We start from the raw sequence: 72,089 nt of genomic DNA on the forward strand, positions 1-72,089 counted from the left end.
GTAGAAAAAGAAGAAGGACTTGTCAACACAAGTCGAAGGAGGGAGAAGAGGAAAAGCACAGGAGCACAAACTTGTCAATACAAGTAATTCACATATTAGATCTAGTACAAAAATATCTCATAGTATCAAAATATTGAGTACAAAAATATATTATTTAGTACATAAATATATTATTGAGTATCAAAATATATTTCAGATCATGCACTAAAATATATTAGATTGCCTACCAAAATATTTCAGATTGTGTTTCAAAATATTTTAGCAAAACTTGGGGATTAAGAAAACACTTTCTAATAATGATTAAATCAATTATTTAATATATTATTTCCAAATAATAAAATAAATATCAATATATATATATATATATTTCTTTCTCTAGTGCTTACTTTGTTTACATAATTATGTACCCTTATTAGAGAGGTCATCGTTGATGACTGGTTTTCATTCATGTAGTTGGAGTTTTATGATCAATTTATAGTTCAATTACAATTTGATTCTCAATTTGGTTGTTTCTGCCAACCAAACATATGTATTGAGTTAGATTATTGTAATTCTGAAATTTATTTGAATTATTTAATTGTTTGTTTGTTTTACATTTATTTGAAAGACCGCTTGTTTTAGATATAAGTGCGAATGTTTGTGATTTGTGACTTTTAAATTGTAACCATATGTGCTTGTATTTTTTCAATTTTACCAATAACATAACATTTGAAAGACAGCTTGTTTTAGATATAAGTGTGGATGTTTGTGACTTGTGACTTTTAAATTGTTACCAGCTGTGCTTATATTTTCCAATGATACCAATATCATAACATTTTGTTTCTAACTTGAAAACTATTTAAGTTATGCTCCTTGGAGCGGAAAGTAAGAATGATGTAGACTCTTTAAATCATGCTTCTTGCGTTGGATGTATATTTTAATTGGACTTCATCTGAATGCACTTGATTCTTAGCACTTTGTTTGAGTTTCGCGGTGGCAGAATTGACCACGCTGTAGAAACTTGTTTTAAGAAATGGTTTCCCTCTTTGATCTAAGCCAAAGAGAAAATACTTCAGCAACGAAGATTATGGTGAGAAAATGGATAGTTAACTCAAGCATGGATAATAAAATGGACTGTCGTGGGAAGAAGAAAGAGCCGAATGTGCCTCACTAGTGGCGAATGCAGGATTGATCAACCTACTGCAGCAAACGAATATGCACAGGTTAGATACTGATTTGTGCAGAATAAGGTCATACAGAATCCGCTGTAAAAATGGATGCACACATTAGGTCAATCAAGCTAGTGTTAGCAGAACTGGTATCATGAATCAGATTAAGCTAGTGTTTGCACTCCATTGAATTGGTCTGATTATTAACATAAGATACTTATCACCTATTCCTGTTAGCTTACTAAATGTAATATAATGATGGCAATATTACTAGTTGAGATGATCTTACCTGATTTTAATATTAACCTTGTGCTTATTAAACTTGGGTGCAGCCCTACTAATTTCTGGTATTTTGTTGCGCACATTGTCCTTTTAATTTTGCTGTTGTTTACCGGTGTTTTCGGCAAACTATGGGCTAGTCACTCAACTATCGACGACGACTTCTTAGAGTACTATGATGTCTTTTCTGGATGTGACACCTTCGAACCAACCATGGCTCCTTTTGTTGATCGTAAGTTGGGTCCTAACTTACGATCAACAAAAGGAGCCATGGTTTCTTTCGTTGGAAATTCCTTCTTAGAGTACTATGATGTCTTTTCTGGAAGTGACACCTTCGAACCAACCATGGCTCCTTTTGTTGATCGTAAGTTAGGTTCTAACTCCTAAGTGGTTTCAGAGGGAATTTCCAACGAAAGAAACCAAACACCTGAAGGACAACCCATATACATGAATTTCCTTGTTTTGTTTTTTTAACTTGGTTCATACAAATGTTATTGTTCTTGTCGATGTGCTCCTTGAAGAAGTGGTTCCACCATTTTGTTGAAATTTTTAGGGACATGACTTATTGCAGACGGTGGATTTGGACGAGTTCTTTGCTTTATACAACATTTATTTTCTTTGGACCTGTCTTCTTTTACCTTTTTATTGCTGCTGCTTATAGAAAATCATGTGTGCCTGTAGTGCTGTTCATTGACTTCTGAGTACAAAAGTCTATAGGGAAACCTGCATATTGCGTGTTTCACAAATTCAGTTTCCCTCTTTCTTTTTGTGTTTAATATGCCAATAAGATTTGAATTTGACATCTGGTCATGAAAATTTTAGTTTCTTGGGCAGTACCGATTTTTATTTATTTTATTCTTGTTACAAATCTATGAACGGCTGAATTTTATGACTTTCAAAACATATATAGTAGCTTTGATGTAACTCAAAGATTGTATTTGTGCATCGATCAAACTATCATCCCTTTAAATGAATTACTATTACAAAAACTTATTCTCTAATCAAATTCTAGATTAGTTTGCACATTTAATCACACAACCTTTAATCATCTTATGAAACACCCTTTCAAAAAAAGCTATCTAATGAAACAAAACTAATTATAAGCTAATCCAATAACGCATAGCGCTTAGATGAGATGTCGCAGGTTTCTTTTAGTTTAACCATGGTTTTGGGTTTGAATCCAGCCTTAGGCATTCAACAACGTCAAAACTAACTCTTATGAAGAGTTGCCGTCCATTTTGGGTCTATGAGATTCGAGGGATTAGTATCCGCAAGCTACGTGCAGAGGATATATGATTTATGCTATAAAAGAAAACTACTTTTTTCTATTTAAAGCATTACACATCAAACGCTCAATAAGGAGTAGTTATAAAATTAAGAGAAAGAAACAGGTTGATATACAAATTTAAGTTCCGAAGAACCATCTTAAGCCGCAAAACTCAAAACAAAACTTGAACGCTCAATTCTAAAAACTTGTTGTAACCAATTAACTTTTCTCTCTCTCTCTGATGGCATTGATCTTCTCTTCCCTGTTCTCATTCACCAACCAATGGGGGAGCCAAGATCATCATCATCATCACACACCTCAACATCTCAAAATTCTTCGACAACATCAACATCTCAAAATTCTTCAACATCATCAATATCTCAAAATTCTTCAACATTACCATCCCCACCACCACTTCCTCAGAATATCTCCCTCGTACAACCCTCTCACAAAAGAAGACACAAAACGAAAGTAGTTCGTGTCTTTCGTTCTGTATTTCGATCTTTACCCATCATAACCCCTGTATGTAAATTCCCAACATTCCCAAATGGAACACCTGACGGCCAATACCACATAAACATCGGTGGCAGCACCGGAACAAAAATCTCCGGTACATTATTCGGACACAGGAAAGGACGCGTTAGTTTCTCCATTCAAGAGAACCCAAGGTGTCTACCTTCATTGGTAATTGAGCTTTCCATGCAAACATGCATGTTACAGAAAGAAATGGCAGCAGGGATGGTTAGGGTTGCACTCGAATGCGAAAAGCGACAAGACAAAGATAAGACATTGTTGATTGAAGAACCCGTATGGACATTGTATTGTAACGGAAAGAAAACAGGTTATGGTGTGAAAAGAGAAGCGACAGTGGAGGATTTACATGTTATGGAGATTCTTAAAGCGGTTACAATGGGTGCTGGTGTTGTTCCAATGAAAAATGAAGCTGATAATGTTGATGGAGAATTGGCTTATATGAGAGCTTCTTTTGAACATGTAGTTGGTTCTAAGGATTCAGAGACTCTTTATATGTTGAGTCCTGATGGAAATAATAATGGGCCTGAACTTACTATATTTTTTGTGAGGATTTAAGAATCATTAATCCTTTGTTAAATGTAGAATGGTATTGTATACTGATAAGGTTCAGTTCATATATATTTCTTCAGAAGTTTGAGGATGGATGCATGGTGATTGGTGAGTTAATTAGAATTGGATGGCTCAAAATTAGGATAGTAAAATTTGATAAATTGATGTTATATTTAAATATGACTCATTTTTATCTTGTTTGCTTGAACATTGTTGCGTAGATATATTGTTTGATCTTTTTCAACGAGAACTGTTATTACACTGTCCAATTTATATATTTTTGTGGTTTTTTTCTCTCTTTCAAACTCAAACCGAAAGTGTTATAAAATGAAGTATTTTTTATTTACATTGAATTGGCTTTTGAGTAGAAATAGAAGGTATGAATGACCAAGATATGAGGTGGACATTTTTTGGCTGAGTTCCTGAAAATCACCGTGCACTTCATTGTTATGTGATAGTGATATAACTTATAAGGCGTGAGCTTTTTGACAATAACTTTACAATTGATGGAGACAAATCCACAATTAAATGATTAAAAGAACAAGATTGCGAGCTGCAAGTAACCTTTAAATGAAATGAAGTGGCAATCGCCAACTCAAAATTTAACAACGACATGTTCATGCATAATTATCATTTTTATTTTGTCAAAAGTTAGTAGGCAAAATCAAGTGTGGAATTCAATATTCAAATTTAAGTTCTTCCATATTACAAAGAAAATTTTGAGATGTTGAGGAATTTTGAGATGTTGATACATATTCTTTAACATCTCTCTTCTTTCTTTGGTTGTGAGCAAAGAAAATTTCTTGGTCCTGGACCACCTAAAAATTTCTCCTAATTGAATTATGCTCACGAGAACACATACTTGTCATTAATTAAAAATATTCATCTTTATGTTGCATATGCTACCTTTATTGATTTGTAATAAAAAATTTGGTTAATTAAGTAATAATCCATATAAATGTTTAGAATAGACTGTCGGATTGAAAAAGCATAAACTTATTTTTAGGTGGTCATCTAGTTCTCCTAAAGTCTTTCATGTCGTCTCTTTTGGTCTACTTTCTTTCATTTTTCAAGGCTCTTACATGTATCATTTATTCTCTAAAATCTTTATTTACTCACTTTTTCTAGGGTGTAGTGAGGGTACTAGGAAAATTTCTTGGATTGATTAGGATATTATTTGTTTGGATAAAGAGGTTGGAGGTTTGGGGGCTAGAAGATTGAGAGAGTTTAATACTGCTCTTTTAGGGAAATGGTGTTAGAGGATGTTAGTGGATAAAGGGGGATTGTGGTATAAGGTTTTGAAGGCAAAATATGGTGAGGAGAAAGGGCGCTTGAAGGAGGGAGGTAGATATGACTCTATTTGGTGGAAGGAGTTGGTGCGAATCCGTAATGGTATTAGGTTACGAGAGAAAAGTTGGTTTGAAGAGAATTTAAGGAGAATGATGAGTGATGGTGTTGATGTAACATCCCGTTTCCCCGACGTAAAAATTTCATAATTAAAAATCAGAGTAATTCAACTTTAACAGAATGCTACACTTCTTAAAAATTCATAAACTGAATAAATAGCAATTTATTCTTCAAAATCATTTAACATAAGTAATTCAAAACTTCGCAGCGGAATTAGTTCATTCAACATAAAAAGTCTTTGGCACGCATGCCTCATCATAAAAATCTCAAGTCTTGTTCAACATTTATTCATAAAAATCCATAAGTAATACGTAAGGAATAGAAATAGAAGACATAATCCCATCATGTTACGTATCAGAGCACCTAAGACACACTTGTGACGAGTCCACTCACGACCGCAACTAATCCTGGTTACCTGCAAGTTACCCATACGAAGAGCAACATTTCCAAGCAGAGGGGTGAGATTTCTCAAACAATAATATTAAACATATAAATCATATAAAGTACATTCAACAACTTAAACATCTTATAATTCATTAATCATATCTAACAACTTAAACTTCCTTAACTAGTGTCATTATTCTTCCTACATTAGTCATATACTTCATCAAATAACCTCAATTATTAATCATAAAACATCATCACATGTCATCAAATAATAGTCACAAACACCTTATCATAAATCACATAACATCTTATCATAAATCACATAACATCTAACATCAATAATAATCATAAGCATCAACATCTAACATCAAATATAATCATAAGCATCATCATGTAATTCACATAAGTATCATTATCAAAACATAGCATTATCGAAAACAACTTCATAATCAAATTCATCATCATTAAATCATAATCATCGAATCACAATCAAACTTCATAATCAAACCTCACTTAACTCGACAATGTGACTTAACTCGACTATGCAACTCTTAACATCTCAAATCATCTTAGCATCTTAACAACTTGACACCTCGACAACTTCACATCTTAAATCATCTTAAAAACCTCTTGATATGCAAATGCATTTGGTACCAATACAGAACATCAAGCTCCCAACCAACTTATATGAGCGTAAATAGGCTCTTCGGGGCATCAAGCCCCCAACATAGTGAGCAAAAGCTCCAGGGCATCAAGCCCTCACCCATCGTGTGAATGACTAAGCATTCCAGGGAATCAAGCCCCCAACCAACTTATATGAGTATGCAATGGAATCAACAACTTAACAACTTCAACTTCGTAACAACTTACAACTTAACAACTTCGGCTTCTTGACAACTTTCAACTTAAACAACTTCGACTTCATTGACGACAACAACATCTTCGCATGATAATATCATTATTCATCAATCATCAACAACATCATATAACATCATATTCATCAATCATAAACAATCATACAATAATTCATCAATCATAGACAACATCATATAACATCGTATTTAAACATCAACAATAATTCCCTATGTATCTTTGTAAAAACATAATAAATTATCCACAACATATTTTCATGTCAAACCAAAGCTACTGGAAAGATGTCACAAATATAAACAACTTTCATGTTTACAACAAAGATCAATTCAAAACAGAAACATATGAACAAAACGCAAAAACATGAAACAGAGAATGTTGTCACCGTACAATTTTGCTAAGACCTCCCTGTAGTATTTTCATCATAACTCAAAGACCAAACATCATTTTCATGTCAAACCAAAGCCACTAGAAAGCTAACAAAATTATCTAAAACTTTCATGTTTACGCCTGAGACCAATTCTGTACCGATCAATACCAGTTTTCATTTTAAATTCGGAAAAGTTGTGCTCAAAGCCCATAAAAATTCACTGTGACCTACGTGCAGTAATTTGACCATAACTCAAGTTCTATAAATCGTTTTGACGTGAGACCAACGGCATTAGAAAGCTAACATCCATACCTACAACTTTCGTGTTTACACCTAAGACCAATTCCGCACCGATCAATACCAGTTTTAATATCAAAATTCGGGCAGAATGCAGATTTTCTTCAAGTTTCACCTAATCTCATGGTGCTAACCTCAAAACTACTTCCAATAATCATCCTATGGATTATATAAGGTCTGTACACAATTTCTACATCAATTCAATAAGTTTTCATCATCTAAATCATCAAATCTCTCTCAAAACCCTAATTCTCAAATTCTCACAAACTCTCCCCAACTTGTTAGATGTAATCTAATGATTTAACAACTTAATATTAATGCAAGATAGTCTCACCCTCACCTTAGAATAATTCCTGAATCAGCAGCAGCGTTCTTCTTTCCTAATGTATTCTCCTCTTCTCTTGACTTTTCTCTTCTCTTCTCTTCTTTCTTGTTCTCCTCTTTTCCAAAAAGCGGTTTTTAAGGTAAACTCTTTCCAACCTAAGCTTCTCTATTTATAATACTAAAATATTCTTCCCAAATCTATTTAGGCCCAACAACTTATTCTTCTTTCTATTCTAACCCCCAAATCCACTCACACTAATAATCCTCATATTCTAATAAATAATATATCTTTACTAAATATAGTCTTCCACTAAATATATAATAATACACCAAATAACAAATATAATATGCTAGTAAATACCAACATATAACATAACAAAATATCACTCAACAAAATATATTAACTAAATTATAAAAAGACATCTAATCTCAATAAATCATATATCCCTCATATAAATCATATAAATATATAAATATATTCTAAAACTAATTAAAATAATTAAATAAAAAGGAGGGCGCTACAGTTGATACTTATTTTTGGTTTGATCTTTGGTTAGAGAGTTTTCCTCTCAAGGAGCGGTGTCAGATATGTTTTCTTTGGGGTGGGATGAGGAGGAGAGGCGTCGATTGTTTGCATGGGAGAAGTTGGTAGGGGAGTGTAAAACTTTACTTAATAATGTTATTTATAGGTTATCAGTGGTGATTATTGACAATGGAAATTAGATTCGGTAGTCGGTTACTATGTTAATGGAACATATCGTTTGTTAGTACAATATGTTCCCCATGTACCAAAGAGTTTAATACAACTTTTTTAGGAAAATGATGTTGGAGGATGTTAGTGGATAAATGAGGATTATGATATAAGGTTTTGATCAATTTTTAAAAATATTCTAAATTAGTAGCTCTTAATTTATTATTATTATTTACATTACACAATCGCCCTTCTTACAAAATCATACATATTTTAAAAAATAATTATTAATATTTTTAATTTAATATCAAATTATTTTTAAATTTTATTTTATCAAATTTTTTTAATTTTAAATTATTTTACAAGGATAAATCTGTAAATTATTTTCTTATTCTATTTTATTGATTCTAACCCAATTCGTTTCAAGATTAACTTATCGTATTTTGATGCAACATCAAATACTGGATTTTTTTTTAACAAGTCATAAAACTCTAGATTGAAACAAGATACAATACATTTATTTTATTATGATACATTTTTTAATTTAGTGGATAAAGACCTTTTTATGAGGTATAGGAATTCTAAGATATTTACCAAGATCATTTGTGACATTATATCCCTAAATGAATTTGTTTTTTGAAAGAGCCTATAACAAACACCAAATTTAACAAAAGAAGTTAAAACAGAATAAATTAAATGATGTAAATTGATGATTAAATTACTACTATTTTTGTTTAATTTTATTTTAAGGGTTAATTATGTTTCTAGTCTCTATAAAATAGCGACCTTGTAAGTTTAGTCCCTACTTAATTTTAATAGCATTTTTAGTCCCTAATTTTGTTTTTCTGCACTGAGTATTAGTCCCTACTCAATTCAAATTTGTTTAATTTATGCTTAAACTCTTAAATTTTTGAACAATTTTTTGCAGACATGTTTAGAACATTTCTAAAAGTTCGTCCGCAAAAAATTATCGCAAAATTTGATTTCTACATCCAGATTTTATTACTTTTTATCTTTAACTTTTGTCGTTTTAAAAAATTCATATTTAATTCATTTCATGTCAGAAAATTCTAAATTTTAGTAAACGAACCTTTCATTGTGTTCTAATCTTGTCTCAAAAAAATAGTTCAAAAATTTAAGAGTTTAAGGATAATTAATCAAACTTTGTTTTAGCAGGGACTAAAATTATAAGTAAATTTTTTTTATAGAGACTAAAAATGCTATTAAAATTAAGTAGGGACTAAACTTACAAGGTCGCTATTTTATAGGGACTAGATACATAATTAACCCTTTTATTAATTTAAAGCGAGAAAACAGGGCGGTACTTGATTGTCTTGGATCAAACACTTGACGCACTTTTAAGCTCTCTAGTCACGTGTTTCTTCCTTCGTCTACTCTACTCTCTATTCCCACTCTCCTCCAGCCATAAACACTGTGTGTTTGGAACTGCAAATACTTAATATCAATAGAGCGAGAAAAAAATGTCTTTGACTCTGAGTCTCAGCATCACAACACTGTCTTTCCCACGGTGTACCACATCATCATCACCAATTATCCAATTCAAACCCAATTCTTCACCACTTTCCTTCCCTCGTGCTGCTTCTTCGTCTTTGGTTACCACTTCCTTAACTCAATTCACCGTCGGTGAAGATTTGCCGTCAAATTACGGAGAAGATTGGCTTCCCAAACCCGACCTTCATCTCCGCAGAAGAGCCGGTATTCTTCTCCATCCCACTTCGTTTCAAAGCCCCTACGGTATCGGTGATCTCGGAAACGAAGCCTTTCGTTTCATTGATTGGCTCCACCAAACTGGTTGCTCCCTTTGGCAGGTTCCCCTTTTCCCCCTATACATTTACATTCAGAGCCTGTTTAGATCAGCTTATTTGAACTTACTTAACAACATAAACAAATAAAAGTTGAATCAACTTGTTTCCACATACTTAAAAACTTATATGAAAACAATTTGACTAGTTCATGAGTTAGTTTATAGCGGATAAACTAGCTAATTGAATTCGTAGTATTTAGTAAAACGGGTGGTTGAACTAGTTTATAAATATGAAAAAGACAAAAAAAAAAAAGATATATTTAATATTTAATTCTTTCAATTAAGATTGCTAAGCTAAAATTGAGATAAAGAATTATACGTTACAAACTTTAAGCTATAAGCTACTTGAATTAGTTGATTCAAATAAAGATGACTTCAATCCAAACGTGCAATATTTGCAGGTTCTTCCTCTCGTGCCTCCTGATGAAGGGGGTTCTCCTTACGCAGGCCAGGTTTTCAATTTTTTTAATTTTGTCTTAGACTTGTTTAATATCGTCAAGTTTGAACTCTTTTAAGGCAATGCGGTTTGAAATTTTGCTTTTTAGGATGCGAATTGTGGCAACACTCTTTTGATTTCTCTTGAAGAGCTTGTGGCGGATGGGTTGTTGGAAAAACACGAGCTTCCCAAACCAATGTGAGATTTTTTTTATATTTGTGTAATGTATAACTGTATAAGCAACTTAGTTTTGAGCTATTATCTTTCTGATGTTTCCGGTTTGCTTATCTCATCTTATCATTTTTATTAAATGAATGCAGTGATGCAGAGCGCGTGAATTTTTCAGTTGTTGCTAATCTCAAGGATCCTTTGTTAACTAAAGTAAGACAGTTTGAAATTTGAATCATGGTTAATGCTAGTGTTGTTGTGCACCTCATTCAAAATGTAATAAGGTGTTAAAATTGAATGAATCATGCACTGAATTGAATATTTTCCATCCCTGAGTAATTTGATGATATAATACCCTTGCATGCATGAAACAACCGGGCCTATTACCTTTAGCAGTTTTCTAGTCATCTCATCATTGGAATTTTGTCACGCAACATGGCTGTAGTTTTTGCTTGAGTAATAATCTACAAATGCGATTTTATTTTCTTTGAGAAGACTAGTTTCATAATGGTGAATTGCAAAGGACCACAAGTGCTTATCTGTGGAGGTTTTTGCAATCTTTGGAGATTCTTCCTTTATCATATTAGCATTACTTACGTCATTGAACTTTTCTATGCCTTGTGTGCATCTAATACTTTATGTTAACTTTCCTCAGGCTGCAGAGAGGCTCATTTCAAGCAAAGGGGAGCTCAAAAAACAGCTTGAGAATTTTCGCAGGGATCCTAACATATCAAGTGAGACACTCATTTAGTTGCTATTTTAATTTTATATCCATGTTTCCTGTTAGCTTCAATGTTTCACTTTAGTGATGGTAACATGCAAATTAAGTTGATTTATGTTACATTTGAATGCATTGTAAGCTTTAAATGCATTGTAGAGTTGATTTTGAGAAGCATGCATGATCATGTTTTGTTACACTTTCTCTTAAGTAATTAAGTAATTTTTCCTTTATCTAGAAATTTTCAACTGGAAAATACCAAGTTATAGAAACTTTCTCTGAAGGGAAAATTCAATTAAGCACGACGCAGTTACATTTAGAAGCTCTCCATTTCTGTTCAACAATTGGGCCAAGGCAATCAATTCAATCTAGAAACAAGCTAATAATTGAATACTTGTGAGAACTTCTTACTGGTGCTTGCACGGTGGAGATGGCATAGGGGTTCTAGGATTATGTGATTCAGAAGTAGGATGGAAAGAAACTTTAAGATTTATGGTTGTAATTAGTGAAATACTGAGGGGACAAAAGACTTGAACATTGAGAATTTGCGTGGAATTTCTTTCATAAGAGGATAATCTGAACATTGGGTAGGGATCCTCTAAATTCTACGAAAGGAATGAAGAGCTTCAGTACCGTAATTTAGACACAAAGAACACATTTCTAGAACTTGTGAGTTGTGACATAATTAAGCCTTTATACACCCAAAATCATAATAATGGAACTTTCAATTTCTTTTGAGAAATGGGTAGGATATCTCTACTCTTGTGGGTGGAAAATCATCAATTTTGTTCATGATTCAATCAACTTTCCAAGTGAGGTCTGTCAAAACAACTCATTTGGGAATTTTCTTTTGCAAGGCAATAATATCTTTAATGTTGTAGGCTGGCTTGAAGATGCAGCTTATTTTGCTGCTATTGACGACAGTTTGAACACACTCAGTTGGTACGATTGGCCCGAACCTTTAAAAAACCGCCATCTTGTAGCTTTAGAAGATATTTACGAACAAAAGCAAGATTTCGTAAGATTATAAAGAATCCTTCTTGCTATAATTATCATTAACAATTTCCCATTGAATCCTTCTTGATGTATCGTTTATAAATTTGCATGCAGATAAATGTTTTTATTGCCCAACAGTTCTTGTTCCAAAGGCAATGGCAGAAAGTTCGCGACTATGCACAGAGTAAGGGAATCAAGATAATGGGAGACATGCCCATTTATGTTGATTATCACAGTGCAGATGTTTGGGGAAATAAGAACCAGTTTGCACTGGTTAGTTGTCTTCAAAGAATATGTTTCTGACTCTCTGAAGTCTAAACCAACCTCTTTTTCGGAGCATTTTGTAACTTTTGATGATATATCATCTCCACTTATTTATCTGGCAGAACAGGAAAGGCTTTCCTCTTTTAGTGAGTGGTGTGCCTCCTGATGCATTCAGCGAAACTGGTCAGCTGTGGGGAAGGTTTGATGCTAATCCCATGATAAATCTTCAGCCATAAATCTTAATTATCCATGTTCTTTATTCAATTATTGTCCTCATTTCAACATAAAATGATTTTTTCCTAAAAGGTTTCTAATCATTATGATCAGCATGAGTCTCCCCTGACATGTCATTTTAGTTCCTTTCACCTTTTTGTGCGTTAATATTTTGCCGGATTGATTCTACAAACCACTTTTCATCATTTTTCCTTGGTCATTATTTTTATTGCAATAAATAATTGCTCACATGTTATATTGAAGCACATTGTTGAAGGTCTCCTTGCTCATTCAGATTAATGATTTCTTATTTTTAACATTCTCATGTTTAAATGAAAAAGCCCCCTGTATGATTGGAATGCCATGGAGAAAGAAGGATATTCATGGTGGATACGCCGCATACGACGTGCGCAGGATATGTATGACGAATTTAGGATTGACCACTTTAGAGGATTTGCTGGATATTGGGCTGTTCGCTCTGGTGAGTCTAGACTGAGTTTGTTTCACCTTATTGCTCGATGTGATGTTTGTGTAACATGTGTAATTTGTACGAATTCGCAGAAGCAAAAGTAGCTATGGGTGGAAAGTGGAAGGTCAGGTCCTGTTATTTTGTTCAACCTTTGATCTATTTGGCCAAACTATAAAATCCTTCATATTTAAATGATTGATAGGTAGGACCTGGAACATCCTTCTTTGATGCCATTTCCAGAGCTGTTGGAAGGATTAATATCACAGCAGAAGACTTGGTACGTATTATCGAAACAAGTTCTGATTTTTTTTAACATTATTGCTTCATTAGTCTCGTTAGGGCCTTGCTTTCAATTCATACATGATGACACAACTCTTGCCGAAGTAAGGCTTAATTTTTTTGGTTCTTTATTTATGGCAGGGAGTTATCACTGAGGATGTAGTGCAACTAAGAAAATCCATTGGAGCCCCTGGAATGGCTGTCCTCCAGTTTGGTAATGATTAATTGCTAATTTTGCTGACCATTCTTCAGCATCATACCCTAAAGTGATCTCATGTTTGAGAGCCTGAACAATTGCTAATTATCTTCTTTATTTTATATTTTTTTACTTTATACAGGGTTTGGAGGTGGTGCTGATAACCCTCATTTGCCTCATAATCACGAGTGCAATCAAGTTGTCTATACAGGGACTCATGACAATGACACGGTAAGAATTTGTTTTGCTATGCATTTGCTGATGCATCATATCTATCTTATTAATAAGGACCTCGGTATGCTTTGTAGATGTCTGCTATCAACATGTATAGCTTATAATATCTTAATTGTTTTGTTTCCATACCTTTATCATGTCTTAAATAATTTCTCCTGTCAACCATATTAAATCCTGACAACATATGTGTTTCTGCTACAGATTCAGGGTTGGTGGGAAGCTTTAAACCAAAAAGAGAAATCACATGTGAGTGCCATAGACGATATTTGGTAGTGAGATGTTATTGTTTAATGAAGTTGGATGAGTTCATCACCTCCTTCATTTTTATGTTTCAGGTATTAAGTTATGTTTCATTAACCAGAGAAGATGATATTTCATGGGCACTAATCCAGACAGCGCTGGCCTCTGTTGCTCAAACAGCAATAATACCTATGCAAGATGTTCTTGGACTTGGGAGTTCTGCCAGGATGAATATTCCTGCAACTCAGGTAAAAGTTCATTCATAGTGTAGTTTGTTCTAGCATTATCGATTATAGTTTACTAGAGCGTGACTAAGAAAAAAACATTGTTGATCTTATTATCAATGCAGTTTGGAAATTGGGGATGGAGGGTCCCAAGTTCTGTGAGCTTTGACAAGTTAGATAGAGAGGCAACCAGACTTAAAGAGATGCTTTCAATGTATGGCCGGCTTTGAAATGTCAAATCTCTTTTTGAGTGTAAAGAAGAGTTTGTTTGCCAACGGAAGGAAGCTTAAGTAGAAAATAATGAGCCTGCAGTTTTAATTCCCAAGTTGCTGGAGCATTATCTTGATCAAAGTTCCCGTGTGTTGTTCAAGAAATGCAAGGAAGTTGGAAGCTTTTGTCAGTTCTAATGATATTGCAAATAGGTAATGCATGCTTGTATTGGTAAGCCGTAGTGATCTGAGAATTCACCTGAGCCATTTTGATGTTATGAATAAGCAATTCTGCCATGCTCAGAATATTTAAATTCAGAATGAGTTTGTAATGGTTTGTTTGATGAGCTCAAAGAAGATGATTGTATCAATATTCCCAAAATAAGTAGCTTTACATTAGAAACAACAATTTGTAAACTTTTTATAAGTTGACTTACTTATTGAGATTTCCGGAATATACAATCCGGAATGCACATTTGGTTTCCGGAATATACTTTTCAGATTAATGCGATAATGGTGAACGAGGGGAAAGTTGGCACTTCCTGTAGGGCAAAGGACATTCCGGAATGTAAAATCCGGAACGCTTCAGCATTGGATTCTTTTGAAAGAGAGCCATTAATTTGGGTTTGGACGGTTACAACCACTAACACGTTTTCATTGACTGTATTAATGACCTAGGACTTGTTTAAGGCTATAAATAGGCTTCCATCTTCAACAAATACCTCCATTCTTCACTTCACCTCTTTTCTTCAATTTTCTTCAAATGTTTTTAGTTTTTTAGGGGTGTCGGTGGTGTCATGGTCATTGTTGACCGTTCATATGAACCCTGCAATAGCATTTCAGCTTGTGTGGGGTTCATATAACGGTCAACAGAGACCCTTGACATCAAAGAAAGACACAAAAAAGCGCACAACATCTGGTCCGGATTTTATTTTCCGGAAGTAACTAACAATCTGGTTTGGAAAACAAAATCCGAACCAGGGATATTTTTGGAATTTTGCAGGGCATGTGAGAAGGCAATAGGGTGGGAAAAGTGAATCTTTTTTTTTTATGAGATACTGTGCCCAACTCTCACAATAACTTGCAAGCAATATAAAGACATGATAGTCTTGTTCCTTTGACAGCGTAACATGGAAGCTGTGCGTGCGTGCATATGATAAAAAAAAAAATATATGTCAGCGTAACATGGAAGCTGTGCGTGCGTGCATATGAGAAAAAAAAATATATATGTTGAGTTGACAGTGGGAAAAAAAAAATATATGTTGACAGTGGGATTTGAACCCACACCCTTTCGGACCAGAACCTTAATCTGGCGCCTTAGACCAACTCGGCCATATCAACTTGATGCTTCATCTAACGAGACAAATATTAATAACTATATAATCATATTTGAAAAAAAAAGAAGAATGACATAGCAGAACATGTGTGATTTTGTTATCGTTCTCCAAAGTCTGAAAGTAAAGGCAAAGAGAAAGGTAGAAAGCTATGAAGAAGAACCAAAACTCAAACCTGATCCCATCCCTCCCAGACGACGTAGCCATAAACTGCCTTGCACGGGTCCCACGCTCTCACCACACAACCCTCACCCTCGTTTCCAAACCAATCCATTCTCTCCTCTCTTCTCCACTCTTCTTCACCGCTCGCTCTCTCATCCCTTCCACCCAACACATCCTCTACCTCTCTCTCCGCACACGCTCCACCTCTCTCCAATTCTTCACCCTCCACAATAACCACCGTCTCCTCCCTCTCCCTCCTCTTCCTTCCCCTACAATCGGCTCCGCTTACGCTGTCATCCACCACAAAATCTACCTCATCGGTGGTTCAGTCAACGATGTACCATCTCGTCATGTATGGATCCTTGATTGCCGATTCCACCGCTGGCTCCCCGGTCCCTCCATGCGGGTGGCGCGTGAATTCGCAGCTGCTGGTGTTATCGACGGGAAAATCTACGTCATCGGTGGTTGCGTGCCGGATAATTTTTCCAGATCAGCAAATTGGTCGGAGGTTTTCGATCCTGTTACCAACCGCTGGGAAAGTGTTCCTAGTCCACCAGAAATTCGTGAGAAATGGATGCACGCTAGCGCGGTCGTAGACGGCAAAGTTTACGCGATGGCGGATCGCGGTGGTGTTTTGTTTGATCCTTATAATGGAGCGTGGGAGAGCGTTGGGAGGGAGCTTGATTTAGGTTGGCGCGGGAGAGCAACTGTTGTGGATGGGATTTTGTATTGCTATGATTATTTAGGGAAAATTAAGGGTTTTGATGTGAAGAAAGGGTTGTGGAAGGAGTTGAAAGGTTTGGATAAGAGTTTACCAAGGTTTCTGTGTGGGGCTACAATGGCTGATGTTGGTGGGAAATTGGTTGTGGTTTGGGAGTGTCAAAGGAATTTGAATGCAAATAAGAAGGGGAAAGAAATGGAGATTTGGTGTGCTGAGATTGATGTGAAGAAGAAGAAGAATAAGGATGGGGAATTGTGGGGTGAAGTTTGTTGGTTGAATAATGTTCTTTCTGTTCCTAAAGGATCTTCCATTGTTCATTGTTCTTCTGTTGCATTATGATTGGATTTGGGACCATCTTTCACATTGCGTGTCTTGTAAGGTATTCAACTCTTGTTTTCTTTCCTCATTATGGAATAGGTCAATGGGATAGGTTAATTCCTCCGCAGTTTCTTTCTATAAAATGCCTTTATGTTTGTCCCTTGTTATAAGATCATCATAGGTTACTACTTATAGTTTTGTACTTTTCTAAGTAAATATAAATAGTTAAGTGCAGTCAGTATGACCTTAAGCAACTGATCATATAACAATTGAATAAATTCATTGCGTTGTTTATTTCATTCATTAGATCAGATCAGTTTTCTGTCATGGTTTTGCAGGATAAATACTTGGTATTGAGTAGTTACCATGATCATGATTCATTAATAACTTTTCAATGTATTGTTTTTAAATTTCAATATGTTCCATTCCTTCAAAATTTAAATTGCAATGTTGGTCACCATTTCATAACATATTGGTTAACACTTGACAACGTTTCAGTTTCATTGAATTGCGAAAAGTAGCTACCAGCTAGTTCAAGTTCTAACGATGAATGACTAGCATGGAAATGATGGAACTCAGCTATAGGAAAACTTTCATAGTAGCCTTAGTTTTGGGATTTGAATCGTCATTGGAAATCCTCTCAATTTTTTTCAAGTGGAATCTGAACCATCAAACATGAGAAAGAAAAGTGGATTGTGTGTTTTAATGAGGGTGATTGAACATGTAGAAAAATTGAGAAGATTTTCAATCAAGCGAATCCAAATCCGTTGTTTTGTGAATTGGGTTTGACTTGTGATTGTCATAGAGCTTTTGAGGCCAATAATTATCTTCAATAGATTCTGCATGTTACATTTTTTTATCTCCTTCTCGTAGGCAATGCCTTTTGATTTTTGTTGTGTTCTGGTGAAATTCTTTCTGTTTTTTTCAGGTCACCTGTTTCTATCAAAACATGTCCCGCAGGATCAAGATCCCAAACACCTCATGATTGCATAGAATTTCTGCTTGGTCTTGCAAATTCTTTCTAGTTTGATCTCGTGTCATTTATTGCTCCACTGGTGTATGAATAATGCTCAAGTACTGGGCTTCGGCCCTCTGTAATAAAAAAAAGTTGCTCAAGTAGTAGTACATATTTATAACTGTATAGTTAGCATGTTACAGTCTTGCACTTCCATAGATGTGTCATAAATCATAAACCCTTTATTTGCGTTTTCTATCATTGAGAATCCTTAAGTTCCACGTAGTTGAAGCTTAACTATTTCGCACAAATTGGACAAGATCTAGTGGAAAACGCGTGCTTATGAATTATGACTATCAAAATTGCTGGTTGTAATGGTTGTAAAATATAACTGCTATCAAATTGTTGGTGTGTATGTATTCAGTTGGAAATTATGCACAGAGCTTTTTTCTTCGTTTCATCTTACCTGTTATTGATTGAAAGAGCAATGCTTGGTATTAGGGGTGTTCATGGTTTATGAAGTGAACTAAACCATATAGATGGTTTGGTTCAGTTCATGAAAAACACTTTAATAAAAACTGGTTATTTTTTCAAACCAATTTAAATTCAGTTTAAAACTGTTGAGAACCGGTTTGCTTCACTTTAACTGGTTTAAGGCTGGTTTTTGAGTTGAACCGTATTATTTTTGAACTATTTTCAAACCAGTTTTCAGTGTATTTATTAAAAAACAGTTTTTTGTAATTTTTTTTTTTTAAAGTTTGATTGAAAACCGAACTTTAGTGATTTAAAAATAAATATGGATTGCAAACCTCTTTTTAGTGACGGTAGTAAAAAAAATTGTTTTAATACCAGTTTTTTTTATATATAAAAAAAAAAGATTTTTAAGTGATTATAAATTATTTTACTGTAAAAAAAATAGTGATTATAATTTGTAAGTGATTATAGATTATTTAATTCATTTGAATCGGTTACGAACTGGTTTTTAATCAGTTTTTCATTAGAACTAGTAAAAGACCTTATCAAAACTGGTTTTTAATGAATTGAAAAGAAAAAAAAAATCAATCCAATTAGAACAAGGAAAAGATCCGCCGCGAATTTGCACGGATCATGTAACATTGCGATAATTATATATAAATTAGAATTAATGTATGGGTCACACAACATTGCGATAATTATATAAAAATTAAAATTAATAACTGATTTTATTTGAATCGATTAGGAACGGGTTTTATTTTGAATTTTTCAAAACTGGTTTTTAATTGAACATTTTACTCAATTTGAAAGTCTTGGAGGCTTTCTCAACAAGTCTCGTTTGACTTTTATAATAATTTGGATTTCAACTCTTTTTATTATTTAGAAGGATCGCAATATGAGACATTTTCATAATACTTATATAAGTAAGAATTGACTTTTTAGATTCATTAAATAATTGATGCATCCGGATTAGAATATAGATCGAATACATCAATTATTCAATGAATCTAAAAAGTCAATTGTTTCTTATATATAGGACCGGAGGGAGTAAGACGGAATAACTTTCCTCCTTATTGGAAAATGTTAAACTTCAAGTTTATTGGTGGCTAAAATCGTATTATGCCTTTTATTTATTTATTTTGAGTACACGGCTTGGGGATTAAATCATTTGTTATGCTTTCAGGCTGTAACATAACTTTTTATTTTCGTTCGGCTACTGTGTAGTAGCTTGTTGTCTTTGTTATTGTAACATTGAACATTTTAGCTTCATTTGGTGCACCTTGCACTAAAGGAGCTTTTGGTGGTTTTTAATATATTCGTTTAGCTTTTTCAAAAAAAATGAATTGAAAAAAAATAATAACTTCAATCTAGTTTCTATTTTTTTTTTAAGAAGCTAAATTAACATACTTAAATTGACACCAAAGAAGATGATAAAATTGAGATATTGAGAGGGATACATTCTCAAGTCCAAGCCAATACCAATAAGCCAACCCAAATGGATTTATCCAGTTTCTAATTAAAACTAGTAAAGGACCTTGTCGTGAATTTTTCAATTCTGCTTTTTAATGAATTGAAAAAGAAAACAATTTCAATCCAATTTCTAATTAGAATTAGTAAAAGATTTGTGATTTTGCACGGGTTACGTAACATTGCATAATTATATAAAAAAATCAGATTGTTAATATTATCGAATATTCAAAGACATTAAATGAAAATTATAAGTATTAATGCAATGTTTCTATTAAATATATTTTACTTATTGTACTTGCAGAAAAGTACGGTAAGGAATACTAGGATTCTAGGGTTTAGACTGATGATTAGATGCCTTGAGAATGATCTCAAGAGTAGTATTTATAGCCTGCTATGGGCTTGGGTTTCGGTTGCTTGGCTCCCAAGCAACGGGGGTATTTGTGTATTTTGGGCGGTTTCTGGAAGCTTCTGGAAGCTAAGGAGGGCGGCATCCTTAGGAGGACGCGCCTGGGCCTTGGCAGCCTTTCTGGAGGGCGTCTGAGCCCTTCTAGAGGGCGTCTAAGCCCTTTAGGAATATTATGACGGTTCACAGCCCCCCAAGCACGAGTTTTGGAACAAGACGAAGTGATGAATCTATAACGTCGGTCGCATAGGATGCTTTTAGAGCATTCTAGATGTTTCTAGAAGCCTTTAAAGGTGGCACCCTTAAGGGGTCTTGCCTAAGGCCGTTTTTGGCCCTTTTGGAGGGCGTTTGAGCTCTTAATTGTACATTAACGGTCCACAGCCCCCCAAGCACGAGTCTTGGGACAAGGCGAAGTGATTAATTATGAAGTCAATAGTCCACAGCCCCCCAAGCACGAGACTTAGAACAAGGCGGAATGGTTTGTTATAAAATTGCTTTAGAAACAGAGGGGCGGGCGACGTCTATCATTTAGGAATATTATGGCGAGTTTTGTCTGGCTTGGTCGCCCCTTTATATTTTTCTAAAGATTCATAAACCCTAAACACGAGGTTCATAAGAGCAAAGTGGTTAACTCATACTCAGATCATATTTAATCACAGATTGGCGCTTTCTTGCTTTTTAGCGAAATTGTCGAGCCTTTTTTCTCTCTTTTTTTGTCGATGTCCCTCATATGGGAGAGGTCTCCAAATACTTTAGCTTCTTGTTTATTTTTGTTTCAATTCTTGCTCAAAAACAGACAGTCGTTTATTTTGGGAAGTCTTCATAACTTGTTGAATCGTGGTGCTCCCCCTTGGGGACTCTTCACTTGTTTAGGAATTTCAACCTTGTCGATTCTTCCGTCGTGGGAAGGCTTGCATATTTAGGAATTTCAACCTTGTTATCCTTCCATCGTGGGAAGTCTTGCATATTTAGGGATTTCAACCTTTATTTAGGATTTTCAACCGTATTATTTAGGAATTTCAACCTTTATTTAGGATTTTCAACCGTATTATTTAGGAATTTCAACCTTTATTTAGGATTTTCAACCGTATTATTTAGGAATTTCAACCTTTATTTAGGATTTTCAACCGTTTTATTTAGGAATTTCAACCTTTATTTAGGATTTTCAACCGTATTATTTAGGAATTTCAACCTTTATTTAGGATTTTCAACCTTATTATTTAGGAATTTCAACCCGTCAGAGCCTTTTTAAGGTTGACGTTTAGGGCGCTTTGTAGATTGCAGATTTTTTGATGTCGAACCCTGCCAGAGCCTTTTTAAGGTTGACGTTTAGGGCGCTTAGTTGATTCGTTGATTTCCGTGAATATTGTAGTAGTAGCACCTGGACAAAATAACAAACTGAAATGGCAAAGTATTTATAGAGATTAAGGTTGCTCATTAAAAACCTGCAAAACAATTCTCAAAGGTCGAAAAAGTTGTTTTAGAATATAATTTCGCGTTTCATCTTTGTTTTGTCAAAGGTGTGGGATTGTTGCTTCCGTGCTTATGGCATGTTGTTTGGCGAGTTCTCTCCTTTCGTTCATCTAGCCCTTGGCGGTTTTGTTAGTATCGCATCCTTGATTTATCTGAAACAATTCTTCCACGCTTCCAAGGTAAATAAGAAAGAGTTTTATGCAAAACCGATTATCCACATATATCCACATATATTAAATTTATGTGTGCATACACCGAAAATAATTCCAAAACAAAAGGTATCATTCGAATCGTAAGACAGGAAGTTTGATTAATAATATGGATATCTGGCTATGATACTAGCATATGCTCTTATGGGTGGAAATAACACATCAGGATATTTGGCAGCTAAGGATATTTGGCAGCTAGCATGTTAAATAAATACTTAACTAATGAAGGGAATTACCATATGCTTGCCGAGAAGTCAAGCTTCAGTAGGCTAATTCTTATATACGTGACTACTAGTTAGTAGGATGATAAAACAAATATATTTCCTAACAAGATATTTAAAAGTAGAGGTCAAGCTTATCAATGCTAGAAACTTGGTACATTAGCATGTGTGGAAAGAATCTGTCATGGACTTTCTAGCAATTTGGATTTACTGCTCATGATCTGCTGCCTTCCTATAATTTTTCTTAGTATACCATTTAAAGATAATCATAGTATCTTCACAAAAAGGACGAGATCATCACTTTCAATTACAACATATATGTTTCTAGGCAAACTCAACACAATCACAAAACTGACTTAAAGTTCATGATTTTTGTGAAGTTCTTTTTTTTTAAAAAATACGTACCTGATTCCTTATGGATGATTTCAAAGGTACGAAAGCTTTTAACTGACAGGGAAGTCGATCACACCATGCTCTTGTATCAGCCAAAATGAGTTGATATGTCATTGCCTTAAAATCAGCATACGGATGCTATCAGTCGCCCTGGCTTGTCATCATGATTCCTCCTCCAAACTTTTTCACCCTCTAACTTGTTTACCAATGGCGTCCTATACTCACGCTTTCGCCATTAGAGTCGCCTTAACCAGGGTCTGGAACAATAAGGTATAATCTATGATGGATATGCACCGAAAACGTATGTGGAAGTGGAGATAACGCCATATAAGGTGATGTGTAACATTCATGCTGCTGAATCGAGTTCCTGGACCGTTCATAAGGCAGCAACAAAGCACCTGATTTGTAGAAATCGCCATGTTGATGGCAATCTTGAGATAACGATGAGGTAATATGATTGCAAACTCCATCGTGAAGAATCATGACAAGCTGCCATATAAGGTTGTTGCATAAACACTGCACAAACAAAGAAAAAATCGCCCGGCCAAGCACTGGGCAAGAGCAAGCTGAATTGTAACTTGTCAAAATGGCCTGCTACAGCAAAACTCTCATAAACAAAGACGACCAAAATAAAATATTACGCATATGTGTCGCCCATTAACTTATTACTCCTCTATTAAATCCGGACTAATTCGCTCACTCCATTATTTGCTATGTATATATTTCCTTCTATATATGAAATTGGAACTAAGTTTTTCTACTCAACTTTATTCTTCTATGTGTGTTGATTTTGTCCAATCTAGCTTATTACTCCATTATTTATGTTTTTACTAAACAGTTTAGTCCAGTTCGCAAAGTAAATGACACATGGAAGGGGTTCCTAGGAAAGAGAGGTGGGTCACTTGGACCTCTTAAATACCAAGGCTTTCCTCGCCAGAATTCCTCACATGTGACCTCTTAACAATGTTACACTTTACTTCTGTTACGGGTCCCTAGAGTAGTCTTTCTTTTAATAACTTAGTCCTACCTTTTGTGTTTTACTTACTTTTCCCTCTTTATTACATTGTAACTAAATCGCCCAGCGAAAATCAAGCCTAATTTGCTTCTAAGACTTACTATCCACATATGATGTATATGCACCAACAAATAATTGCAAAATAGACGAAATCGACAAGAGCCTTCGAAATTAAGGTTGTAAAATATATTTTCTCAAAATTTGTTGGTCAACAAATTTTCTTCGAATCAAAAGGTGGAGATATATTGTCTCCAAATATATTGAACATAATTTTTTTTTTTTTCAAATCGCAAAGCGTAGATATATTTTCTCAAAGTTTATTGGAAACATAGAACCTGATATTCCTTCGAAAGTGAATTGCTTCGGGGTGGGAGAATCACTTTGAGAGAGTATGTCGTCGCCAAGGTTTTGAGACCTGTTGTTGGTTTGGTCTTCCCTAGTCGTCGTCTTTTCGAGATCGTCTCTGGATCCAGCGGCGTTTTGTGCAGCTCCAAGGGCACACATAAAATTGAGGATAAAAATGAAGTAATAAGCAAACCGCTTGACTAACCAAGAACTTAATTAGGTGCACGAATCACGAGGTCAAACCATAACATAAATAATATTCTTATGATCGGAATTTACGTAAAACACATGAATTACAATACAAGCAAGCTTCAAACAATAACATGATCAGCAGTTTTAATCATTACATGAATATACAGCATATGTATCTAGTAAAATGAAATAGCCATGATGATGTTAAAAAAAGATGGCCGTGGCCTATGTACATAGATACAACAATCAATTCAGTTTATATGATGCATGTCTCCTTATATAACACAAATAGAGATATTATACGGAAGCTCCGAACAAAAATCATGGGAACGCAAAAATAATTACGTAATCATCAAATTAAAACAGAGACCATACAAGAAATATTGCAAAGGAATTGCTCAAGCTAACATGATAATATGATACGAAAACTTATTTTCACAACGATTAATCATGATTAACTCTGATAGTCGGCCGATATTTAGCTTAAATATAAATATAAGGATTAACTAATAACAAAGTTAAAAGGGGCACAACCTGACATGATTGTGCAGAAAACGGTCTCATGGTGGTAAACTTGAAAGGAGGCGAGGTGAAACCTATGGCGGTGAAGGAACAATAACTCATCGGAGAGACGGCGAGGTTGAGTTCCTAAATCGCGGTGAGAGATGCGATTTAGGGTTTGTAATTTGAACGGTTCTCTAAATCGTGGCTTGTAGTTACGATTCAGAGTTTTTGGATTGGGGGTTTCTAAATCGCGGTTTACGGTTTAGAAAGGTGGTCGAGGTTAGTTTTACCTCTTCCCACAGACGGCGCCAACTGTACTTGCAGAAAAGTACGGTAAGGAATACTAGGATTCTAGGGTTTAGACTGATGATTAGATGCCTTGAGAATGATCTCAAGAGTAGTATTTATAGCCTGCTATGGGCTTGGGTTTCGGTTGCTTGGCTCCCAAGCAACGGGGGTATTTGTGTATTTTGGGCGGTTTCTGGAAGCTTCTGGAAGCTAAGGAGGGCGGCATCCGTAGGAGGACGCGCCTGGGCCTTGGCAGCCTTTCTGGAGGGCGTCTGAGCCCTTCTAGAGGGCGTCTAAGCCCTTTAGGAATATTATGACGGTTCACTTATATATATAAAAATTTGTTAAATAGTTGAACCGCGTCAGATGTTGATTTTATTTGCTTGTATATACCAAAACAAATTTTTATGTACATATATAAGATAGTCGATATGATAAAATTATGAAAACTCTCACCATGAGTATAAAGTGGATAACTTAACTACTACATGCGGCTAAATGCATTTATATTTTTAAATACTCTCAACTGATGGATACAAACATATAAGTAATGATATCCGGACTTGGAGTTTAAAACGATGACTTAGATATGCAGTTTGTGGAGTTGTTTATACCAAATAAAAAAGGGTCTTGCTAACCAGTGCCCTCAGGACAATTGTTAAGGAATCTACAAATAAAAATTTTGTCTTTGAAATATAAGATGATACTTTTGATAAAATAATACTCCTCCGTCCCTAAATATAAGCAAATTTGATTTTTTAGATTCATTTAATTAGTGATGTATATGATTCATATATAGATGCTTAACCATTGCCCTTGGGGCACTAGTTAGCATTCTCCAATAAAAAATTCGTCTCGGTAGCACATGTACATAATAACATAATAATATTAATACAAAATTAAATAATATTTCAAAAGAAATTAAACTTATTAGCTATATATCTAAAGAAAATAGAAGTGATGCAAAAAGTAAAAAAAAAAATAAAAATGTTGGGCTGGACTTATGCATGTCTGACCCGGATTTGGATATATAAATGTGTTGAAACAAAAGCATTGTCTTCAACTAGGGTTTAGGTTTAGACAGGGAGGGAGGCAAAGAACAGCACCATCCCATCACACCAATAGCAATGGCACCAAAAACAAGAACCGCAAGAGTGAGCCGTAACCCTGACTTGATCAGGGGTATCGGAAAATACTCGAGATCTGCTATGTATCACAAACGTGGTCTCTGGGCAATCAAGGCTAAGCACGGTGGAGCTTTCCCTCGCCACGATCCCGTCGCTAAGCCTGCAGCTCCGGCCGAGAAGCCGCCTAAGTTTTACCCCGCCGACGACGTGAAGAAGCCACTCCGCAACAAGCACAAGCCAAAACCCACTAAGCTCAGGTTCGTCACCATTGTTCATTTCTACTGATAAACCTTTTTTTGTTGCAATTTTGAGTAACTGCCACGTTTATTTTGGATCTGTTAAATGTTGATATTTGTCGAAAATTTTATATGATATCTTCAGGTTGGTCTAGAAATTTAATTCCCCCTTTGTGGAGTTATTGTGATTCATAACTTGTTTTGTCTGTTAAAACTGGGTGGTGGGTTTCTTCCTGCATTAGTGCTGGGCTGATGTTTGATTAAGATGTGGTGTTTTTTTAATGGTTAACAAATGATAATATCTGTCCATTAATTAGATATACAATTGTATCCAAGGCTCGTTCAGCTTGTTGATGACTGAGTTAATATAGTGGTGAGATTAATATTTATAATTACAGATGGCTGGTACTTAACTCTTGCAACATAATTTCCATTTCCAAAACTTTACAACTAAACTGTGTACGTATTAATGAACTGAAGAAAGAGTACCAGCATTGGTAGCAACTAATATAGAAACTGTTGATATTGGTAGGAACTAAGCTCAGGTTCGCCAGCGTTTTTCAATTCTATTGATAAACCCTTTTTTATTCTAATTTTGAGAAACTGTTGTTGTTATACTACGTTTATTTTGGATCTGATAAATGTTGTATATGATAAATTACGAACTTTGTTATTGCCTCTTGTTTATTGACTGATTGCCTTGTCAAATTGAATGATTTATTTGGTACCTGAATTTGTTTTCAGGGCTTCTATTACTCCAGGGACAGTGTTGATTCTTCTTGCTGGAAGATTTAAGGGAAAGAGAGTTGTGTTTCTCAAACAGCTTCCTTCTGGACTTCTTCTTGTTACCGGTAATTATTGTTTTAAGAAATTAACATTGTTTGTCCAGCATTTTATGTATATAACTGTCTATATTTGTTTGTTGTATTATGGGTTATTGTCATATAAAATAATTTGGTGTATTTGACAAAGAACTTCTGCTTAGTACGAATTGCTTATTTAAAGTTTGTTTTGGATTTGTATTTGGTAAATATTATTTGGTGTTTGAATGCACTTTAGACACAACTTGATTCATGTCATATAGCTTATGCTCATTTTACTTTTTGCTTTCCATTGAAAATTACATGAGGTGTGTGGCGTGTTCTTCCTTTCCTATAAGTAACCACTAAGAGTTGAAATGTTTAGAGTGAGTCTAAATATAAAATAAAATAAAAAATGAACTAAAAGCTATGTAAAGAAGTTGGACAGGATCTCCTGTTTTGAAAAAAACCAACCTTAGTTATTGTTTGACCTGTTTTTGTAACGCTATGTAAAGACTAAAAATATAAGGTAGTACATTTATGGATGCAGGCTCTTATCCTTTTATATTGCAGACCATAATTCTAGATTTTCTATTTGGTTTCTTGTACTTTGGATCTTTGTCTAAAAGAATGACAACAGAATAGAAGCCAACAAAGAAAACGATAATTGGGACTAATTTTTTAATTCTTTGGGGCTCCTTTAATTACATATTGATCCACTTGAAACTATAAATAAATAAACTCTACACCTTGATTGATATGTTAAGATTAAAAGGCAGCAGTAACATTATATAACTTTACCAACTTCCATGGAGGTGTAAATTAAGACTAGAGATTAGGTGTCCGAACTTGAACTTTACTGGCCTATTAATATGCTTGTCACAGGTTGTTGACTATATTTAAAGAAATATACATTTTTTGTTTAGTAGGTCAGAGTAAAAAATTCCATGGTAATACTAATATCTTTCACCATCCTAATATTTCTAAAAATTCATGTAGAGGTGAGCAGAGTTATGTGTTGGGGGACATGTTATATTTATCCCCAACTTGATTCTTAATTTTAATTGCACTGTTTATTAGGTCCCTAATCCGTCTCTAGATTTGAACATACTCGATGGTCTATTAGTGAAATAGGTCTAAGACATGACAATATCGAATTTGGTTGGATCCTCTTACCTTAGTGTGATGAATTGAGTTGTTTTGACTACCATAGTGTGATGAAAATGTATATTTTTGTTGAAAAAAAAATCAATGATTTAACTTGGTCATTGCTTTCCATTGTGTATGTCCACTGGCATGCTAAACCTACTTTTTTTATCTGGGATGTGTTTAAATATACTAGGCCAAACCTAGTTATACATCTCCATAGGTTATGCTCTATTTATTTCAATGGGTTAAACTTAATTATTCTCCACAGATGATGATTGAGTTAACTCGTTTGCTTTAGTGTACGTTCTGTTCTTTCTTTTTTACCAATACACTTAATAATATCTTTTGCTCATGGTTTCCATTGTCTATGGTCACTTGCATGCTAAATAATTCTAGTTGTTTTATCTGGGTTGTGTTTTCAAAATACTCTTGCATTTGCTTTTGATACATTTTATAAGATCTACTTTCGCCTCCACTCATCTTTGACAAATCTTCATTTGTTCACTCTCATTACCTTAGGTCCATTCAAGATTAATGGAGTCCCCTTGAGACGTGTGAATCAGGCTTATGTTATCGGTACATCTACCAAAGTAGATATTTCTTCGGTTAATGTTGACAAGTTTGATGACAAGTATTTCTCAAAGGAATCCCAGAAAAAGACGAAGAAGGGAGAGAGCGAGTTCTTTGAGGCAGATAAGGAGGTATGTTTGTTGAGTTGATATTTTGGTAATTATTCTGCTTGTGTTTGCTGATCTTTACAATGCTTTTGCTTTTTAGGACAAAAAGGTGCTCCCTCAGGAGAAGAAAGATGATCAAAAGACTGTCGATGCTGGTTTGTTAAAAGCCATTGACAGTGTTCCAGACTTGAAAACTTACCTAGGTGCCAGGTTTTCCTTGAAGGCAGGTGTGAAGCCACATGAGTTGGTCTTCTAAAGGAAATAAGAGTGTTAGAGAATTGTTTTTTTGCTTGTTATTTTGGTTGTTTGTCAAACTAGGATCTTAAGTTTTAGTCATTTACAATTTTCTTGCTATTAGACATCCGAAAAACTTGTATTCTATGTTGTTTGTTATTTTCCTTAATATATTTTGTCCTCTTGAACCATTTGGTTTTATGATTTTTAGCCTTTATTGCTGGCATACCATACTGATTTCAAACAACAAAAGGGATATAGAAGATGTTCCTTCAGTACTTTGCAAAACTGATTCACTTACTGTTTGAAGATATACTTATAACTAAGTTATTAGTTTGAAGAGATCTGAAAGTTGGTTAAGGGGTATGGGTACAACGATGTTGCTTGATTAACATTTTTCCTCCATATGTGCATAAGCACTATTATATTCCAAACTCAACTCTCTAACTCAAATTTACACGCACATTTTCACTGTGGAAAAATACATGTAATCAAAAGTAGTGACAAAAGTTGACACATGAATGAATTTCGAGGTGCAACGCTGTAATGTAGTCTTTATCATTAGATGTAGTGTATATCACTACCACTAGCTTATGCTAAAGTTGTAGTGTGTATCATTCACAAACACTTATGCTAAACTCTATCTTGTATTTGAACTGCACGAAATGCATTGTCACTTAAAAAATGTAGTGTATCGTTCATAACCTATGTTGAACTCTCTCTACTTTAAACTGCACATGGCTATTTCTTTAAAATGTGAGAAATGTATTGTCACTTCAATGGCTAATTTCATTGGTATTTTATTTTATTCATTGGTTTCTGTTAAGTTTCTGGTAATTCTTTGTTATTTTTTTTTTTATATCTGCTGCAGCTAGATTGATCATAAATTCATTGCATTTGATTTGCATTTTTCTGGGATTTGATTTATATCAATCTGCACTTTTTGATTTAATCTGATATAGTAGAAGCTAATGGAATTGTAGTGATTTTGATTTGGGGCTATTGGCATAAAAGAGTGTTCCTTCATATAGAGGGTTTATGTTGTACATAGCTCCAAATCTGAAGCTAAGGTTAGGTGTTTCCATGTTGTCTATACTGTTGAGCTTTCTTGTAGTCAGAAACTTGAATGCAGAATTAGAAAATGAAGTTTTGCATAATTAAGGTAAGAGCTGCTCCACATAAGGATGTAGGATCCACTGTAATTGATGGCACTGGTGTAGAGAGTTCTTTAAAAGTTGATAATTGTAATAGGAAGAGTGGAAGCAGTAGAGTTTCGGTTTCAACGGTTGAGTTGTTTACGTTGTCGATGGCAGCTGCTACTGGTTTAGGTGCAGTGCCGTTCTTCTTTTTAGAGCTTGATCCGCAATGGGTTGGGTTGTGTAACGGAATGGCTGCAGGTGTCATGTTGGCTGCAAGTTTTGATTTGATACAGGAAGGGCAGGAGTATGGTTCTGGAAGCTGGGTTGTTACTGGAATTTTAGCTGGTTGAGTCTTTATTTGGTTATGTAAAAAGGTGATGATGATTCTTCATGTTCTCTGTCTGTGTAGTTACCTGTACTTGCTGTTTTATCTCAGCAGTGCTTCTATGCACTAATATATGTATGATGTTTTGATACTACTTCATTGATATAAATAAGCTCTATATCCTTGGCGATCTTTTTGTCAAAAAAATGAACATCAAAATTAAGAATGGTTTTCTTATTCAGCTCACATTTGCATGTCGTATTGATTTTTGCTGAAATTTCCTACCAATGTACTTGAGGAATGTTGGAAAAATTGATGAATTCATCATTTACTAAAAGTATCATGTATAGTGCCTTTTCATTTTCTCTGTTTTTGGGATGCATTTTTGTTGTGTAATTCTCATTTTACTGGTGTAGGCTATTTTAGATTTATAGTATTCTCACTTTTGTCTTGCATGTCTCTTGGATTTCAGTTTCTTGAGCGATATGGAGAAGTAAGTATGTTGGATTTAAGTATTATTGGAATAAATGACTTGACTCTCCATTCTTTTGGAGATGGATCGCTTACATAGAAATACATCTATTTATTACTTCCCCGAATGAGTGCAGCAATGTTTTTTTTTTTGAAATGGCAAAATATTATTAACCATCAAGTCCGTGCAAGACGCACTAATAAACTCGGGTGGACAAAAAAATACAAAGAAGGGGAAATCGGTTGCCGTACAAACGTGGCTCGATCAAAAACCCCTTTAAAAAACCACCCAACAACGGATCAAACCGAAGAGTAATGACGCAGGTGTATACGAGTGACAGACCACACGCATACTCCTGCGTCAACACCTAGGCCGAAGGAACAACAACAAAAAACCGCCAAACGCATGCCTAGCAAACACACCACAACGCTGCTGGAACTACCACCAATCACCGCGCCCAGCTAAAGCAAAAGCCAGCATGAAACAGCCCGCAAGAAGGAACAGATGCGCCCTTCAAATTGCACAGCTATAGCAGAAAATTCTGCTGTCAAAACAGCCACCAGACTTGCCAAAATGCAGCTACAAATGCTGCAAAAACCAGACAGCAGCGGCTTCACAAAACTCGACCAGCAAAAGGCCAACCTCACCGCCCGGAGAATGGTCTGGTAATGCACTACCGAGGATTCCAACACCATTCGAAAAAAAGACAAACCGGCATAGCCGTCCTACACATTGCCCATTTCCAAGCCAACACTTTCACTTCCTCCACAATCACATCCACCTCAACATTAACATCATTAAACACTCTATCATTCCGGGCCTTCCACAACGCCCAAATAGCTGCGAGCCAAACCACCCCCTTACCCTTTCTCACCTTCCTATTTATTTCACCCCCATTCCAACACTCCTAATGAATAAAAAGATTCGGAGGCAAAATAAAATAGGCATCCCACCAGAGTGCAGCAATATGTAACTATAGGAAGTAGGGACATATGAAATGATGGATGATACATGAAAGAATTTAGTGTGTATATTCAGGAACACTAGCTTATGTTAAATTCTATATCGTATTTGAACTGCGCGTGTTTAATTTCTTAAAAATGTGAAAATGTATTGTCACTTCAGACTAGCCTATGTTGAACACTATTTTAAACTGCACATGGTTAATTTCTTTAAAATGTGAGAGATGTATTGTCACTTCAAGATCCAAATGATTATTACATTATGAAACTCCACTAACATTTGAAATGAGTGACAATTTTTTATTATTTTTAGGCAATCTACAAGTCCTAGTTTAACCACTTAAAATATCAAGAAATGATTGAATATTTAGTGTCACTTTAAAAACCAAATAAGTGCTACAATATCTGTATAATGTTATGTTTTTTAAATGATTGACAATTTTTTTTACGATTCCACAAGTCATAGCTTAGTTAAAGGAAAAATGTTAACTAGTGTGTCTGGGACATTAGTGAGTATTTAAAAATTTCAATTGAAATGATTGAAAATGCACCGTCACTTCAAAATCCAAATGAGTGCTATAATATGAGTATAATGTTTTTTGCTTGACTAAACTTTTGTCGATAGACAGTGTATCATAATTTATAAAAACTAGCATATGCTAAACAAAAAAAACCATTTTACATTGCAAATTTTCATCGTGAAAAAAGACCAGTACAGTAGAAACTCTTTAATTTAATACTCGGTAAATTAATAAACTCTCTAAAATAATAAATTTGTCCGGTCCTGACTTGGGCCAATGTAAAAAATTGAGAAACTCGATAAAATAATAAGATAATAATTTTTTGGGAGATCTCTTTATAATTTTTGGTCCCAAGAAAATCATAAATTAATAATTCATAGAAACTGAAAAAAATATATTAAGAATACATTGAACACATTTGTTCCTCTTGTTTACATTTACTGTACTTCAAAAAGTCATTATTGATTTCCAATGCATATAAACACAGTAGTTACTAATTTACGTTGAGTCACAAGGTTCGCTGCAATGTAATTCTAAGAGGCATAGACTAATTTGCCTTTTTGTTTGGTATATACAGTATAATTACTTAAAAACTCTTTAAATTAATAATTATTAATTTATCGATAAATTAATAACTCTCTAAATTAATAAATTTCTCCGATCCTGACATTATTAATTTATAGAGTTTTAACTGTACTATCTTTAGTTTCCATGGTTAATGTCTTGCGAAATCCAAATTAGTAGTGCTACGATATCGAACTCAACATACATGTGAAATGATCGACATATTTCTTTGAGGCATGAAGTAATGTTGAGGTAAAGGAATAAAAAAGTTACTTGACAATCCATCATACATTTATAACGATAAACAAATCTAATTGAAATTATTTCTGCACCATACGCTACACGCCTTACTTGTGGGGGAGGTTGGCGGAGAAATTTCAATAAAAAAGTACTAATTGAAGCCCAGCCCATTACTTTGGGCCTGTCCAATGAGAATTGAATACTCTACCCTAAGTCCCACCGTAACCATTTCTGCATATTTGTTCTAGCACCTTCTTCTTCTTCCTCGTTCTTCTTCTTCCTCGTTCTCGTTTTCTTCTATAGTTCAACACCACGCTCTGAACCCGTAACATTTCACCACCGCTCTTAGGTTTCAAACTCCAATCTTACTTCGCTTCTCTCCAGAAGTAAACCTAATCTATTTTCCTTTCCTTCCGAGCTTCTCGTTCTTCAACAATGGCGACGGTAATGCAGAAAATCAAAGACATCGAAGATGAGGTAACTATTCTTTTGCACAATACAAATTTCTGCTTCGTTTAGTTCTATTATGATTGAATCATAGAGAAATAGTTGTAGACTTATATGATTTATTCGAGTGAAACTTAAGCTTTTTCATATCAGTGTTGATTTAACGTTTTGAGTATATTTTAATAAAATTGATGGAATTTTCGTAAATTCTTAATTTTCTTCGAATTAATTACGAATTTAAAATCATATTTGCATGTGTATAGGTTGAGGAAAATGTTCAATTTTTAATCAGTTATTTTCTGTGTTTCGGGACATTGTAATTGATGTGCCGTCAAAGCAATTGATGATATGTGCTGATTACTTAATATGCAGTAGCTGCAAAGTTTATTCTGTCATTTATTATTTTGTGTATAATTGCGGTTATTGTTTTTTACAGATGGCGAAAACTCAAAAGAACAAGGCTACCGCTCATCATTTGGGGTTACTGAAGGTAAATATGTTAGTTTGATTATTAAATGGCATACAAGGAAGAAACAGAGAAAAATCATATATATGACCAGTGTTTTTGTTGTTGTTGGTTTCTGTTTTGGCTTTGGTGGAGGTTGGTTTTTGAAGATGCTGTTGCATTTTTTTTTTTAGTGTTAAGCTTGTAAATATATTTATTTCAAATGTTGTTGTATTAATGTGATTGTATATATTGGTTAGATTGGATAGTTGTTTTAGGGATTGCGTTTGGAAGTGCAATTCTGCTCAGAAGTTTTATTTGTAAGCACAGGCTGCATAGCACATTCTGCTCATGGCATTTGTTTTACTTGTCACCATATATTCAGGGATTCTTATTCATTTGTGTAGTTATATGTTCCTATCCCTCTCCCTATGTTTAAAGTTTAGGTATACAAATGCGAAAATATTTCTTCTTTATCTTTTTTTTCTCCTTCTGGTTTCTATAGTCGACATGCATCCTTTCTATTACAGTACTGATTTTTATTCTAATATGCAATATTGAAGGCAAAATGAGTGATCTCTTATTAGAGTTAGAATTTTATTACTTTTTTTTAACGCTTGTCCACCATTGGTGCTAGGCTAAACTTGCAAAACTGAGGAGGGAACTCCTTACACCTACAACTAAGGGAGGTGGCGGTGCTGGTGAAGGTTTTGATGTTACTAAAAGTGGGGATGCAAGAGTCGGTCTCGTGGGCTTCCCGTCAGTTGGCAAGTCTACTCTGCTGAATAAATTGACTGGGACATTTTCAGAGGTACAGGAAGTATTTGATTTCTCATGCATTGTCTTCTTCCTTCAATTATACTATAGGCCGATCTTGAATTTGTTTGTTTGTTTTACTTTTGGAGTGATTATTATCCAATGGTTCCCAAGGAAGTGCAACCTTTCAACAAGAAACAAGAAAAAGCAAGTCCAACCTTGCAACCTTTCACTGCTATTTTCAAATAGTTTTTTTTTTTTTTTTGGATTCTAATTCATTGCAAAGGCTAAATAGAACTTCTATAATTGATTTTTTTCTTCAAATAAAGTGATTGTGTACGAGGTGAAAATCTCAAGAATACACGCTCTCAGTGTTTAATGTATAGAACAAGGGAGAAGAATACTCACCAGTAGAATTGTATTAATTTGATGTAAATGATATGTCGGGTTTTTCAACAAAAAGACAAGGCACTAATGACTATCCTTTTTGAAGCTAATTCTAGACTGCAAATGTTAATTAAATAAAGAAATAAATCTCAATATGTAAGGATATACATGAAAACCAATCCTGAGGGATGTTTTAAATTATTCTAGACCAACCTGAAGATATAATTAAAATTTTAGAAAATATTTTTCATATATAGCAACAATTATTTAATTATAAGTGAATAAGTACATTTTAATAGTATAGTATCTTAGTAAATACTGTAAGTTTTAATACCACTATATCATATCATTTTACTTATTTGTATATGCTGTTTCTAATGTGTTTGACTGATCATACAATGGGATGTCCTTTTATTCTATCCTGTTCATATTATTCCTCATGTACTCCTATCTGATGCATTATTTGAGTAGTTGCTTCTTTTGATTAAATTTTCATTACTATTAGATATGTGCTCTATTCTGCCTCCTCCATCTCAAATGCACTATTTTTTTCCTTCTTTTTGAAATGGGAAAATGTTACTCATTGTGTTAGTTTAGTAAGAAGTCACATGTGCATATGGGATTGCTTTCTCTTTGTATTGGGTTTGGGTGATGGGATCATAACACGTAAACCAAGTTTTAGCCTGTGTTAAATAATTTGTCTGAAAAGTTTACTTATTTTGGTTTGTAGGTTGCTTCCTATGAGTTCACTACACTAACTTGCATTCCAGGTGTGATCACATATCGTGGAGCAAAAATTCAGGTATACATCAATGAATTTGCACCTTACAACGACATGAAATTCAATATTTTTATTTTTGTTTTTGGTTTGAGGAATTCAGGATGCCTACAACTAAATTTAGTTATAACTCATTCTGATGCTAGTCGAGAGAATTGTAAATGATATGTGAATGATGCCTCTATACAAATAGCTTTTGACTATCAGCTGCACATGCACTTAGTTTCCAAGGATCTTTTTTTTGGACATTGGTGCATGGGTCGAAACATTGTGATGGTTGTATAAACAAAAAAGAGACAAACATTTGAAACTGATTTGAGTTTATCACTTCGTTGCATCTGTTTATATTTTTGTCCAAATTATAAATGAATATATTTGAAACCTATTTGGGTTGGCCTGGTGGTGTTGGCTTGAGACCTTGGAGTGTGCTCCTCTCAAGGTCTCAGTTTCAATTCTCCCCGGTGCCAATTTCGGTGGGCTAGTTTGGCTTCTTCAAAAAATAAAAAGAACATATTTGAAGTTTTATTTGATTGCACGGGTTCTTTTTAATTAATTGAAAATTTGAGAATGTCTGTTTAAGATTCTTAATGTTTCCCAATCTAGACTTGTTTCTATTGTCAAATTAGGTACCATATTTTGCCTATTTGAAGTTTCTGCCACTTAGTACAGTCGTCTCTATTTTCAGTTTTTTTAATATAATTTATGCATTGAACGGTTAAAGTCAACTTTGTTCTTGAAATATATCTCATGATAGACAAGACGGTTCCACTATTATTTTTTATTTAAAAAATGATTTTTTTCATCCCTGAAAACTTTCAGGACTTGATGAATGTTTTCTGTAATTGCAACTTAATCACAAGTCAATTTTTTATAATGTGATTGTGATTCATATTTAAGTTATATTCAAATTTGGGTAGTAAATGTTTAATTTTGTGTGTCAGTTGCTGGATCTCCCTGGAATTATTGAGGGTGCCAAGGATGGAAAGGGAAGAGGAAGGCAGGTAATGATAATACACTCTTGTTAGTTGTTATCAATTGCATTTGGTATTTGTGTTGAAATAATATCCATTAGCCAAGTTTGTCCATTTGATAATACGCGCTTGTTATCAATTGCATTTTGTATTTGAGTTGAGATAATGTCCGTTAGCCAGTGTTGTCAATCACAGATAGCAGAAAATAGAAGATTGTTAAAACGTTGCTACTCAATAGTGCTATAGCGCCACTATAACCACTATCTAACAACATTTTGCACTAAATAGCGTATCACAAAACAACAGTCCTATAGCGCCACTATAACCGCTATCTGACAACATTTTCTACTAAATAGTGTCACAAAACAACAGTTGTGTATCTAAATTCCGCTACACTATAGCGGTATAGTGCTGCTATAGCTGCTATTTAACAGTACTGCCATTAGCCAAGTTTGTTCTTTCAAAACTGATCTATTTACATTTTTCTCAATGCCGAGGTGAGATTAATATTATGTTTAGAGAAAATATGGGTTTTATTATGTCATAATAATACATTATTTAATTTTTGGTCCATGAAGTTGCCATCATGTGTTTAATGTTTACTTATATAACGAACCTTGATTTGTAATGACAACTTTTGAGTTCTACCTACAGAATATTTTATTTGCAGCAATTATCGACTATGTTTGGAATGCATCTTTCATACCTCATTTATACAGACAAACACTAATGCATTTTGTTTTGTATACTGTTCTGCAAACACAGGTTATTAGTACTGCAAGGACATGCAATTGCATTTTAATTGTTCTCGATGCAATAAAACCAATAACTCATAAGCGTCTTATTGAAAAAGAGCTAGAAGGATTTGGCATAAGGTAACATGTTATATTGTTTTTTTACTATGTTTATGTCGTGTCACCATTGTACCGCTCTAGCTGAAGCGAGAATTGTATCGTACAACTTAAAGACTGGAGATGTTGTATGGGACGGAGTGTTGGGCAGTAAAGAACCAACACGAGAATAAAATAATCGTAACCGAGACGAAGATGTTGCCTTGAATTTCTAGTAAGACTAGACATGATAGGATTAGAAAAACATTAGAGAGATAGTTGGGGTAGCAGCTAGTGTAGAAAACATAGTGGAAATGCAAGCTTAGGTGAGATGGACCTGTAGAGAGAAGACATGTAGATTTTGTAATAATGAGAGTAGATCAGATGGAGGGTAGTCAAATCTCTAGAGACGAAGGAAGACCAAGAAAAACTATAAGAGAAACTATTAAGAAAAATCTAGAGATTAATCAGTTGGATAGAGATATGATATATGATAAAACATAATTGCGTCGTTTGATCCATGTAGCCGACCCCACTTTGTGGGATGAGACTTGGTTTTTATTGTTGCTGTGTCACCAATTATGTGGCTGCTGGCCATGGGACTCCACTTATTACTATAATTGTTGTTGTTGTTGTGCAGTAACCTATAGTTAAATGAGTTGGTCACTTTTTAGTGTTTTTTTCTTAAGTATATGTAGCATGAATATGATGAATGAAGTTTGTATCGGTTAGGCTTTTGACTCTGAAAGAAAGCATTTACGGTTATTGGTTGGTAGCAGCAGTTGCATACTCTGATTTGATTTAGGTTTGGTGAGGTGTGCATCATGCCATGAAGTTTGATTCCGAGAGATTATTGAATCTTGTGGAGGATTACTTTGTGTATGTGGAATCAGCCCCTTGTGAATAACCTTGATCAAGTTTTGATGACGTTGGCCGTTTTATTTATATATCAACCAAAAACTTACAGTTACAGCCACTGTTGAACTTGTTAGTAGTCTCGTTTAATTCTGTTAAGTGTTGTACATTAACTTTGGTCCATATAAGGAAGGATGGTATAGTAATATGGGATCATAAACCTGTATAATAAGCAAGGAAAGAAGTTTGACTGCAGGTAACCACCAACATATGTCGCAGGTGGGCCCAGATTTTCTGGGAGAGGAATTTGGTTAAATGAAAGGATTTAGTTATATATTTATTGACTTTATTGTCCGTTACTGGCTTTCTGGCATGCCATTCAGATGATGAGAAATCCAAAATCACACGCAAATTTTGATGTATTTTTCTTGCTTTTATTTTCCTTGATAATTATTTATTTATTTTATTTTTTTGGATTTATTTTCTACTTCAGGTTAAACAAAGAGCCACCAAACCTGACTTTCAGGAGGAAAGAAAAGGGTGGGATTAATTTCACTTCAACTGCTACAAACACCCATCTAGATCTTGATACCGTGAAGGCTATATGTAGCGAGTACAGAATTCATAATGCAGATATTACTTTAAGGTACGATGCCACTGCAGATGACCTTATAGATGTCATTGAGGGCAGCAGAGTATACACACCCTGCATCTATGTTGTGAACAAGATTGATCAGATCACACTTGAGGAACTGGAGATCTTGGATAAGCTTCCTCATTACTGCCCTGTCAGGTAATTCTTGTAACAATGTTATTGTTACCTCAGTCATTTTCCCCTTTCGGAAAAAAAATCATTGTAAGAGTTTTATACATCCTTATGTAAAAGGGCTTGGATTTTTTTTTTGTTTATCTTAGTTTTGAGGGATTTCATTATCTAATATTTTATCGCCTTCCATTTGGTTCCTTTAATTTAACTGTAGTTGCTTGGAAATATGCCCTCATTTCATACCTGTCTACCTTCCTTTATTATGCATGTTCAATCCTCTATGCCCATGCCCAGAAACTAATTGCCTTTTAAATTAATGTATTCTTTCTTATTTGTCTTTGTTTGATGCTAGGTATTCTTCCATTTGTAAAGAATGCATGTTGAGAGAATTTTTTTTGGGCCTTCCTAGAAGTTTGACTAATTGTCTATCTGTTATTCAGTGCACACCTGGAGTGGAACCTTGATGGGCTTCTGGATAAAGTTTGGGAGTATCTTAATTTAACTCGTATTTATACTAAACCTAAAGGTATGAATCCTGACTACGAAGACCCTGTAATATTGTCATCTAAGAAGAAGACAGTTGAAGATTTCTGTGATCGCATTCACAAGGACATGCTTAAACAGTTTAAGTAGTGAGTACCTTCTCCCAGAACTAAATATCTTATGATTTATTGCTTCATAATGTCAAGCAATTTTGCAATGTCTGCATGAATGAGGAGCAATATACGTGATTGACTTTGTTTTTCCGAGCAAGTAGATCTGAATTGTCATCAATCTTGTTAGGAAACCTTTTATTAATATGCTGTTGTCATTAGGCTATTATCTCTTGCTCTGTGTGCTGTGCACATCTAAACTTTATATACTTAGAGTGGATCTTTAGTTTGGTGAATTAGCTTAGTTTGGGGAAAAGTAGCATATTGTTCAATGAAGAGGAGAATTCTTGAATTGATATATCCTCTCCTTGGGGGGTAGCTCAACTGGTTTGAGTTGAGGGTTAAGGAGTTGGAGGTCCAGGGTTCAAGTCCTGGCAAGGATTAAAAAAACCAACATAACAATTAACCACTAACATTTGCCATTCAAAAAAATAAAAATATCCTCTCCTACTGCACTTGACAAATTTTTCTCTTGCCTTCGTCCAATGCTTACATTTTCCAAATGATGCAGTGCTCTGGTCTGGGGTTCAAGTGCAAAACACAAGCCTCAGAGAGTCGGCAAGGTAGATTCTGATTCTATACGCAATTATCTTTATTTTCGGTATCATTTTGTTTCTTAGTTCTGTGTTTCTTCTTGCTTGTGTTCTTCTCTCTCATTTGTGAAGATGCATGTTATAAGTGGAATGCCTTATTATGTTTCAGGAACATGAACTTGAAGACGAAGACGTTGTTCAGATCATCAAGAAAGTATGAACTCAGTCAAACTTCCAAAAACCGACCACATTCCCTGCATGAGATACTAGAGGATGTCTGAGCAGAATCAAATGTCTCTTAGTAAGACTTTCCCCAGGGTTATTGGATCACGCTCCAATTACTTGTTTCTTATTCAGATAGGGATTAGGTGAAATATACAAAATTTGATGGGTAGTTAAACCATTTGTTGTTGAGTGGTGCTGTTTTTCTGTTAGTTTTGGAAATGATGCGTCTTGTGGGATTTTACATGTCTCTAACAGAGTAATTGGGGTCTGTTTTTTGTGAAGATTACAATTTGCTGGATATTTAGTAAGCACTGTGATTGTTCGTTCTAGTTGGATATTCGGGTCTGCATATGCTGGACAATCTTAATGAAATTACGCATCAGTTTGGCACTACATGTAAAATTTCATTTATGCTTAACCGTCTTAATCTCTGGATCATAAGTTCATCTTGATAAAATTGGTGGCCCTAACAGTACCACTTGGCAGACGTAATTACAGTGGTTTTGAACAAGAATTTAGTTTGTTGTTTATATACTATTAGTGTGTATACGGTATTATGTGATTGTTGGATCACTGTTACCACACTTAATCCATCAACATCTCCTTAAATATACTTTCCTCCACACTCTTTATAGGGTTTGATTGCAAAAAGTCTAACAATCATTCAACCTTGTTTGTCACTCCAGATTATATAACTGAGGAACACAGCAATAGGTTTCTTTTAACTTGTAAACCTTACTTTAACAAATTCTCTCATCGGCGTACTTTGGTCTGCATTGAAAACCGACAAACATGAGTCCGTCATTTGCAAATGCAAGTGTTCGTCCTGGAATCGATTGTAGTAAAAGCTACTCTTTATAGCTTTTGCACCGAACTAAACTCTAGGCTACTCATTTGCTACTTTTTCAATTTTACCAATTTCCTTCACGCTTATACAAAGCAATTTTAACCAACACTGTATAGGGACAGCAAAACAGGCCACTCTGCCTTGCCCCATCAATAACTCGTCTAAAAAGGAGCGGAGAAAGTCAACTAGGGATTTATGGTTGAAAATCTCACCCGCTTCGTTTAATGGCCGATCAGCGCTTTAATCCATCAATTTATTTTCTAAAAAAATATTAAGTCAAAATTTTCACAAAAACAATGTAAAACGTAGAAAAATGTATAAATTTAAAGCGAATTTAAGAAAATCTAAATATATAACTGATGAACCCATAAAAATATGAAAATTATCATTTAAACATATAAATCACGTCATATAGAAATCTATAATAAATCACCAAGACATCCAAAATAAAAAACTTCACAAGTTACTAATTAACTGTTAAAAACATGAGGCTAAAATCATGTAACAAAAGTGATTACATCAATTGATTTTTGTTTTTATCTCTGCTACATGGAAAAGAAAATTGAAAAATTTACTGAGTTATAAAAAAAAAAGTGAAAAGGGGGTTATTTTTAAATTCAATCCAACAGGCCAACCCGCACACGCCATGACCTCATTTTTTAGCGGGTTAGACGGGGAGGACAATCTACTAGTGACGAGTTCAAAATCTCAACCCACACTGCTAAAAAAGGCAGGTTAAACGGATCAACTCAACACCTTTTTTTTTTCCATCCCTACTATCCAAACAATATTCTATCATAAAATCAGTTATGACATACACATATACAAACATAAATTGATTCATTTTCAACTCAAGTATAACCAAAATAATTTTTATTTAGTTCATTCAAAATCAATTATCACCCGACATGAAACAAAGCATAAACTTAGTCGTATGCAGCATCTACATTTTAAAGAGTGTTAAAACACTCTTTTAAACACACTTTTTTTTTCTTTCAAAAACATTATTTTTTTACTAAATGTAATTAATATAAGTTTCACACTTTTAAAAAGTTTCACATCCGCTAAAAAAAAGGGTTCCGCATAAAGTGGTAGCGCATTGCTTGTTCTGATAAACCATTGAGGTTTGTCGTTGTTTTGCATCTCGACCGTTAAATATAGATCAACCGGATTAGAATAACTCAGTTACAAAATCATTCTAAACAATCTCGACAACATATTTCAGATCGGACGATCATGATCAGTTATAATGTCTTGCTGTAACGTTAGGAAATCCAAATCTAAATGTTAGAGTGAGTGTTGGATAATGTTCTTAACAATCATGTTTACATGTTTTACGATCGTTAACACCAATTATATTGCTCAACAAACAAAAAAAAACTTTAATTAAATACACATTTTTCGACAATGACTAACATGAAATATGTCAAACAAACATAGGATCATCATCGAAGAGCAGGGTTTAATTAACGGAATTGTTTGTTTTTCTAAACATAAAAATAAGGGAAAATCATATAACTAAGCACAAAAGCATAATTGTAACCATACAATTCATCCAAATACAAAAAAAAAAAAAAAAAAAAACTAATCAACGATTTTGAGAAGTAGAGAAAGGTTGGAACCCTTGAATATTAGGATTTTATACAACAGCTGAAGTATTCCAGAAAGTTCCTCCTTTTCTGTAAAGAGAGAGAAATTAAATTAAAAAACAATATTTTAGACACCACACAAGCATTCAGTATTTTATAAATGGAGAGAATGAATATGATTTTCATTAAATAGAATAAGTTACAAGCTATATGTAACACTTCTAAATTATTTATCTAAAAAAAATCACTTTTAATTCTAATAAAGATTTTAAAAATATTATGATGATTCAACCTAACCACGCTCGTGCTAAAAAAATGAGCGAGTAAGATTTGTCATGAACAATCCTTAAGGATTATAGTGAGATTTTTTTTCAAGGTCTCGTGTCATTAGCCAAAAGTTATAGAATGATTCATACACACACCTGGTGGATGATCAAAGAATGTAAAGAAAAAATTCCTCACACTTGAAGATGGAAAAGGAACGAAAAAAAGTTTTGATTTGAATGATTTCAATGAAAAAAAGTTGTGAACTCACACCACAATTCAAATATACCTATTGAGTAAAATATTCATGCTATATCATCATGTATATAAATAAATGCAGCCAATTAAGTCCCATCTCAATTACTTCCCCATAATGAAAATCTACTAGAGAAGTCCTTTATCAATGAGAGGCTATCGTAGTAAATAACAATAATGAGCACCCTCATCAATCCATCCTATTTCGCTATACAAACTTTTTTGCATGAAAAATTATTTTAGTATCATCGAGTTGTTTAAAATAGGAGTTAAAACAAAATTAGGAACAACAATCTATACAAAAATAAAAATAATATTAATAAAGGAGGGTAGAAATCATACCTTTGACTGCTTAGTTTTTTCAGTTTTCAGAATATGAGCTTTTAATTGCTCTCCATTTTCTAGGGTGGCCCTCCTGTTTAGTTTTCTTGTTTTTTTATTTTCTGAATTATACATCGAATGGTCTGACAACGGCGGCTTCTCAATCCATTCCTTAAAATTTGGAATTGATTGATAAGGGGCTTTTTTCTGCATTAAAATAACTTATAGGTAAGAAAAAAAGAGCATAATAATATTGGATAGTGTTAACTTGTACCATTAGGGCACATGTTAAGAAATTTAAAAGAAGAAATATTCTATAAAAGTTTGTGCATTTAATTGATTAAAAAGTTAAAGATTAAATTAAATACACACATTTCAATAAATTATTTCCCTGTTGGAATCATTAACTTGTGCCTTGAGGGCACAAGTTAACATTTCCCAATAATATATTGATCTCCCTATTTCAAAAAATAAAAATGTTGATCTCCGTGTTAGTAGCATTTCATATTAATCATAATATATGATAGCTTTTATTGAAGAAAGATAAATAAAGTTGTTTACAATCTTGCTAGAGCGTCACTCCTCATTTTTTAGCTCCTAAGATTAGAAAAAATATATCTGTATATTTAATTTCTTAATTAGTGTTCTTTGTTAGTCTTAAAATTTTGGCGTCAAACCGCACACCTTACGACTGTTTGATCAAACACAAAATTTATTCTTCAAAAGACTCCCCAACCCATCTACCGCATTCACTCTATTTCATCAATCGTCACATCTTACACACCAACCGTTTCAAATTTATGGTTTTATTTTGATACGAGCTCTTAGTGTCCTACTCTATGATCCTTCACTCATGTTTTCATATGCAATTTAGATTTGATACTTGAAAATCATATGCAAACGGACCAAAATGATAAAAGTGACAAAAAATATAAACGACAAATAATTATCTGAAATTAAATTAAGAAAAAAAATGAAATGTTATCGAGTTTGCATACATCCGTAACCTAATTGCAATCACTAAACAAGTTATCAACCAAATGATGGTAAACGTTCAACAAGTTATCAACTAAAATAAACAACTAAAACAAAGAACAAAAAGAGAAAGAGTAAGAAACTTACATCCATACTTGGTTTCATGATCATGGTTTCGAGTTTAAGAACGAGGTATATGTGGTTGGTTGGTTGTTTGAAGGGTTTTTTGTTTGAAGGGTTGGTGATAGTGATTAGAGTTTTTTTTCCCAAATTAGTAATAGAGTTTTTTTTATAGGGAAGTAATAGGGTTGATTGGTTATTTTTGTGTAAAAATAAAAGTTGATTGGTCATTGAATCTGGCATTTCCGAGAAAATGATCGAAACCATGTAATTTATTTTTCTCCAAAATTACTAAATTAAAGTCCGCGATTCGACAATAACAAATACTCCTATTAAAAAGGGAAATAATTTCTTTCCTAAAGAAAATAAATTTCTAAATCAGAGGACTGTCCTTGCAAAACAAGGTAATGGCTAGTGGGGAGGGATAACCGCGTAAGAAACATTACTGGTTGGAATTATTTGTATCAATAATTGCCACTAAATAAATCACCCTAAAAAAAGGAGTACTTATATTAAAAAGAATATTTAAACCCCCCTCAAATCAAATGTTAAACATAATTTTTATTTGGAGCATCAAAATTTGTATGGAGTATTAGAATTCACTTATGTTGATTGGTTCAATTTTGGAAAGGTAATCTTAAAATCAATCTCAACAGTTTTCATAAAATGGCATCAAAATTATCTAATAATATTTGATTTTGTGAAATTTTTAAGGATCGACTCAGATTTATTTTGGATGGAACATCCTTTACTTGTAACCAAAAAAAAGAACATCCTTTACTTTTAATAGATTTGATTTTAGTAGATAACTTTTGTATAATTTTTTTTTGGCAAGAGCGAAAATTATTATCCATAATGGTTGGATGCCAATGGGTGCCCTTTCACTATGGTACTACAATGTTCATCCTCATACTCGTATTTATAAAAAAAAAAAAAAAATGTATGTATCTGCTTACATACCCTAATGGACCAAAGTTTGGTGTCTGTCCCCGTATCTTTTGAGTAGTTTTTTTTTTTTTTGAGTAGCTAAACACCCATAACCGCACTTTAACAACAAAAATACAATAAATAACCAGAAAATATCACTTTAATTAAAATATGATCTAAAATATTCAAATCAACTTATAAAATATTAGACACCAAAGTGCTAGCCAAATAAAAAGTATATAAAGTATAAAAAAAACAAATGCATATTACAATAAATATCAAAGACTTAGAATTGATTAACTTATTTTTTAGTGTTATATAAAGTTATAGTTATAGTCTATATAATGTGTGAGTTGTGGGGTGCGCTAAACACTAAAATGCATGTATTCATGTGCATGTACCCACACTCATACATGTTTGAATTTGCGAGTAATATAATTACCTAAGTCCGGACCCAACAACTTAGGTATTTAACTGTTCATTGTGAGTATTTTTTACGAAAACCCGTTGGATTTGAGTCAAATTATAATCCACAACGTCCAATGTGATTTGTTTTTTTTTTTTTTTAAAGATACACACACATGAATTTCTTATAAAATAAATAAATGATTATTCAATCATTAATTATAAATCCAGTATTATTGCACCACAAAAAAAATCCAGTATTATTAGCCTTTATTTCTACAATAGCTGATAAAAGAATTTGTTATACTAGTAGCTTTTATTAACAATCATTATTGATTATTTAACACGGCTCTTGATTTTGAATTGATCTCAAAAAAGGAAACGTGAACAATTATGTGTCACAGATAGGAATGACATAATGCAATTCACTATTCTAAATTAAAAAATCGTTAATCATTTAAACAAAATCTTTTAATAATTCCAAAACTAAAATGTATTAAATTAGTTTTACAAACTAGAAGTAAAATTCTACTTATATTGTTGATTTCTTTTTCTTTGCTAATATATCGAATATTCCTCAACAAAAGCATATTCAATAATAATACAACAAACAATCTCCCTTCGGTCTCCTATCATTGTTTCAATAAATTTGTACCAACATTTATATCATTTTTTTTTTGCTCGAATCTTTATACGAGTTTAGAACTGTTATACGCATTCTATTTATTGTGAATCATATTCATTCTATTGGTTTGCAAAATATTGAATATTTGTGTTGTCTAAAATGTGTTTTTTTACATGATTTTCTCTCTATCTTTGCAGACATGGAAGAGCTTCCTAAGCTACTTCGGGTGTTGAATAAAAGGCTCATATTTAAGGTCGTTGATTAGTAGAATTATCATTTTGCTCTTGATTATGTTAACTTTCCCTAGTTATTTAGAAAAGATCTTCTATAGTCTAGAAAGTTGCCGCTTATTTGGGTCCTACAAAACTCGAGAGATTAGTCTTCGAAAGTTGCACGTGAAGAATACCCGGTTTATGCAACAACAAAAAATCCACATCCCATAAAAAGAAGAGTTCCACATAAAGTGTTAGAACCCACATAATTTTTGTCCAATAAATGAGAGACTGTTAGGAACCAATATTGTCTGATGTGATCAAGCACCTAATTTTGTCGTTGTTTTGCATCTCAACCATTAATTATAGACTAAACAGTTTAGAATAACTCAATTACAAAATCATTTTAAACAATCTCGACCACATATTTTAGATCGGACGATCATGATTTATTGCAATGTCTTGCTACAACTGCATATCTGAATGTTAGAGTGAGTGTTGGAGAGATAATATTCTTAACACTCATCTTTGCATGTTTTACGATCTTAACAATTAAATTGCTCAACAAGCAAAAAAACTCTAATTAGATACACACATTTCGACAACGACTGACATGGAATATGTCAAATAAACATAGTATCATCATTGAAGAATGGGGTTTAATTAAAGGGTTTGTTTGTTTTTCTAAACATAAAAATAAGGGAAAATTATATAACTAAGCGTAAAAGCATAGTTGTGCTAATAAACCATCCAATTCATCTAAAAAAAAAATACTAATCAACGATCTTGAGAAGTAGAGAAAGGTTGGAGCCCTTGATTATCAGAATTTTATACAACAGCTGAAGTACCCTAGAAAATTCCTCCTTGTCTGTAAAGAGAGAGAGATTCAATTAAAAAACAATATTTTAGACATCACACAAGTATTCAATATTTTATAAATGGAGAGAATGAATATGATTCACATTAAATAGAATAAATTATAAGCTATATTTTTGTTTTTGGTTACAAAAGCTAACATAAATTATAAGCTATATATGTAACACTTCTAAATTCTTTATCTAAAAAAACACTTCTAAATTCCAATAAATGTTTTTAAAATCTTATATAATCTCACTGATTATCATGTTTTATGCCCTATCCTATGTAATGATATAAGATAGGCCCATTAGTATAAGTCCGAGTTATATTAGGTGATGAGTCATTGCTCTCTAGATCCATTTTGATGAGTCATGGGATAAATTGTTAGAATCCTTATGCTATAAATAAGTGATTAGTGATTATAATGATTATCAAATGAAGGAATAAAGAATTGTTAGAATAGTCTTAGTTGTAGTTTTATTCTCTCTTTTACAATATTTCTCTCTCATTTATGAACAACCAAAAGGTTGTCCATAACATCCTACCAATGAAATGGACTATGATTGCTCTAATCATCCAATGCATGTGTAAGTGTAACAATTAAAATTTTATGGTGTTGCCTTGGTAAAGATTATCATATATATGCTATGATGATTCAACCAAACCACGCCCTTGCTAAAAAAAAATTAGGGAGTAATATTTGACATGAATAATTCTTAAGGATTATCGTGAGACTTTATTTTCAAGGTCTCGTGTTAATAGCCAAAAAATTATAGAATAATTCACACACACACCCGGATAGCCGAAGAATCTAAAGAAAAAAATTCCTCACACTTGAAGGTGGAAAAGAAATGAAGAAAAAAAAAATTTGATTTGAATGATTTCTATGAAAAAGTGTGAGAAATTGTCCTCGTGAACTCACGCCAAAAGTAAAATACTCATGCTATATCATGTATATAAATGCAGCCAATTAAGTCCACGATTATTTTAGCATCATCGAGCTGTTTAAAATAGTACCTAAAACCTTGTAAAAAAAAATAGTAGCTAAAACAAAATTAGGAATAACAATCTACCAAAAATTAAAAAAAAAAACAGAGAGAATAACAAAGTGGGCATAAATCTTACCTTTGAAATATTGGTCTCCTCAGTTTTTTTGTTCTTCATAATACGAACTTTGAATTCTTCTTCGTTGCCTGAACTGATTCCTCTATTTGGTTTTTTTGTTTTCTTAATTTTAGAATTGTACATGGAACTGTCAGACATTGGCGGCTTCTGAATCCATTTCTCAAACTGTGGCAATGATTGATAGGGAGCATTTTTCTGCATTAAAAAGATTTATGGGTAAGAAAAAAAGAGCATCATAACATATTGATCTCCGTGTTAGTAGCATTTCACATTGATCATAATACAGTAGAAACTCTTTAAATTAATACTCGGTAAATTAATAAACTCTCTAAAATAATAAATTCGTCCGGTCCCGACTTGGGCCAATGTAAAAAATTGAAAAACTCTATAAAATAATAAGATAATAAATTTTCAGGAGATCCCTTTATAATTTTCGGTCCCAAGAAAATCATAAATCAATAATTCATAGAAACTGAAAAAAAATATATTAAGAATACATTGAACACTTTTATTCCTCTTGTTTACATTTACGGTACTTCAAAAGTCATTATTGATTTCCAATGCATATGAACACAGTAGTTACAAATTTACGTTGAGTCTCAAGGTTCGCTGCAACGTAATTCTAAGAGGCATAGACTAATTTGCCTTTTTGTTTGGTATGTACAGTATAATTACTTAAAAACTCTTTAAATTAATAATTATTAATTTATCGATAAATTAATAACTCTCTAAATTAATAAATTTCTCCGGTCCTGACATTATTAATTTATAGAGTTTTAACTGTATATGATGATCATGTTTGCTTTTATCCGAAGACAGACAAATAAAGTTGTTTACAATCTTGCTAGTGCGTCACTCTCTATTGTATTGCTCCTATGACTCTTGATGAAATGAAATGAGTTTACCTTACTTCAAAAAAAATTATATCTTTAATTTCTTAATCAATATTCTTTGTTAACATTTTTCTTAAAAAATTTAGGGTTCAGCCACACACCTTTCAATTGTTCGATCAATAGATTTATAGGTTTTAGATTTGATACTTAAATAAATATACAAAGGGACCAAAATGATAAAAGTGCTGTCGAAAAAATTAATAAATCAAGCAATCGTTATCGAAAATTAAGTTAAAGAATGATGAATGTAATTTTATAGACAACGGAAACCTAATTGCAATCTCTTAACAAGTTATCAACCAAATAATGGGAATCACTCAACAAGTTACTAAAATGAGCAACAAAAACAAGAACAAAAATAGAGAGTGAGAGTTAGAGACTTACCTCCATATTTGGTTTGATGATCATCATTTCGAGGTATACGTGATTGATTGGTTTGGTTTTTTGAAGATGTGATCAGAATTTTTTTTTTTTTTGAGAGGATGTGATTAGAATATTCTTCCTCCCGTTCTATTTATAAGAAAAAATTGGATCAACAGTTGATGTATTTAGACTAAATTTTTAACCAAATACATAAACTTTAGTTGATCAAACTTTTTCTTATAAATAGGATAAAGTGATTCGTTATGTAGTGGTACAACATATTCCTTCATTTGCCCCTCACATTGCCAACTAGCTATTACTCTATTTATTGATTCATCACGTTTTTTTTTATATCTGAGATATAAGAATATTTGTTTAAATTTAGTTAAATAATCACCATTTTTTAAGGATGAATTAATTAGATAAATGATGGTCTTAAATAAATTATATTGGTAATAGAGTTTTTTTTGGCCCAAAATTAGTTAGAGTTTTTTTTAGGAAAGTAATAGTTTTTTTTTTAAGGAAGTAATAGAGTTCCAGTTTTTGGAAGTAATAGAGTTGAGTTGATGGTTCATTTTTGTGTAAAAAAATAAATAGTTTTTTTTTTGACAAAATAAATAGTTTTTTTTTTGACAAAATAAATAGTTGACACGTCATTGAATCAGGTATTTTTTAGAATATGAACGGAATCATGTAATTTATTTTTTTGTTCAAATTACTAAATTAATCAGGTGACTTGACAATAACAAATACTCCAATTGAAAAGGGAAATTATTTATTTCCAAGCAAAATAAATTCCTAAATAAGAGGCTAACTGTCCTTGCAAGACAAGGTAAGGGGGAGGGACAACCGCGTGAGAAACATTATTGATTGGAATTTTTTTAAATCAATAATTTTTTTAGATCATGTTTTTAATCTAAAATATTGTAGTATCATTGTGCCATTTAAAACAGAATAAAAATATCATGAAAAAAATATTGTAAACCAATACACTCATTATTTTAATTTAGTATGGATTTTGTTATTTCAAATGTTAAACATAATTTTAATTTTATTTTTTTTACAAAACATAATTTTGATTTGGAGTTTTAAATTTGCATTGAGTATTTAAAATTCACTTATGTTGTTTGGTTCAATTTTGAAAAGGTAATTTGAAACTGATCCCAACATGTTTTCGTAAAATGACATTCAAACGATCTAATAATTACGTCTCCAATGTGTTTTTTTTTTTTTTTAAGATACACAATGTTTAAATCAATACATGAATGATTTTTCAGTCATTAATTAATAAACCAGTATTATTATCCTTTATTCCTCCCATAATAGCTGAAAAAGGAAACTGTAATAATTAATTCTCACGGCTCTAGACTTTGAATTGATCCCGAAAAGGAAACGTGATGTGTCACCTATAGGAACGACATCAATGATATTTACTATTCTAAAATAATTACTAAAATTAAAAAATCGCTAATCATTTGAACAAAATTTCTTATTCTAAAACTAAAATGTAGTATTAAATTAGTTTACAAACTAGAAGTAAAATTCTATTATATTGAATATTCCTTTTTCTTTACTAATATATCAAATATTCCTTAACAAAAGCATATTCACTATCCGTAAAAAAAAAAAAAAAAACATATTCACTAATCACACAACCATTAAAATTAGTACTCCCTTCAGTCTAAAATATAAGAAATTATTCTTTTTTAGGTTCGTTTAATAGTTAATATATTTGGTCGATAATATAAACCTTTAGTTATTCAATGTATTTGAAAAAACATTTTCTTATATCATTTTTTTGCTCGAATATTACTGTTATACACATTCTATCTATTGTGAATCATATTCATTCTATTGGTTTATAAAATATCGAATATTTGTGGTGTCTAGAATGTGTTTTTTACATGATTTTCTCTCTATCTTTGGAGACATGGAAGAGCTCACATAAAAGGCTCATATTCAAGGCCGCTGATTAGAGAATTATCATTTTGCTCTTGATTATGTCAACTTTCCCTAGTTGTTTAGAAAAAAATCTTCTATAGTCTAGAAAGTTGCCGCTTATTTAGGTCCTGCAAGACTCAAGAGATTAGTCTTCGAAAGTTGCGCGTAGGGATGGGAATAGGCCAGACCGGCCTACAGGGGTCTACGGCCTAGCCTACGACAGGCCAGGCCAGGCCAGACTTTTTTCTTAAATAGAGAAGGCCTAGGCTTTTTTAGAAGCCTATTTAGCTTAAAAGGCCAGGCCGGAGGCCATTCAAAAAGCCTCTTAGGCCTATTAGGCAGGCCTATTTAAGTAAATATGAATAATTTTATTTGTTATTATATTATATTTTGTATTTTGAATTAAAATAAAAATATGTTAACTGTTTCAGTAATTTAAGCTTATTAGTCTACATTAATTTTTTGCATATTTATATATATTATTATAAATTAGAATTGAAATCTGATACAATATATAGTCAAATTCCCTAAAAATTCATGTTGATTATCAAAAGAAAGTTTAATCTAATTGATATATTAGTTCGCTAGTCTATTTAAACTTAGATCACATTGCTTATTTAAAGATGTTCATATGAAACAGGCTTTTAAACAGGCTAGCAGGCCGTATCAGGCTTTCAGAAGGTCAGACTCAGGCCTAAAAAGTATGCCTATGACAGGCCGCAGGCCAGACTTAAGCCTTCAAAAAAATTGGCAGATCAGGCTCAGGCCTTGCAAAGCCTAACTCGGCCTAGCATATTCTCATCTCTAGTTGCGCGTGAAGAATACACGGTTTATACAACAACAAAAAATCCAAATCCATAAAAAGAAGGGCTCCACATAAAGTGGTAGGACCCACATAATTTCCGTCTAATAAATGAGAGAATGTTAGGAGCCAAGATTGTCTAATGTTGCATATCTAAATGTTTGAGTGAGTGTTGAAGAGATAATATTCTCAACACTCATCTTTGCATTTTTTATGATCTTAATGCCAATTAAATTGCTCAACAAGAAGAAAAACTCTAATTAGATACTCACATTTTGACAAAGGCTCACATGAAATATGTCGAATAAACGTAGTATCATCATTGAAGAATGGGGTTTAATAAAAGGATTTGTTTGTTTTTCTAAACATAAAAATAAGGGGAAGTTGTATAACTAAGCCTAAAAGCATAGTTGTACTAATAAACCATCCAATTCATCTAAAAAAATGCTAATCAACGATCTTGAGAAGTAGAGAAAGGTTGGAACCCTTGAATATCAGAATTTTATACGACAGCTGAAGTACTTTAGGAAGTTCCTCCTTGTCTGTAAAAAGAGAGAAATTCAATTAAAAAACTATATTTTAGACGCCAAACAAGTATTCAGTATTTTATAAAAGGAGAGAATGAATAAGATTCACATTAAATAGAATAAGTTATAAGTTGTATGTAACACTTCTAAATTCTTTATCTAAAAAAAAACACTTCTAAATTCCAATAAAGATTTTAAAAATCTTATAATCCCACTGATTATGATGTTTTATGGCCCTATCTTACCGATGAATGAACTGTGATTGCTCTAATCATCCAATGCATCTGTAACACTTAAAATTGTATGGTGTTGCCTTGGTAAAGATCAGCATATATATGCTATGAATCTATGATGATTCAACCAAAACCACGCCCTAGCTTGCTAAAACAATAACAATCTACCCATAAAAAAATAAATAATAACAAAGGTGGGCGAAAATCCTACCTTGGAAATGTTTCTTTGCTCAGTTTTTTTTCCCTTCAGAATATTAGCTTTGAAATCTTGTTCCCTGCCTAAACCGGCGCTCCTGTTTTGTTTTTTTGTTTTTTTAATTTTAAAATTATACATGGAATTGTTTGATAATGGTGGCTTAATCCATTGCTCGAATTGAGGGAGTGATTGATATGGGGCATTTTTCTGCATTAAAATGATTTATAGGTAAGATATAGAGCATCATAATATATTGATCTCCGTGTTAGTAGCATCTCACATGGAACATAATATATCATCAATTTAGCTTTTATCAGGAGACAGACAAATAAAATTGTTTACAATCTTACTAGAGCGTCACTTCTCATTGTATTGTTTCAAAAAAAAAATATCTATATGTTAAATTTCTCAATCAATGTCCTTTGTTAACATTTCACTTCAAATTTTGGAGTTCAACCACACACTTTTCAATCGTTCGATCAATAAAAAATATCCACTTAGTGACTCTACGCAGTCTTAACCCTCGCTTATGGCTTTTCTACTTAACATTCAAACTTGACTGATACTTGCACACAAATACCAAATTTATTCTTCAATAGACACTCTCCAACCCATCTTTATACTCCATTGTTTCAGAATACATGTCGCAATTTACTAATTCACAAATACCAATGCACAACTTTGATCATTAATATATTTAATTGTCTATAAATAATTATAAAAAATTGATATTTAAAAAATATTCATTGGCAAATCGAACAACATCTTATAATTAACATTTATCTTTATATATAGTAAAAAAACATGATCAAAAAGGAAAACAGCTTACGTGAATAACACAAATAGCCAAACGACGACATGTATTTACGAATGGATAAAATAATATAGATCAACTTCAATTTAGGAGACACAAGACAACATGTTTTGTACCACACATATAACCACTAGCTAGGGACTAGAGATTCATACTATATAGAATAAAATATGGTAACATATAAGCATCTTGTAACTTAATTAAAATTAAAATCCCTACGAAGATATCTAGATTCTTAGAGTGTGATGTGAATTTTTTTTTATCTACCCTTAAAATAATCAAAAATTATTTTTCTACCCTACTTTTTAAAAAAATTTCAAATACGCCCTACTTTTTCAGATTCTCTGCCATCCAGGGTAGAAAAAAAAATTGTGTGATGTATATTAATCAAAACATGGAATCCATGGCCGGGACAACGGTAAATTAAAGACAAAATAACTATCGTCGTCTTTTAACTTAATTTCATATAACAATTTTGTTTCACGTCATTTACGTCGCAAATTTATGGTTTTATTTCAATATGAATTCTTAATGTTCAAATCTATGGTCATTCATTCATGTTTTCTTATGAAATTTAGATTTGATACTTAAAAGTCATATGCAAAAAGACCAAAATGATAAAAGTGACATGAAAAAAAGAAAGATAAATAACGACATCGTTGTCTAAAATTAAGTTAAAGAACTGCAAGTGTAATTTTTCATAAATTAAATGAAGAAAATGAAATGTTTTTGAGTTTGAATGTTTTGAGTTTACCTAATTCAAAATCAATCGACACGTTATCATCCAAATAATGACAATTGTTTTATCAACCAAAATGAACAACAAAAATAGAGAGTAAGGAACTTACATTCATGCTTGGATTCATGATCATGGTGTCGAGTTAATTAGACGTATATGTGATTGATAGGGTTTTGGAAGTGTTGTTGATGGTGATTAAAGTTTTTTTTTTTTTTTTTGCCCAAAATTAGTTGTAATAGAGTTTCTTTTATAGGGAAGTAATAGAGCTGATTGGTCGTTTTTGTGTAAAAAAAAGTTGATTCGTGATTGAATCTGGCATTTCCGAGAATATGATCGATATCATGTAATTTATTTATTTCCTAATCAGAGGTTGGAATTTTATTAAAAAGGGAAATAAGTTTTCTGGCATTTCCGCGTAAGAATCATCATTTTGGTTGGAAATTTTTATATCAATAATTGCCACTAAATAAATCCCCCTAAAAAAAAAAAATAGGAGTGTTTATATTAAAAACAGAATATTTAAACCCCCTTATATCAAATGTTAAACATAACTTTGATTTGGAGTATTAAAATTTGTACGGAGTACTTGTTCAAAAAAAAAAATTGTATGGAGTATTAAAATTCACTTATGTTTTTTTTTTGAAAAAATCAAAATGGAATATATTACTCAAAAACAAAGTGATTCACCCCGCACAAGGTGTGCTAAAAAGATGAATCACCTAACAACAGTTACAACAACACGACACCTATAAAAGATGTCACCACCTAAAACAATAACATGACAAAGGCGCCGTATATAAGCGGAACACCTGAACACAAAACAAAAACCACCTCCTAACCAAGCGACACCAACCACACCCTGGTAAAGTTCCCATCAGCAGAGCGTTTCGACACCAGATACAAGACCACCCATCCAAACCACACCAAGAGAACCCCTGCCTACACCCACGCAAAACCAAACCACCGCCACCACCACCATCTCAACCGAATCCACCACTATAATCTCAACTGAACCACCACCACCACCATAAAACTACCCCGCCAAAACGCCTCACCAAGAAACCTGCATCAACTAAAACATCTATCCAGATCGAATATAGTCGGCCGCCGGTGACATATGGGAAGGCGTCCATCGGAATAAACAGCCATCAAACCACCATCCACCTCCAACCGGAAAAAGTCTAAATGAATCCAATACACGTATCTAACAAAAACACGCACAGAGGGACATGACCAAAGAAAACCACCAGCTAACCACAACTTCCCAACATAAACAGCAACAGAACAAAAACAAATAACAAAAAACCAAACACCAGCATCACCTTACAACCACCAAACAGCCATGAATAGCACCACCGAAATTCACTTATGTTGCTTGGTTCAATTTTAGAAAGGTAATAGGAAAATTCAGTTTTGTACGGTTTTTTTTTTTTTTTTGAAGGAGTTTTGTACGGTTTTTAAGGATGTACTCAGATTTATTTTGGATTGGAACTTACTTTTAATAGATTTAATTAAGTAATTTTAGTATTATATAAAGTTATAGATATAGTTTATATAATGTGCAAGTTGTGCGGTGCGTTGGACACTTAAATGCATGTACCCGCACCTATACATTTTTAAATTTACGTGTAATTAACCAAATTTAAACCCAATAATGTAGGTATATAACCGTCTATTTTGAGTATTTTTTGCATGTACCAATCGAACTAGAGTCAAAAAATTGTAATACATAATGTCCAATATGTTTTTTTTCTTCTTTTCTTGAAATATACAAGCCAATGTTTAAATACATAAATGATTATTCAATTATTCAATCATTAATTTTTTTTTTGAAGAAGCTAAAATGAAATATATTACCACGCCTTTTGGCCCTCCTAGCACAAGATGTACTTAGGAGGAAACACCAAAAAGAAAAACAGAGAAAGTATCAGTAATGTTTACAAGGCAAACCACAAATGCCCGAGAGAGCAAGAGGGAAACAAAAAATATTAGCCTATACCGAGAACGGTAAACGGACTAAGCCACCAACCATGATAATTGAAAGGAAGAGTAGTAAGCTTCACCTTCAACCACCTAAAGGTTACTGACTTGATCTTGTCCACCACCTGAGAAATAGAGCTTTCCAAATTATTAAAAATTCTGTTGTTTCGTTCTTTCCATAATTCCCACGTTGTTGCCAACCAAATAACCTGTAAAATTGAACGCCTCGACCAAGTAGCACCACCAATATGACTAAATTGGGTAAAATGATCTATCACATTTTCCAGCATAACCGCAGATACACCTATAATCCAGTATTCTCTCCACACAAAAAAACACTATAATCCAGTATTATTAGCCTTTATTTCTACAATAGCTGATAAAGGAATTTGTTAGTACTACAACTGTACAATAGCCTTTATTAACAATCATCATTAACGTGAACAATTATGTGTCACCGATAGGAATGGCATAATGAAATTCACTATTCTAAATAAAATTAAAAAATCACTAATCATTTAAACAAAATCTTTTTATAATTCTAAAACTAAAATGTATTAAATTAGTTTTACGAACTAGAAGTAATATTCTACCTACTCCCTTCGGTCACATTTATAAGCAAAAATGACTTTTTAAGTACATTGAATAATTAATGTATCCGGTCACATTTATGGGTTAGATACATTTTTTTTTTTTTGAAAAAGCCAAGATGGTATATAAATATATGAAACACCGCTAAACGCTTTCGCACAAGGTGTGCCAAAACGCCTAGCCACAAACAAAATTCAGATCCTGTACAACGCCATTAAGGCGCAAAGAAACAAAACAGAAAAAAGAAGAACAAAAATCAAAAGGCTAAAAAACAGAGTTCAAGCAGGTTAAAGGACACCGCCGCCACACTTGATAATCAAAATCAAAATTAGTGTATTTTGATTTCAACCACCAAAATGACTGAAGCTTTACCCTTTCACCTAACGCAAGCAAATTGTCCTCTTTTCTTTGAAAAATTCTATTGTTTCTTTCTTTACAAATTGTCCAGACAACTGATACCCAGATGATGTGCATGGACTCCGTTGTCTTCCTTGAAAAACCCCGAAGGCCACCAAACTGATGCAGATGGTTGAAAAACTGACAATGAAAAACTGTTGATATACCAAGCCAACCGGCGACAAGCTTCCACAAATCACCAAAAAAGCTGCACGTAATAAACAGGTGCTCCCTGACCTCATTAGAACCGCAGTTACCAACACAACCTTGATCAGATATTAGTATGACCCTCCGTTGGAAGAGTTTATCTCTTGTCGGAATCCGGTCAAGGAAGAGACGCCAAGCGAAAATCAACACTTTTAGAGGCACCGCTTTCAGCCACAAGAAATTATTATTATTATTATTATTATTAAGCTGTTGGTGCCTATCATGTTCCAATTCTGTTAAAAATCAATAAGCAGAACTAACAGTATAACAATTAGTAGCATGTAACTTCCAAATCCATTTATCGACGCGGTCAACCTGCAAAGAGAAGTTAGATAGGCGAATAATGCACTCCCCCAACAACTCCTCCTCCCATGCAAACAACCTCCGACGCCACTTCCAAGCCTCACCATTGACCCCCCACCCTCTCGCACACATAACAGCCACCGTATCTAATTTATTCTCCGCTAACTCAAACAATCTCGCATACAACTCACACAATGGTTTCCCTTCAAGCCATGGGTCAAACCAAAACAAAGTGCTCTCACCATCCCCCACATGACGCCTAATATTATCAGTTAACCACCCTGTATCAACCTCCCCCACACCATCCCTAATATTCAAAATATTCTGCCACCACACCGAACCACCTCCCCTCCAAATGCAGCTAAGCCGCCCCCCCTCATCTCCATAACGGGCACACAACACCCAATACCAAAGACTCTCACGTTCCTGCAAAATCCTCCACCACCACTTACCCAATAGAGCAAGATTAAACTCCCTCAACCTCCGCACCCCCAAACCTCCCTCCTCCTTTTGCAAACAAACAGTCTCCCATTTTACCCAAGTTATTTTCCTAATATCCTCACAACCCCCCCAAAAAAATGCATTAAAAATAGATTCAAGGGAAGACATTAATTATTGGATACATTAATTATTGGATGTACCTAAAATGTTGTTTTTGCTTATAAATGTGACGGGAGGAAGTATATTTTTTAGGGGGAAATTCTACTTATATAGAATATTCCTTTTTTTTTACTAATATATCGAATATTCCTTAACAAAAGCATATTCACTATCTTTCAGATATATATATATATATATATATATATTCACTAATAATACAACAAACAATACACCTGCGGTCCAAAATATAACAAAATATTTTTTAAAATTTATTGAATAATTAATATATTTGGTCCATAATATAGATTAGATATATCTGTTATTCAATGTATCTGGAAAAAAAATAATATTTTCTTATATTTAGGATTGAAAATAGTTTAATTTAAAAAATAATTTTACATTTTATTTTACACAATATTATTTTTATTTAAGAATCAAATTTTTGTCATGATAAAATTAATATCATTTCGAAATTTGGAGCATCAAAGAATCAAAGGTTCAGACTACCAACACAACCAATTTTAATCCGATGCGTAAGAAAAATCGAGGGATGAGTTCAATTTGTTAATAACCAACCGACCCTTTTGAGTTAACAGAACCATTTGGGTTTGCGAAACCTATCCACCATAGAGGTACAAATCGGAAGCCATACCCAATCTTTGAACTATAATTTTGTATAATAATTGTAAATATTTAACATAGAAATTATTTACAAATTGTTGGGCCTTAAGATAGCAAAATAATGTAGAATTATGATACAGATCTAAATTACATTTTCACTTTTGTAAACTTTGATCACACACAATGAATTTTCACCAACTAACATCAAATTAATAGAAATATTTAGAGAAAAAGAAGGCTCTTACAACATGATAGATTGTTGACAAACAGTAGATTACATAGAATGCTGTTGTGTTTCCCTTTCTATCATCAGTGTGAGGAGAGTGTCAAAACAACACTTCATGCTATGCGTGATTGTCCGTTAGCAAAGATGGTTTAGGTGAGTACAGTTAGAGCAAGGTATTGGGAGTTTTTTTTTCCTAATTGTGATTTGCAACGGTGGATAGATCTTAATATGACTATGGCAATGGATGAAGGGGAGAATTCGGTTTGGATGAGATTTTTGGCAATAACATGCTACTCATTGTGGTTTTGGAGGAATAAGCTTGTACATGATGATGCTTTTGTCATGCCTATGAACCCATGCACAGAGATTAAAAGGAAAATTCATCATTATGATGTTGTTGCTAATATGGTTGTAGCTAATGCTAGTCCCATGACTGTGATTGAGGAGATTAGGTGTCTGCCTCCAAAAATGGGTTGGATTCGGCTAAATACAGATGGCGCTTCTAAGTAAGGGATGGTAGCGGGTTGTGGCGGAGTTTTTCGAGGGAAGAACGGAAAGTGGATTTGTGATTTTTCGAAGGCGTTGGGAGCATGTAGTGCATATGTTGCAGAGCTTTGGGGGGTGTTCGAAGGTTTGAAATTGGCTAGATTGTGTGGTTTTCGTAAAGTGCAGCTCCATATTGATTCTTGGGTAGTAGCTTCGACACTTGCTTTAAGGGAAGGAGGAACTGCGGATGGTTGGAGCTTATTGCAAAATATTAGAAGATTGTTGGAGTTGGAGTGGGAGATCAAGATTCGGCATTCGTATCGTGAAGCAAACAAATGTGCCGATGCGTTGGTGAATATGACATGTGATGGAGGTTATTCTTTCATGTTATATGAACATTGTCCTGCTCAAATTAATTTGTTATTTTTAGCCGACTCTATTAGTATTTCGACTCCGCACTTTGTTAAGCGGTAGTTCTCTATTTTTTCCGGGATAAGGCCCTCTTGTTATAAAAAAATATAAAATGATTGCCACTCCACAAGGAATGTCATCAACCGGACAAAAACCAAAACCAACCAATCCATGGCGAGAGAAACCAACATCAATCCAATGTTTAAAGGAGTAAAAGTAATACTGACAACCACCAATACCAAGCTTAAGAAGTCTATCATACTCTAGTTTATGGGCTAAATAAATCTTTTGAATCAGACACTCTTCATCTCAAAGGAATTTCTAGCCACATGAAGCACCCAAAAATCGGAGGAAAGACTTCTATCAAACGAATCCCGGTTTTAGCATGCAAGAAGCATTTTGCCGTTAAGAAAAAGAAAGGATGCAATAAGTATCATATAATCATAATAAATAAAACTTTGGTATGATGAATAACTAAACAAAGTTCATCTTTAGGTGAAATACACGATAGAGGATTTTGGAACAACTCATTTTTGGTACAACTTGAATCCGCCATAAAGTTGTGGTGGTTTAAATTGAGGATTTTGGAAGATTAAATCTATATTTTGGTATAAATGTGAGAAAAAGTTACAAGTATAATACACAATAGATATGATTATTTAACATTTCAATCACACTTAAATTATTTTTAAAAACATTTGTAACTTTGTCAATTTAAACGAGAAAAACAAGTTCTTTAATCGCCTTTGAAAACCTTCACTGTAACTTGTTAGCGGAGCTGGTAGTAAAGTTTCGTAGTCGTACACAACATATACATTACCATGTTTTACCATCTTTAACTCTAATTAGAAACATACATTTCAACAAGGAATGACATACAATATGTCAATAAAAAACATATATAGCATTATAATTGGCAATTGAATAATAGGTTTAGAGGGATAGTTTTTCTATAAAAAAAGGGAAATTAATATAACAAAAAATAAAAGCATAATTATACTAATCGATTGTCTTAAGAAGACAAAAGAAAGGTTGTCATACTTTTCTCTAAACAACTAAGGAAAATTAACATAAGTTATGATGTAACCCTTGAACATCATCCTTTTATGCAACACGTGAAGTAGTTTTTGAATCTCCTCCATCTCCATGTCTGTAGAGATTCGAGAGAAAATCATGTAAAAAAAACAATATTTTAGACAACACAAAAATATGATTCAGAATAAATAGAATGTGTATAAGAATATGATTCACGATAAATAGAATGTGTATAAGAATATGATTCACGATAAATAGAATGTGTATAAGTTATAAATTCCTACAAAGGTTCTATTAAAAAATTGCTAGAAGAATTTTAGCAACGAAATAAAGTGAATAGCATAATCATCAAATGCGGAGGTAATGAGGTTTTATTTGACGAAGTCTTTGGCTTGGCGACATCTTAGATTTATCTCGTTTTCTATTTTTCTCATTACTTTCTCCTCAAACCATGTTCAACATTATTATACAAATATATGGACAAGGATCCTTAAATTGAGTAAATTGTAAAGTGAGAAAATCAAAGGTTATTATTATAACAAGGTAAATGTTAACTTGTGCCCTCAAGGGCACATGTTAAGGAACTCATTACTTCTTAAAAGTTAAAATATTATGTTTTCTAATGCAAAGTTGTTATTATGTTTCCAAATACAAAGTTGCTTTATTTGGGTTCTTTAACATGTGCCCTTAGGACACAAGTTAACATAACCCTTAACAAACTTATGATTTCTACTATCCAATTTTCACTCGAAAATAAATTGCTCCCTTTAGAGCATCTCCAATGGGGGGTCCTTACTTAACAAGGACCACTCCCCATTAAGGACCCTCCATTGGAGGAAGAAAAATTGAGTCCCCGTTAAGGAACGGACAACTATATAAGGACCCTCTCTCTCCTAGGTAACTAACGGGTCCCACGTTTAAAAAAGTAATAAAATGTGTACTACTTGGTCCCACTTGCATAAAGAAGTAATAAAATGTGTACTACTTGGTCCCACTTGTAAAAATGAGTAATAGATAAATTATTTTTGTTTAACATATAAAGATAGTGGGACATATTTAAGTACTTTTCATTGGAGTCCTTATTAGTGTATTGACATTGGAGTCATTGAGTCCTTAATAAGTACTTTTATTAAAAAATCATAAATAAGTGATGTGTCACGTAGGGTCCATTTAAGGAGTCTTTGTTAGGGAACTACCATTGTGGATGCTCTTAGACGAGATGGATTCCAAATTAAATATATAAGTAGCGGAACGGTTGCTAAACATGTTAAAAAAACTACATATGTATTTATGTGTTTTATTTGTAGACAACTCCCTATTAGACTGTAAAATAAGTTGGTGACAAACTCATTTGTTTTATGAATGCAATAATCAAATAAAAAAAAGATGCAAAAATCACAATGTAAGAACCAGAAAGTCATTTGAGAGGTTTCGGGTTTTTAATCTGTTTGGTAAGCCACCAAATGAGCTTATAGCTTATAAGCTCGTTTGACAAAAAAAGCTCTGTTTGGTAACGATCTTTTACCACGAGCTTATAGCTTATTTCACGAATTTCCACGAGCTTATAAGCTATTTTTCAGAAGCTACTTCAAGTAGCGTTTGAGCTTATAGCTTATAGCTTTTCATGTTTTATTCCATTTATACCCTTACCACTTTAACTAAAACCCATGTTTACCCTTAATAATTAATTTATTATAATTTAAAACAAATTTTTTTTATCCTTCGTTTATACGTGTTTTACCCATGCTTCCTTTATAGCTTCGTTTAATTTAAACCCATGCTTATAGCTTCGCTTATAGCTTTTTACCCATGTTTTTTATCCTATTTCCATTTATACGTTTTTTTTTTGTTTTATCCTTCGTTCTTTTTAACAAATTTTTTTAATCATATGAATTGATTATTTTTTATTTTATTCTTAAAATAAATTTGTAAACTTTAGTTTTTTTTATTAATGTATAATAACTGGAAACTGAATCGAAATAAATTGAAAATAAATTTTTACCGAAAAACAATAATTTAATAATATATAAACATTTATTAAATTTAAAATATTTAAATTATCAAATATCTTAAATATTAATTTATAGTAGTATAAATTTTATATGAATTAATAATGTCCTTTTATGTAATTTTACATTTATCAGCTAGTTCAACCGCTATTTTTACCAAACACTTTAATTAGCTTATCAGCTATAAGCTATCAGCTAAAAGCTATCAGCTAGCTTATCAGCTAAAAGCTATCAGCTAGCTTATCAGCTAGCTTATAAGCTATCCGCTATTTTTACCAAACAGAGCCTAAGTAGTAGCTAACAAAATAAAGAATAACAAAAAGTGAGGAGAAATATTACCGCTCTAGTGGTGGTTCGTTTTATTTTTGGATTCATTTTCCGGTTTGAATAATCTGACAACTTTGGCTCCTGCATTGAAATGTTTCTAGGTTAAAAAACTGTTCATCATTTTTTCTTTTGAAACAACAAAATACATATTAATTTTCTTGATTCAAGCACAAGGCATATAAGAATTGAATCAAAGAACTAGAACGTTTGCAAATTTCACATTCACAATGATACATACTAGTAAAGAAAACAAGGCACCAAATTGCGACTAATTCACCAATACAATACAAGTGAACAAACCTTCACCAAAATGAGACTAATACCCCCATCAATTCATCATATTTAACTATACAAATTTTTTTGCATGAACAATTATAGTATTAGAATCATTGAGTTATTTAAAATAGTAAGCAACAAAATAAAGAATACCAGCAGAAATCCTACGGCTAAAAAGTTGGGTTGCTCTATTTTTTTATGATAAATTCAAATGATACTAATAATATGATTATTGAAAAGTTTCGACTCCTAAACAAAAGCAATCATTACAAACCTAGGCAAAATTTTGAGCTATTTTGTTTTTTGACAACAGACTCAATTCAATTTAAAAATATATTTTCCTAAAAATATAATTAATTGATATTTTTAGGGTTCAAACACAAATTTGATGTTGATGCTTTAATTTTATCATGTTGTTACTCATCTAAGCCGTCCGATCTGAATCGGCAATTGTTTTGTTAAAGATGTTGATGCAATTAACGGTAGAGATGCAAAATAAAATATGTTAACACATATACACATCTATTTTTGAAGAAAACACATACGCATCTTGTAACTAAATTAAAATCTCTACCAGATCAGTGTATGGAATCCATGGCCAAATCAGTGGTAAATTTAAATAAATAAAAAAATGAAATGTGTGGTAAACTAATAGCAATCAGCCAACAAAAAAACAACAACAAAACATGAACAAAATTAGAGAACTCGAGTGAGGAACGTACCTCCATATTTTGGTGGTTTCAATTGAAGCTATGGACCTATGGTATATGTGAAGCTTCATTATATAAAGAAAAAACTAAATCAAATCCCTATAAAATTGGAATTGATTTATTTTCTTCCAGTTTTCCCTTTTTGTTCTTTATTTTTAATTTTACGCAGCAAAATTGTTGCTGTCATTACTCTATCGCCTAATAGACTTTTACCAATACCAATTTTTTAACAAAAAAAAAAAAAAATCCTCTAGAAAAACAGATACCATTTACATATTTATTTTTATTAATTTTGCAATATCTAGTATTTATTATCTCAATCAAATACATATTCCTTCATCAACTCATACGGTGCCTACTCTAATCGTTTTTTTCTTCCTTATTTGCTCAATTATAAATAAAGTATAGCCATAGCCAATTTTGAAGGACGAATGAAATAGATTGAATGAGTCAATGAGCCCGTAATTCATTTCTCTCTATTTTTTTTCAAGAATGTTATTATATGGGTGTGTATATGATTCATTTGTTTTTGAATCAATTTTGCTAATTATTTATTTAAATCAAATTTAAATGTAGTGGTTATAATTGACAAAAGTTTTTTTTAAAGTTTAATAGACAAAAGTTGTAACAAAAAAAAATGGACAAAAGTTGGAGATTGAAAGACATTAAATATATATGTGGAATATCCTATACTAATAATACTTCATCCAGTCCCCTTCATAAAAAAAACACTTCATTCATTCGGTCATTTTATAAAAATAAAAATAAAAACTTTTTAGTTTTACTGAAAATTTTATGTAGACCAAAACCAAAATACATCAATTTTTTAATAAATATAAAGTGATCCGACGAAATATTCAATCCTTCATTTTATAATCAATGCTTGTTAATTCAAATTTGATTCTAATTCTAAATCATTAATCTCCCGAAAAAAAATCAAAATCATTAATCATTATTTTTGTAAAAAAAATCGTTAATTATTACTATTATCGGTTATCATTTATTGTCGGCATTCTCCATTATTACCCGTCATTTTTGTTTTGAAAGATCCATTATTACCCGTCATTAAAACTATGCGCATTTAATGTCATTATCAACCAAATGAAATACTCCCTCCTTTTTAAAATGAGTGTCGTTTTAGCCAAAAATATTTGTTTCAAAATGAATGTCACTTTCAGCTTCCAATGCAATAATGTGCTTGTTTGGCTCCACGTTTGGGAGCCTCAAACGCGCGTTTGCTTTTTCAAACGTGGTTTCACCATACTTTTTGCTGTTTGGATAACTTCAGAAGCGATTCAACAAAACGTGAAAACAGTCCCAAACCCACGTTTATGTGAAGCCACAATTCGGAGCTTTTGCGGCGAGTAAACGCGGTTTTGGAATTAATTTGTGGTGACAATTTCGTTTTCCCTAATTACCCATGATTTCTTTTTCTTCTTCCCACAGAGTTATAAATCGTATCCTCCAATCCAACAACACAGGCAATGATGATTTTGGTTTCACTGATCAATTTTGGTTTCACGGAGCTGCTTCAAGCATTGCACAGCTGCAACCTTCAGCACTCTCTCTTTCTCTAGGTTAGAGAAGAGGTTGAAATTGGGCTTCAAAAGCCCATTACTTTCTTATTTTTACAAAAGCCTGTTAGTATTTTGATTAATCCTTTAAAGTTTAAATAAAACGTTTGACATAATTTGTTAATTAATATGGGTAAAAAAATAAATATAATATATCTTACGAAAATTATACTATTTATATTTATACAAATTTTTTTTTATGGAATATGCTTTTTATTTAAATTAATAATATGCAACAAAATTTGAATAACTATATGTATTTGCTAAAAAAAAAAGAATAACTATATATATAAAATAGAAATGAAATCTAATCTTCAATAAATATTAATACCCATTTTGGTAATTATGCATTCAAAATCAATTTTGATCCAAGCTATCCAAACAACATAAATTTATAAGAATCACTTTTGACTTAATGTATCCAAACATAATCAATTCTCATTCAACTCACTTTTAACCAAAATCAATTCTAACCAAATCAATTCTATCAAAATCAATTCTCTCCACCGCTCTACCAAACACACACAATAACTTTTTCTTTTCAATTGTACCCTTCAATTAATATTATGTTAACCTACTTCCAAAGTATTATTTTTTCTTTAATGAAAAACAAACCAATAGTTGATTAGGATAATTTGGTAAAATTGCTATGACATTTGACTACTTTATTCCATTCCTTAATCTGTGTGCAATTGACTAAAGCGACACTCATTTTAAAACGGAGGGAGTACTATTGATATTAATTAGGGGTGCTACCTAGTATCCGTGGAGGACTAGTTAAGAAAGTCAAATACTACTAGTGGGATAGGTCGGACCATTCGTTGGGGGCATATAGTCCGGTCTACTCTACTTGGCCTAACTCATTTAATACGGTTTAATAAATACATTATATTTTTAAAAAGCTCATTAATTTATATAGGGCGGCTTAAAGTTTAAAGAAAATTCCATTAGGCCTACCAAACCGACACATACAAGTGCAATTACATATACTCAATTGTATCAATAAATTTTTGGCTTAAATGCAGTTTTACCCCCCCCCCCCCCCCCCCCCCCCCATTTTGACTGAAACTGGATTTTACCCCCCCCCCCCCCCCCCCCCCCCCCCATTTTAAAACTCGAAAATTTACCCCCTTAGTTTAGTGTTTTTCGGAATTTTGCCCCCCTTATTTTAAAACTCGGAATTTTACCCCCCAGTTCAGGATTTGGTTGATGTGTCAGTGCCCAGGTGGCTTAAATTATATTAAACAAATATCAACCTATTAAAATTAATTTTTTAATACCATAAAATATATTAAACCCAAAAAAAATACCAGAAAAATAAAGCAGAATTAAAAAAAATAGAAAAATGCTAGAAAAACCAGAAAAAATACTAGAAAAATGAAGGAAAAAACAGAAAATATAAATTCAGTAAAAAACAAAAATAAAATCAGAAAATGCAAAGAAAACAGCCAAAAAAATAATAGAAAAACAAACAAAATACCAGGAAAAATCCAATTAAAAATACATGACAAAATTAGCATGCACCTATAAATATATAGATACCCTTTTTTTTTTATGGAACAAATATATAGATAATCATTAGCATTATATCCCAAAATAATACAAGGCTAGTTGTTCATAATCCTAAGTGCAAATGCGTCATTGCTAATACTTTAATATGCATAATGTTCTCTATTATTTGAAATATTTGCTTACCATTGGAAATTATTTTAGGTCTGGTGCATAATTCTTTTAGGCATGTTTTTTTTGAACAAGCTCTTAGGATTATGAACAACTAGCCTTGTATTATTTTGGGATATAATGCGTCATTGCTAATACTTTAATATGCATAATGTTCTCTATTATTTGAAATATTTGCTTACCATTGGAAATTATTTTAGGTCTGGTGCATAATTCTTTTAGGCATGTTTTTTTGAACAAGCTCTTAGGATTATGAACAACTAGCCTTGTATTATTTTGGGATATAATGCTAATGATTATTTATATATTTGCAGGTGCATGCTAATTTTTTCATGTATTTTTAATTGGATTTTTCTTGGTATTTTGTTTGTTTTTTAATTATTTTTTTGGTATTTTCTTTGCATTTTCTGATTTTATTTTTGTTTTTTACTGAATTTATATTTTCTGTTTTATTCTTCATTTTTCTAGTATTTTTTCTGGTATTTCCAGCATTTTTCCGTTTTTTTTTAATTTGGTTGTATATTTTTTGGTATTATTTTGGGTTTTATATATTTTTTGGTATTAAAAAATTAATTTAAATAGGTGGATTGTTTAATATAATTTAAGTCACCTCAGCACTGACACATCAGCCAAATCCTAAATTAGGGGGGTAAAATTCCGAGTTTTAAAATAGGAGGGGTAAAATTCCGAAAAACATTAAACTGGGGGGGGTAAAATTCCGAGTTTTAAAATAGGGGGGGTAAAATCCAGTTTTAGTCAAAATATGGGGGTAAAACTGCATTTAAGCCTAAATTTTTTCGTTTAATACGGTTTAATAAATACATTATATTTTTAAAAAGCTCATTAATTTATATAGGGCGGCTTAAAGTTTAAAGAAAATTCCATTAGGCCTACCAAACCGACACATACAAGTGCAATTACATATACTCAATTGTATCAATAAATTTTTGGCTTAAATGCAGTTTTACCCCCCCCCCCCCCCCCCCCCCCTATTTTGACTGAAACTGGATTTTACCCCCCCCCCCCCCCCCCCCCCCCCCCATTTTAAAACTCGAAAATTTACCCCCTTAGTTTAGTGTTTTTCGGAATTTTGCCCCCCTTATTTTAAAACTCAGAATTTTACCCCCCAGTTCAGGATTTGGTTGATGTGTCAGTGCCCAGGTGGCTTAAATTATATTAAACAAATATCAACCTATTAAAATTAATTTTTTAATACCATAAAATATATTAAACCCAAAAAAAAAATACCAGAAAAATAAAGCAGAATTAAAAAAAATAGAAAAATGCTAGAAAAACCAGAAAAAATACTAGAAAAATGAAGGAAAAAACAGAAAATATAAATTCAGTAAAAAACAAAAATAAAATCAGAAAATGCAAAGAAAACAGCCAAAAAAATAATAGAAAAACAAACAAAATACCAGGAAAAATCCAATTAAAAATACATGACAAAATTAGCATGCACCTATAAATATATAGATACCCTTTTTTTTTATGGAACAAATATATAGATAATCATTAGCATTATATCCCAAAATAATACAAGGCTAGTTGTTCATAATCCTAAGTGCAAATGCGTCATTGCTAATACTTTAATATGCATAATGTTCTCTATTATTTGAAATATTTGCTTACCATTGGAAATTATTTTAGGTCTGGTGCATAATTCTTTTAGGCATGTTTTTTTGAACAAGCTCTTAGGATTATGAACAACTAGCCTTGTATTATTTTGGGATATAATGCTAATGATTATTTATATATTTGCAGGTGCATGCTAATTTTTTCATGTATTTTTAATTGGATTTTTCTTGGTATTTTGTTTGTTTTTTAATTATTTTTTTGGTATTTTCTTTGCATTTTCTGATTTTATTTTTGTTTTTTACTGAATTTATATTTTCTGTTTTATTCTTCATTTTTCTAGTATTTTTTCTGGTATTTCCAGCATTTTTCCGTTTTTTTTTAATTTGGTTGTATATTTTTTGGTATTATTTTGGGTTTTATATATTTTTTGGTATTAAAAAATTAATTTAAATAGGTGGATTGTTTAATATAATTTAAGTCACCTCAGCACTGACACATCAGCCAAATCCTAAATTAGGGGGGTAAAATTCCGAGTTTTAAAATAGGAGGGGTAAAATTCCGAAAAACATTAAACTGGGGGGGGTAAAATTCCGAGTTTTAAAATAGGGGGGGTAAAATCCAGTTTTAGTCAAAATATGGGGGTAAAACTGCATTTAAGCCTAAATTTTTTCGTTTCCTTCGAATGTCCAATATCATAATTTATTTATTTATTCGGTTCTATTTATAAGAAAAATTTGACTTTTTAGATTCATTGAGTAATTGATGTATCTTATCTAGAATATAGACCAAATACATCATTTATGTATTGAATCAAAAAAATCAAATGTTTCTTACAAATATGACCGGAGGGAGTTATTTGCAATTGTTTTTTTTGGCATTTGGAAT

At 32.8% G+C, this 72,089-nt stretch overlaps 5 protein-coding genes, 1 non-coding gene and 1 pseudogene across 6 annotated transcripts; 6 read left to right on the forward strand and 1 right to left on the reverse strand.

Annotated features, from left to right (window-relative positions):
• Window positions 1-2,777: 2,777 nt before the first annotated feature.
• LOC146941592 (MIZU-KUSSEI-like protein (Protein of unknown function, DUF617)) lies at window positions 2,778-4,021 on the forward strand. The gene has a single exon (XM_085755417.1). It carries the CDS (start codon window positions 2,977-2,979, stop codon window positions 3,781-3,783), a length of 807 nt encoding a protein of 268 aa, XP_085611543.1. The 5' UTR covers window positions 2,778-2,976; the 3' UTR covers window positions 3,784-4,021.
• Window positions 4,022-9,477: 5,456 nt separating this feature from the next.
• On the forward strand, window positions 9,478-15,083 carry DPE1 (disproportionating enzyme). The gene is made up of 16 exons (XM_085755418.1): window positions 9,478-9,952; window positions 10,350-10,400; window positions 10,494-10,582; window positions 10,705-10,765; window positions 11,208-11,286; window positions 12,152-12,288; window positions 12,381-12,539; window positions 12,653-12,729; window positions 13,085-13,224; window positions 13,305-13,336; window positions 13,415-13,489; window positions 13,633-13,705; window positions 13,830-13,918; window positions 14,123-14,167; window positions 14,257-14,409; window positions 14,511-15,083. Exons 1-16 carry the CDS (start codon window positions 9,605-9,607, stop codon window positions 14,613-14,615), a joined length of 1,713 nt encoding a protein of 570 aa, XP_085611544.1. The 5' UTR covers window positions 9,478-9,604; the 3' UTR covers window positions 14,616-15,083.
• A 771-nt stretch (window positions 15,084-15,854) lies between these two features.
• On the reverse strand, window positions 15,855-15,935 carry TRNAL-AAG (transfer RNA leucine (anticodon AAG)). Its single transcript has one exon. It is a non-coding gene; the product is annotated as a tRNA-Leu (tRNA).
• Window positions 15,936-16,030: 95 nt separating this feature from the next.
• Window positions 16,031-18,544, forward strand: LOC146941595 (F-box/kelch-repeat protein SKIP6-like). The gene is made up of 2 exons (XM_085755419.1): window positions 16,031-17,190; window positions 18,058-18,544. Exon 1 carries the CDS (start codon window positions 16,080-16,082, stop codon window positions 17,148-17,150), a length of 1,071 nt encoding a protein of 356 aa, XP_085611545.1. The 5' UTR covers window positions 16,031-16,079; the 3' UTR covers window positions 17,151-17,190; window positions 18,058-18,544.
• A 7,588-nt stretch (window positions 18,545-26,132) lies between these two features.
• On the forward strand, window positions 26,133-29,485 carry LOC146941596 (large ribosomal subunit protein eL6y-like). The gene is made up of 4 exons (XM_085755420.1): window positions 26,133-26,455; window positions 27,179-27,285; window positions 28,903-29,084; window positions 29,161-29,485. Exons 1-4 carry the CDS (start codon window positions 26,199-26,201, stop codon window positions 29,314-29,316), a joined length of 702 nt encoding a protein of 233 aa, XP_085611546.1. The 5' UTR covers window positions 26,133-26,198; the 3' UTR covers window positions 29,317-29,485.
• Window positions 29,486-30,435: 950 nt separating this feature from the next.
• LOC146941597 (putative zinc transporter At3g08650 pseudogene) lies at window positions 30,436-30,783 on the forward strand (annotated as a pseudogene).
• Window positions 30,784-33,745: 2,962 nt separating this feature from the next.
• On the forward strand, window positions 33,746-41,556 carry LOC146941598 (GTP-binding protein-like protein). The gene is made up of 10 exons (XM_085755421.1): window positions 33,746-33,994; window positions 34,401-34,454; window positions 35,047-35,220; window positions 36,283-36,354; window positions 37,272-37,331; window positions 38,067-38,176; window positions 39,480-39,779; window positions 40,193-40,384; window positions 40,917-40,968; window positions 41,108-41,556. Exons 1-10 carry the CDS (start codon window positions 33,953-33,955, stop codon window positions 41,156-41,158), a joined length of 1,107 nt encoding a protein of 368 aa, XP_085611547.1. The 5' UTR covers window positions 33,746-33,952; the 3' UTR covers window positions 41,159-41,556.
• The last annotated feature ends 30,533 nt before the right edge of the window (window positions 41,557-72,089 follow it).

Source organism: Medicago sativa, chromosome 3 (assembly GCF_051527215.1).
Source record: "Medicago sativa cultivar Bolivia chromosome 3, Bolivia_mono, whole genome shotgun sequence".
Taxonomy (NCBI): Eukaryota; Viridiplantae; Streptophyta; class Magnoliopsida; order Fabales; family Fabaceae; genus Medicago; species Medicago sativa.

Coding starts and splice junctions, on each gene's coding strand:
- LOC146941595 (XM_085755419.1), top strand. CDS start 16,080: ATGAAGAAGAACCAAAACTCAAACCTGATCCCATCCCTCCCAGACGAC.
- LOC146941596 (XM_085755420.1), top strand. CDS start 26,199: ATGGCACCAAAAACAAGAACCGCAAGAGTGAGCCGTAACCCTGACTTG. Junction 27,286..28,902: donor TGGACTTCTTCTTGTTACCG/GTAATTATTGTT, acceptor TCATTACCTTAG/GTCCATTCAAGATTAATGGA. Junction 29,085..29,160: donor TCTTTGAGGCAGATAAGGAG/GTATGTTTGTTG, acceptor TTTGCTTTTTAG/GACAAAAAGGTGCTCCCTCA.
- LOC146941598 (XM_085755421.1), top strand. CDS start 33,953: ATGGCGACGGTAATGCAGAAAATCAAAGACATCGAAGATGAG. Junction 34,455..35,046: donor ATCATTTGGGGTTACTGAAG/GTAAATATGTTA, acceptor CATTGGTGCTAG/GCTAAACTTGCAAAACTGAG. Junction 40,969..41,107: donor AGCCTCAGAGAGTCGGCAAG/GTAGATTCTGAT, acceptor ATTATGTTTCAG/GAACATGAACTTGAAGACGA.
- DPE1 (XM_085755418.1), top strand. CDS start 9,605: ATGTCTTTGACTCTGAGTCTCAGCATCACAACACTGTCTTTCCCACGG. Junction 11,287..12,151: donor CAGGGATCCTAACATATCAA/GTGAGACACTCA, acceptor TTAATGTTGTAG/GCTGGCTTGAAGATGCAGCT. Junction 13,490..13,632: donor ATATCACAGCAGAAGACTTG/GTACGTATTATC, acceptor TATTTATGGCAG/GGAGTTATCACTGAGGATGT.
- LOC146941592 (XM_085755417.1), top strand. CDS start 2,977: ATGGGGGAGCCAAGATCATCATCATCATCACACACCTCAACATCTCAA.